The 64,579-nt window shown below is 33.0% G+C and overlaps 3 protein-coding genes, 1 long non-coding RNA gene and 1 pseudogene across 4 annotated transcripts; 1 reads left to right on the top strand and 4 right to left on the bottom strand.

Moving 5' to 3' along the window:
• Positions 1-1,334: 1,334 nt before the first annotated feature.
• Positions 1,335-17,453, top strand: LOC107894384 (probable bifunctional methylthioribulose-1-phosphate dehydratase/enolase-phosphatase E1; annotated as a pseudogene).
• A 6,854-nt stretch (positions 17,454-24,307) lies between these two features.
• On the bottom strand, positions 24,308-26,895 carry LOC107895256 (protein CUP-SHAPED COTYLEDON 2). Its single transcript, XM_016820540.2, has 3 exons — positions 26,308-26,895; positions 25,900-26,183; positions 24,308-25,032 (listed from the first exon to the last, which is right to left on the bottom strand). The coding sequence occupies exons 1-3, from the start codon at positions 26,486-26,488 to the stop codon at positions 24,448-24,450; spliced, it is 1,050 nt and encodes a 349-aa protein (XP_016676029.1). The 5' UTR covers positions 26,489-26,895; the 3' UTR covers positions 24,308-24,447.
• Positions 26,896-40,411: 13,516 nt separating this feature from the next.
• LOC107895255 (uncharacterized) lies at positions 40,412-42,592 on the bottom strand. The gene is made up of 2 exons (XM_016820539.2): positions 40,896-42,592; positions 40,412-40,644 (listed from the first exon to the last, which is right to left on the bottom strand). Exons 1-2 carry the CDS (start codon positions 41,263-41,265, stop codon positions 40,565-40,567), a joined length of 450 nt encoding a protein of 149 aa, XP_016676028.1. The 5' UTR covers positions 41,266-42,592; the 3' UTR covers positions 40,412-40,564.
• A 43-nt stretch (positions 42,593-42,635) lies between these two features.
• On the bottom strand, positions 42,636-46,216 carry LOC107895254 (probable aminotransferase TAT2). Its single transcript, XM_016820538.2, has 7 exons — positions 45,625-46,216; positions 44,500-44,839; positions 44,147-44,365; positions 43,756-43,815; positions 43,407-43,562; positions 43,223-43,316; positions 42,636-43,003 (listed from the first exon to the last, which is right to left on the bottom strand). The coding sequence occupies exons 1-7, from the start codon at positions 45,873-45,875 to the stop codon at positions 42,870-42,872; spliced, it is 1,254 nt and encodes a 417-aa protein (XP_016676027.1). The 5' UTR covers positions 45,876-46,216; the 3' UTR covers positions 42,636-42,869.
• A 7,068-nt stretch (positions 46,217-53,284) lies between these two features.
• Positions 53,285-56,351, bottom strand: LOC107895251 (uncharacterized). Its single transcript, XR_005907765.1, has 2 exons — positions 54,564-56,351; positions 53,285-53,984 (listed from the first exon to the last, which is right to left on the bottom strand). It is a non-coding gene; the product is annotated as an uncharacterized lncRNA (long non-coding RNA).
• Between the last annotated feature and the right edge of the window lie 8,228 nt (positions 56,352-64,579).

Raw genomic sequence — 64,579 nt, forward strand, 5'->3', positions numbered from 1 at the left:
GTTTCAGCAGCCATCTCAGATGTACGCGGTCTCGTGACAAGTCTGGCATCAAATAACCTCCAATCATCTCAAGAATGTATGCCCAGGTATATTGTATTCTTTCTAATTTAGTCGAATCTTATCCGGCTCCGAAAATGTGTCTCGTAACCAGACCATCTCGATTCGATCTCCGTTAATATTATCTGGAATAGCATCCAAAAACTCGTAACATACAACCCTCCAATCAGCAGATTGACCGGACCCGGTGATTGTGTACCCATCGACCGAAAATTCCAATTGCAATTGCACGTCTTCCAGAGTGATAATACACTCTTTGTATAGAAGATGGAAAGTGTGCATCTCGGGTCTCCACCTCTCTATCAATGCACTGATTAATTTAGGGTCCAACTTGCACCCCCGGCCTATCGTGGCCACGTGCCAAAAACCTACTTCCCGCAGGTAATTCTTTATTAACGGCGATGGAGGACCAGACATATTACGGATATAGCATTGCAACACCCGATCTACAGACTGTTATAAAAAAATTATAAAATAAATATTAATTAAAATTTCATAAATGAAAAAAAATTAAATACTATTAAAAAATTAATTAAACTTATCACTTACCATTGTCATTTGATCGACGGAGATGTGTTTCGTATTGAGACGAATTAATTCTTCGGGCATTGCTAACACGATCGAATATTTTTGTAATTTAAAAAATAAAACTAATTCAAAAAAATTTAAACAGAGCTTTCTTTTGCAAAAATTAAAGAAAGCTTTGACAAAAATTGAGAGAAATTTGAGAGAATGTGGAGAGAATTTAGAGAGAATTGTGAGAAGACTAATGTGTGAAAAAATAAAAAAGGGGAGGGACCTTTTATAGTTTTTTTTGTTTTTTTTTTACCGTTGGAGTTCAAGCAGTCATGTGACCGTTGGGGGAAAAACGCTTCCCTGAGGGAGCATTTTGCTGACACGTCCCCTGACTTCGCGCTGACGTGGCGCGTTTTCGGAAAAAATGACCCTTTTCGATAAATAATCAAAAAGTCAGGCCATTTAGGTAAATAATGATATAAAAGAGCTTTTTTTAGTAAATTGCCCATAGTTTTTTTAATGTACTTCAGAGGTCCCTATATTATAGAGACTAAATCAAATTAGTCATTCTATTATTAACTAGATCAATTTAACCCCTATATATTAAAAACTCATAAATTTGTAATAAAGTTAACATTTATTATAATATTTTTATTTTCAAGGAAAAACTTGGAGCCCAAGTGAGATAGTAAAAGCTTCATATAGTTGGGCCAAACAATTTTTTTTTAGCCTTCAGTGATGAAATAATTGGTTGCAACATCATGACCATCGAAGAACAACATTCTAGAAAGCAGATCTTCATTATCACCGACAGTGTTGTGCAATTGGATTCAGGAAATGCAGCTTCTGGGGGAATAATTCTCGATGAAAATGGAGGTTGGATCTTTAGGTATAACCGATACTTTGGGAAGTGTTCGATCTTTGATGCCGAACTTTGGGGCATTTTGAAGGGCCTCAAGCTTATCCAATGTAGAGGACACGAGAATGTAATAATCTAATCTAATAGCTTGAGGTTATTAAAGCCATTCACGGAAGTGTTTCCACCACATTAAATTTAGCCTTGATCAGACGAATCCAATATATTTTGGCACAAGAAAAAACAATAGCTCTTAAATTACACACCTAGAGAGCAAAATCAAGCTATGGATTGCTTAGCCAAACTAGCTTTGGTCAAGAAAGAAGACTTGCAAGTTTTTGATCTCCATCCAACTTCAGTTCTAGTTTTTCTAGAATCTATCAAAGCAAATGGTATTTTTTTCTTTTCAGAATATTTCTATGTAATTAGATAGTTCTTGTTTTAATTTCACAAAAAAAATATTTACTATATAAAAAATATATTAAAATTTATTTTCAATTCTAAAAAAAAAGAATAATTTAATTTTTTATTTAATATGTTAATAACTATGGTTAAAAAGGTTTGGTAAAAAAAATTGAATGAAAATGGAAAGCAACATCTTAACTTTGACATTTGTGATGGTCAAAGCTCAAAAGGTAACAACTAGAGATATAACACAAGATTGTGAATAAGTATAACTTCAATCTTAAGTCCAATGTGAGGTCCAGGTACATTCATTCTTATCTCAACCAAATCAAAACAAAAAATGTAAAACAACAATTTGTCTTGTCCCATATTGAATAGATATTGAAGATAATAAAGAAAGCAAGAAAGGCTAACTCTAGTGATATATAAAGGGGAAGCCTTTGTTTTTTTGCAGTGGCTGTACCAACAGCAATGGCAGTAAATGGGGGATTGTAGAAGATGTGAAGTGTTTCACAAGCTTATTTAGAGAGCAAAGCAGTGAAGGAGACAAGATGTTTGATATCAAAGCTTTGCCGACAGTTCTATAATCTTGGATAGTTATCAGGAACATGTGGCAGTATCATCATGAAAGTCCATGGTAGTGGTATCCCTAAGCCTCAACAACTCATCCCCATGTCCCCTTCTGGTACTTATTTCACAAGCCATTTTTCTTTTGGGTTATGTTTGATCTTGGGTTAATGTTATTTTAGCCGAATTCTTTATTTTTACGTATTTTTTTGGTTCCTGGGTTTTATTATTCAAGCTCAAAGTTATATATATATTGTGATTAATTTGGTGTCTTTGATGGTATTTGCTCACTATTTATTTCACTGTTCTTTTTTGGCATATCACCATTTTGCTTTTGGGCTCAATTCAATGTTTGTGTATTAATCTGAAATTTTTTTTAGATAACTAATTATTTTATATATCCAAAGGAACTAATAAACTGTTACAAGTAAACTCTTAATCCATAATCCAGAATGTCATCTACATGGTTTATTGTTAATCTAGTCGGAATTTTTTTTTGATTGTTCATTTTGCTTATGGTGCATTTCTTTGAAGCTCTAAGTTCTCTTTTCTTATATTTATCTAAGTGTTTGATATCTTAGGTGTTGCTGCTTTATGATAATATATTTGTATGTTTGGAATGCAAGGCAATGGTAAATCTACTTAAAAAGAGAAATTTTTTATGGCTTTTGTGTTAGAAAACAAACCGATTTTTCAAAGTCAAAAATTGCAGCTAAAGAATTTCTATCAAAATTGACCTGCAGAAATGATAAAGCTTATCAAGCTGGAAATTTCATGAAAAGTCAAGGATGATGGCAACAGCTTTAAAAGTTTTACACGGCAAAGAAATTAGCTTACAAGGTGGATAGCAAGCTGTCAAGAAATTGGTTTGCAACTTGGCTTATTGGCCTGTACAATGGATAAGTATTATCATTTATGATATACCTAAGGGATAAATAATCATTAAGGCGATAAACTATGTATATATATATATGTATGTTTAGTTCATGTGTGAGTGCTGGAAAATGTTAGTGAGTTTAAGAAAAAAACAAAGAGTGTTGTGAGTTATAAAATGAAAAACTAGCAGCAACTAGTATGGAGAGAAATAAAAAGGGAGTTTGTATTGTGTTTATTTGTGTATAATAAAAAATTAGTATTTGATTTATTTTATTACGTTTCCAACAAGTGGTATCAGAGCTAGGTTCATGTTAACGTCACAATGGCAAACACGATTCAACCGTAGATCCCGAAATTAACAAAGGAAATTTATGGCAACTGGAGCATCTAGATGAAGGCTTTGCTTGGTTCTCAAGATTGTTGAGACGTTGTCAAAGAAGGATATGTCAAGCTCTAAAATGCAGCTATCGAAGCGGCTTTAACAAATAAAGAAAAAAGAATATTGAAAGAAGCTCGTAAAAAGGATAAAAGGGTGTCGTTCTTTAGGTGTTGATGAATCAACCTTTGAAAAAATTTTAGATGCGAAGACATCAAAGGAAGCATGCGGAATTTTGCAAAAATCCCTTCAAGGAGAGAAAAAAGCCAAAAAAGGTACGATTACAAACCCTTAGAGCTGAATTTGATACGTTAAAAATGAAACCTTCAGAAAACGTTGATGATTATGTCATTCGAGTGAAAGCGGTGGTAAATGAAATGAAAAGGAATGGAGAAACACTTGATGATGTCAGAGTAATGGAAAAAGTTTTGTGGTCATTGACACGCAAATTTGATTATGTGGTGGTTGCCATTAAAGAGTCAAAAGATTTATCACAAATATCAATCGACGAACTTGTGGGTTCCCTCTAAGTCCATGAGCATAAAATGAAGCAAAATGATGATACTGGAAATTCAGACCAAGTCTTGCAAAGCAAGTTGTCCTTGAACGAAAGTGGAGCTAGGGATAACTTTGGACAAGGTACAAGTAATCGTGGAGGATACCGTGGAGGATATGGAGGCAAAAATAGAGGTGGACGAGGCAATCAATCATATGGTAAAGTCCAAACAAGTGAAGAATATCAAACATCAAGTCATGGACAAAGAGCTTTAGGCCGAGGTCGAGGCAAATGTAGATTTCAACAAGGAAATAAATCTCAATTACAAAGTTATAATTGCAATAAATATGGCCATTATAGTTACGAGTGTAGATTAAATCCCAAGATAGAGGAGAGAAATCATGTAGCAACAGCTAAAGAAGAAAAAAACGCGGAATCTAGTGTATTCCTCACTTATAAAGAAAGTAAAAAATCAAGAAAAAATATTTGGTATCTTGATAATTGCGCCAGCAATCACATGTGTAGCCAAAAAGACTTATTTTCAAGGTTGGATGAGAATATTCATGGACAAGTAACTTTTGGAGATGAATCGCATGCCATGGTTAAAAGTAAATGCAAAGTTACTATTACACAAAAGAATGGAGAAAAGAAGTTCATATCAGATGTTTATTACGTACCAGCTTTGAAAATCAACATCATCAGCCTTGGACAGCTTTTAGAAAAAGGATATGAAGTATATATGAAGGATTTCTTGCTCGCCCTAAAAAATAAGAGAAGTGAATTAATTGCCCAAGTTGATATGACGCATAACCATCTATTTACTATTAACATTGAGTCTGGAGAGGTGAAATGTATGAAGAATGCAATTAAAGATGAATCATGGTTGTGGCATTTAAGGTTCGGGCATCTTGGATTTTCCGGTCGAAGCTATTGTCAAAAGAAAATATGGTAAATGGGTTGTCAGAAATTAATCCTCCTGATCAACTGTGTGAAGCCTGCATTAAAGGAAAACAACACAGATAGAGTTTTGAAACGGGAAAAACTCGACGAGCCAGGAGACCATTGGAGATCATGCACTCCGACATAACAGGTCCTTTTGATATACCATCACTTGCTGGAAACATGTACTATGTTACTTTTATTGATGATTTTAGTAGAAAAAGTTGGATATATCTTCTTAAAACAAAATCAGAAGCATTTGACAAGTTTATCGAGTTTAAAGCCATGGTAAAAAAATAGAGTGAATATTTCATTAAAATACTCAAGACTGATAGAAGTGGTGAGTATACTTCAAAGCTATTTGAAAGCTTCTGCAAGGAACATGAAATTATTCACCAGTTGACAACTGCGTACACGCCACAACAAAATAGAGTTGCTGAAAGAAAGAACTGCATTATTCTTTATATGGCAAGAAGTATGGTTAAAGGTAAGCATTTACCAAGAACTTTCTGGGCTGAAGCTGTTCAATGTGCTGTTTATTTGTTGAACTGATGTCCAATAAAAAATGTGAAATACAAGACGCTAAACGAAGCTTGGAGCAATTAAAAGCTAGGAGTCGGACATATCAATATTTTTGGATGCATCGCATATGCTCATGTTGCTGACCAGACGAAAAGAAGCTTGACGATAAATGAGTAAAATATATTTTCATTGGTTATGAAAAGAGAAGCAAGGTATATAGGTTATACAACCCTCTCACTAAGAAAGTTATTATTTCAAAAGATATTGAATTCGATGAAGCTGATTATTGGAGATGAAGCGAATAAGAGAAAAAAATTGAAGGATTATTTTTCAGTGATGACAAAGATGACGAGTTTATTAATCAAGAACAAGGCGGCGAGCAAAGCCCTCCTCCAAGTCCTGTTGCAACAACTTCTACAACATCATCATTACCAACTAGCAGCAATACCAGCAACTCAGAGGAAGCACCTGCAAGAATGCGTAGTTTACACGATATTTATGAGGTTACAGAATCCATAGAAACAATACTCAATTATTCATTATTCTGTTTAATGAAAGAATGTGAACCAATAATATATGAAGATGCAATTAAAAATGTCAAATGGAAGAAGGCAATGGATGAAGAAATTGCAACAATAAGAAGAAATGACATATGGGAGCCAACCAGTCTACCAGAAGGATATAGTCAAATTGGAGTAAAATGGGTGTACAAGACGAAGACCAACAAAGAAGGAAAAGTGGAGAAATACAAAGCAATACTAGTTGCAAAAGGCTACAAGCAAAAATATGGCGTAGACTATGATGAAGTATTTGCTCCAGTGGCCGAAATTGATACTATAAGGCTTCTCATGGCAATTGCAGCACAAAATAAATGAAAAATTTATCAGATAGACGTGAAGTCAGCATTCCTTAATGGCTACCTAGAAGAAGAAGTCTACATTGAACAACCACCTGGATATAGCAAACAAGGACAAGAAGACAAAGTTTATCACTTGAAGAAAGCTTTATATGGACTGAAGCAGGCTCAGAGAGCATGAAACACAAGAATAGATGAAAACTTTCAGAAAAACGGGTTCATGAAAAGCCCATACGAGCATGCTTTATATACGAAGAAAAATGAAGTTGGTGACATCATGATCGTGTGCTTATATGTGGATGATATAATTTTCACAGGAAACAATCTAGGTATGTTCGATGATTTTAAGAAAATTATGACTAAAGAATTTGAAATGACAGATATTGGTGAAATGTCATACTTTCTTAGAGTCGAAGTAAAAAAAAATGAAAGATGGCACATTTTTGTCTCAAAAGAAGTATGCGGAACAAATTTTAAGAAATTTTAATATAAAAGATTGCAAGCCAGTAGCCACGCCAGCAGACTCAGGCATGAAATTAAGTGTTGATTCATTCAGAGAGCCAGTAAATTCAACGTTGTTTAAAAGTATCATTAGAAGTTTAAGGTATTGGACTATCACGTGGCCAGACATCATGTACGCAGTGGGAATAGTTAGCAAATACATGGAGAAGCCAAAACAAGATCACCTGATTGCAACAAATAGAATTTTGAGATTCATCAAAGGTACGATGGATCACAGTTTATTTTATACACACTCACAGAGTTCAAAATTGGTTGGTTATTCAGATAGTGATGATGGTGGTGACTTGGATGATCTCAAAAGCACATCCAAATATTTATTCCATATTGGTTCCACAGCATTTTCATGGTCATCGAAAAAGCAACAAATAGTAGCCCTTTCAACATGTGGAGCAGAATACATGGCTGTTGCAACATGTACGTGTCAAGCAATTTGGTTGAAGAATATTTTGGGTGAATTATCTATTATACAAGAAGGTCCAATTACAATTTATGTTGACAACAAGTCCACAATATCTCTTGCAAAGAATCCAGTGTCTCATAGTCAAAGCAAGCATATTGATACAAAGTATCATTTTATTTAAGAGCAAGTGAAAAATAAAAATGTGGAGTTAGTTTACTGCAGAACAGAAGATCAATTGGCGGACATTTTTACGAAGCCATTGAAAGTAGATATATTTCATAAACTCAAAGAAAAGCTTGGAATGAAATTTTCGGTTTGAGGGGGAGTGTTAGAAAACAAACCGTTTTTTCAAAGTAAAAAATTGCAGCTAAAGAATTTCTATCAAAATTGGCTTTTAGAAATGATAAAGCTTATCAAGCTGGAAATTTCATGAAAAGTTAAGGATGATGGCAGCAGCTTTAAAAGTTTTACACGGCAAAGAAATTAGCTTGAAACGTGGATAGCAAGTTGTTAAGAAATTAGTTTGCAACTTGGCTTATTGGCCTATACAATTGATAAGTATTATCATTTATGATATACTTAAGGGATAAAGCAATCATTAAGGTGGTAAATTATGTATATATATGTATTTTCATGTGTGAGTGCTAGAAAATGTTAGTGAGTTTGAGAAAAAAAAAAGTGTTAGTGAGTTATAGAATGAAAAACTAGAAGTAGCTTGTATAGAGAGAAAAAAAAGTTTGTATTGTGTTTATTTGTGTATAATAAAAAATTAATATTTGATTTATTTTATTATACTTCCAACATTTTGGTTAGATGTTATGTGCCTTTCAAGCCAAATTTTCTTTTCCATTGGTATGAGATGCCCTTGCTATTTTTATTGTTGGTTTTACTCCCATACACGAGTTTGGTTATGTTTTCTTACGTCCTCTTTTAAAAGGGTTATGGATTATAATGCTCGGTTCAGTTGACATTTGCTGCGTATAGAACTCGTATTTTATTACATATATTTTCGTTCTTCTTCAACTGCATGTTTGTTTATTCCTTTGCCAATTACTAGAAGGTTGTTTCGAGGATAACTTAATTACAGGCTTGTGATTTGGTACTTTGATAGGTGTTCAAAAGGAGAGAATGCACCCAGATGATGTCTATGTATTATCAGGAGATGGGTCTATCATATCTTCGCCTTCGCCAAAGCCATACCCTCATAAGCCTCCCAAGTGCTCCGATTGTGCTCCTCTTTTCATGAAGGCAACTATTATGTCTGCTTTTCTGAAAACTATTATTTGGCATTGTTTAATCAAACCAGTAGTTTATTTTATCGAGTTTTTTTTTGAAATTGTAATCTAGAATTTACTGAGGTGATAATGATCCTATTTTTGATGTTATAGCATTTGTTAGGATAGTATGCTCTTGTGATTTGCTTTCCTTTTAAACATAATATTCCTTTTCAGCATGATCTTTGATAAGTTTTTACGAGAAAACGAGTGCTTATAGTGTTTGTATCTCAGGCATATGATATGCATGATGGTGGATCGGTTATCCACAGTCATTGAATGGAATCATGTCTTGTAACAATGATAAATTCACTTTCAAAAGAGTTTCGCGTAAGTTTTTCCCCGATCGGAATATTTTACCCCAAGTCAGAGCAACATAGCTATCAACAACCTTTCTTCAGTCTTTGAATTGAAGCTTACTAGAAATTCATCTTGCATATGCTAAGTCATTCGTTATGCTTGACTTTATCCAATGACAATGTTGTCTTCACTATATTGAAGTTCACTTTCAAATTGAAGTGTATCCTAAGACAACTGCTGTGCTTGTTCGCCATCATGACATATACGTATGGGGTGACTCATGGATCAGTGCTAAAACTCAGGTATGTGAAACTTGAAATTTCAGAATATGCATCTTAGTTTCTTTCTTTTTTGGCTTCTCCGAACCTCTTTCCCAGTAAGACAGATTCTTACATGTTGCGTTGGTCGTATGTGTTTCTTACTTTAGCGATGACATACTATTTCAGGCTGAATGTTATCATTACCTCTTTGATGCCGCTATCAAACTCCATCATCTAGGCATAGATTGGTGTACTCCAGATCATGGCCCCATTCAGAATGTTAAAGGATTTTCAAGCATCAATAGCATGATAAAAAGGGTGGCTACGAAGGCTGGGACAGTGGATTCGAATTTTAAACTCCAGCCATATCCAGTAAGCACATATTTTCTGTAAAACCGGACAAATTCTGGGTTTTATAGACATGTGTGTTTCCCTTCTAACAAAAATCTCTAATTTTGAGATAACATTGTTGTAGACTCTTGACTGTTTTATTGCTTAACAATAAAATTGTTACTTTCATTTATCAAATGCTCTCTCACTGTACATTTTCTTTTTTATCGTTGCAGCTTTGCGTTGTGCTTGACATCAAAGGAACTACAGCTTAACAGATGTTCTCTTTCCCTATGCCCGAGACAATGTTGGGAGGCATTTGTCCGCAACTAACAATAGTGCTAAAACTCAAGATGATATTAAGTGTTACGTTCTCAAGTAAGATTTTTCTTTGGATCTTTTGACCTTTTATCATCTTCTGTTGCAAATCCAGATACAAATTGTTTTCTTTGCTTCCTCAAGGCAATTAACTTATAATATATTAAAGAATTAATTTTAAGAGTTAGGCACAAATGACCATATGAACTTTACTTCTCAGAGAATTGAGATTGTATGGCCCATTCACTAGGATCACAGAATGCTTCTGACCAGAAATTATGTGCCTGCTTCCTTGGCTAAGCTCTAGCAGTGAACTACAAATCATTGCTTTTTACTAGTGAACTGCCTACTGATGCTATCTGCATACCGAGTATTGTCCGAAAGAAGAAAATTGAGTAGCCATTCAAATTGATGGTCAGATATATGAGGATTGGCCAACCTTTTGTCTTGATGCCTAAATAAAATTCAATCAACACTCATTTTCTTTCCCCAAAATTATATGCTTCGAACTCAGGTGATATACCTGAAATACAAACACAGAATGGACTAGTTGTTTGTGCGATACAATGCATTACTCTTGAACCATCATTATCTGTGAATTTAGAACCTTTTTAATTTCAACAATTGGAACCTTTGTAGTATATATGAAATTACTGTCTATTATCATTATTAATCATATGTTAGTTTACTGTTATCAATATTTTATATGTGAAAGCTGGGCTTTTTGCTGGAGTATCTGTTTACTTGACATGCGTTTGAAGCATGTGTATAGAATTAGAAAACCCAAAGGAATCTAAGGATACTTCTTCAGCTCGTTTTTTGTGTTTAAGGCAGTGAGATTGTGTATCTTACAAATTAGCAACCAAGGAAGTTCTGATTGACTCCTAAATTATCTGCCTATAAGATGTTTTCCACAGGTTGAAGATGACTTAAAGCAAGGTGTTCTTGGCGCTATACCTATCCCCTCGGAAGATGCAGGAAAAGAGGAGGTGATTGCTTCTTTGGTGGCTAATGTCGAAGCAATGATAAAAGCTAATCGAAAATTTACTGCCCTAAAGCAACTGCAAGTAAGAACATATGAATCAAAAGATAATACATTTTTGGAGTTTACTTTTGGGAAAGGACTAATATGAAGTTAAATAGGGTCATATATGGCGTACTGGATTTAAGAGTAACGAGCTTGAAGGAGTAGTTTTTGATGATGTACCAGAAGCTCTCGAAAAGTGGCATGCACTGGGTATAAAGGTATTGTTATGAATTTCCTTTACTCCTTTACTATTTCATTTTCTGAATGTAGCTCTGGATACGGTATATTTGGTCTATGTTTTGAATATGTTTCTGTGCATTTGCTCCCGAATAGGTGTCCGCTCGGACCTAGTCTAGATCTAAAGCTCAAGTTAACGTATGTTAATGTCCCATCGTGTTGTCATGAAGCTGTATCATCCCCTAGCATACAGCTGCCATTTTTTCTTTTTTACTAGAAATCATATATATCCACGAGGAAAAACCGAAACCTTATCATTGGGATTGGTTTCTGGAAAGGATCTTACTCAGCTAAGTTCTCGGTTACTTATAGAAAGTTCAATTTTCAAAGCTTATCTTTGCTTCCTCTTTCATCCCAGGTATACATATATTCTAGTGGTAGCAGATTGGCTCAGAGGCTTATATTCGGAAATACAAACTACGGTGATTTGAGGAAGTATTTATCCGGATTTTTTGACACCGCAGTAGGGTAAGTCTTTTTACTTTGTTTGCTTTATGCTTATCACTAAATTTTAACTCAAAGTGGCACTCCATTTTACCTTGCCTTGCTTGCAGATATAAAAGAGAAACACAAAGTTATGTCGAAATCACTGAGTCATTGGGAGTTGATAAGCCATCTGATATACTATTTGTGATCGATGTCTACCAAGAAGCCACGGCTGCAAAAGCTGCAGGTAGTGTATTGATCTTTTTTTCTTTGCCGGTGTCCATATTCTAACTGTTGGAGTTTCAACACACTTTAACCGGGTAAAGTAAGAATTTCAAACAGAGCACCAGCAGCAACGTATTATACCCGGGTAAAATATGAAGGAAAAATGCTTGAAGTTCAAGATTTTAGCTACTGTCAAGAATAAAGAATAGAACTTAGAAGTTTTTGAAGGCAAAGAAAAATGAAGCATATGGAAGAAAATCTGATGATTTTCATACTCAAAGAACAATGGCATAATGCCAATACATAAATCAAGTTTTTTTGCTTGTCAAAATCAACATGTGGTCAACTAATCTATACCAACTACCACTAATACATTGGAACTTACAAAACAAAACTTGTACACTTAAGCAAAGTTGGTCATCAACTCCTACATTATCAAATTATAACAAATGTAAGCTAAACTAAGTTCAAAATGAACTAGATTACAAAAGCATAATTAAACGGTAACAAAATGTAACTGAGACAGAAAGAAGCATCAACCCCTTCAGTTGCATGTATTTTACCCGAGTAACTTGTGTGTATGAATTCTTACACATACTTTACCTGGATAACATAAGTGCATTAATTTTCACGTGCTTGAATCTGCATGGGAACTAACTTCAACACTCCTCCTTAGTTTTCATGCTGCAAACTCCAAGTTCTTTTCTTAACTTAATAAACCTTGAAGTACTTAGCCCCTTTGTGAAAATATCAGCAACCTGTTCTTCTGAATTGCAATGAATCAGCTCCACCTCTCGAGCTTGTTCCATCTCCCTTATCACATGTAACTTGATGCTGAAGTGCTTCGTTCTACCATGGAAGACAGGATTCTTTGCAATTGCAACAGCAGACTTATTATCACAAAAGATCTCTGTTGCCTCCCTTTGATGTAGGTTAAGATCAGCTAGAATTTTTCTCAACCAAACGGCTTGATTTACAACATTTGCAGCTACAACATATTCAGCTTCTGCTGCTGATTGAGCCACCATCGATTGTTTCCTTGAGCTCTAACAAAACATGGTTGAGTCAAGGGTAAAAGCATATCTAGAGGTGCTTTTCATATCATCACTTGAACCAGCCCAGTCACTATCGGTATAGCCTTTCAACTTCAAACTTTCAGCTTTGTTGAATAACACACCATAGTCAAGAGTGCCTTTGATGTACCTTAGCACTCTCTTTGCTGCTTGAAAGTGCTGGACATTACAGCAATGCATAAACCTTGATAACATACTCACAGAAAACAAGATATCTGGCCTAGTTACTATCAAATATAATAAGCAGCCAACTAGGCTCCTGTAAGTAGACTCATTGACTGGTTCATGATCTCCTTGGCTTGACAGCTTCATTCCAACAGCAATAGGAGTGCTTGTTGGCTTACAATTTTGCATTGAGAACTTGGACAAAACCTTCAAGGCAAATGTTCTCTGTCCCAAGAAGATTTTTCCTTCTGTTTGGCGCACCTCCATTCCCAAAAAGTATGTCATTAGCCCCAAGTCAGACATTTCAAACATGTCCATCATTTTGGCTTTGAATTCAACCAACATATCTTGATCTCCTCCAGTCACCAAAAGGTCATCGACATAGAGGGATACAATAAGATGTATTTCAGCTTCATTCTTCTTGACATATAGTGTTGGCTCACTAACACTTATGTTAAATCCCAAACTGACCAAGTAGCTGTCAATTCCAGCATACCAGGCTCTAGAAGCCTGTTTCAGGCCATATAATGCCTTCTTAAGCCTGTACACCATTTGTTCTTTGCCAGACACAACAAAGCCTTGTGGCTGATCAATGTAGATCTCTTCTTCAAGGAAGCCATTGAGAAATGCAGACTTTACATCAAGCTGGTGGATTTTCCACTACTTCTGAGCTGCCAAGGCAATCAGCAACCTTATGGTGTCTAGCCTGGCCACTGGTGCAAATGTTTCTAGGTAGTCTAGGCCATATTTTCGGCTGAATCCTTTGACTACAAGCTTGGCCTTCAGTTTGTTTAAGCTTCCATCAGCATTTTGCTTGGCTCGATAGACCCATTTTACTCTAATAACCTTCCTCTTGGCTGGTCTAAGGACCAATTCCCATGTCTGGTTCTTCTCAATCATGGCAATTTCATCAGCCATAGCCTGTTTCCAGCCTTCATCAACTTCAGCTTCTTCAAAACTGCATAGTTCTTCTTGTGCAACATGAGCTCTCTCATAAACATCAGCCAAAGTTCTTGTACCTCTGACTGGTTCATCATCAACATCCATCTCTGGATCGTTTTGATCATATTCAAACTGATCTGTCATAAGTTCTTCAGGAATGGCTTCAGGTTCATTTCTTTCCCAATTCCAATAAGCCTTCTCATCAAACACCACATCTCTGCTCACTTGGATTTTGTTGGTTAAAGGATCCAGAATTCTATAACCCTTTATGGCCATACTATACCCGGCTAAAATACCAGGAACAGCTCTTTTGGACCACTTGTCCCTCTTTACAGCTGGTACTTGGCTGTAACATAGGCAACCAAAGACTTTCATGTGAGCCAATGATGGCTTGAACCTGAACCAGGCTTCAAAAGGTGTCTTGTGAGTAAGTGCTTTGGTTGGAAGCCTATTCTGAATGTAGACAGCAGTGTTGACAGCTTCAGCCCACATGGTCTTGGGCAAATTTTTCTCAAACAATAAGCATCTGACCATATCCATTAAGCTCCTATTTTTCCTTTCACTAACCCCATTTTGCTGGGGTGTATAAATATTAGTTAGCTGGTGTTTGATGCCAGCATATTTGCACAAAGATTGAAACTAAGCTGAAGTGTATTCAGTTCCATTATCTGACCTAATGGTCTTTATCTTGCAGCCTGTTTCTGTTTCCACTGCAGCTTTGAACTTTATAAACACTTGAACAACCTCAGACTTATACTTCAAAAAATAAATCCAGCAATATCTGGTACAGTCATCAATGAAGAGAATAAAGTACCTGTTGCCACTTAGTGATTCAGTCCTCATGGGGCCACAAACATCAGTGTGCACCAGTTTCAGCTTGCTTGATGCTCTCCAGGTGGTGTTTGCAGGAAATGGAAGCCTGGCTTGCTTTCCCATCTGACAAACTTCACAAACATCTTCAATCTGAACTGTTTTGGTGAAGTCTTCAACCATTTCCTTGCTGATCATCCGAGCCATGGATTTGAAGTTGGCATGACCAAGTCTTTGATGCCAAAGCTTGGTGTCTTCTGTTGAAGCAACATGAGCTGAGTGTGAGTCACCTGACCAGTTGACTTCAAAGCATTTGTCACTCATGGTAACTGTCATGAGACATGATCTATTTGGATCAGTTATCTGGCATTCTTCACCTTTGAACACAACAGAATAACCTTTCTCAAGCAATTGAGCAATGCTAAGAAGGTTTCTGTTAATCTCAGGCACTAGCAACACATTTGGAATGACTTTATTGCCTGTTGAAGTACATATCAGCATATCCCCTTTTCCTTCAGCTTTTATGAACTATCCATTGCCAACTTTCACTTTGGTCTTGCAGCTTCTATCCAAGGTCTTAAAGATGTTTGCATCAGGTGACATGTGGTTAGTGCAACCATTGTCCAACAACCAGCCTTTTGTACCTTTCTTCTGGCCAGCTGAGCATGAAACAACAAAGACCTGCTCTTCATAGTCACTACTGTCTTCAGCCACTCGAGCTTCTTCATTCTTGTGTTGTGGTTGGTTTTGGCCAGGTCTGTTTTTTTCTTTGCAGACCCTTTCAACATGGCCCTTCTTCTTGCAGTGTTGACACACAGCATCTGGCCTGAACCAGCATCTGGCCTCTGAATGACCAGGTCTTTTGCAAAATTTGCAGAGTCGATCTCCTCCTCTTGCAGCATCAGTCTTAGGCATGTTTCTCCAGTTCTTCTTGCCTTTATAGGCTGAGGTGCTCGAGGCTGCTTTGACCTTAGCTTGGAAAGCACCCTCCTGGTGCTCCTCCGATCTGCTGGCCCTCCTTTGCTCTTGTGCATACAGAGCATTGATCAGCTCTGTTAAAGAGATACTGGTCAGGTCCCTAGAATCCTCTAAGGAGGATATTTTTGCTTCATACCTCTCCGGTAAGGTAGAGAGCACTTTCTCCACAATCCTTGCCTTATCAAATTGCTCACCAATGAGCCTTATGCTGTTAACTACAGCCATGATTTTGTCAGAATACTTCTTGACAGTTTCTTCTTCCTTCATCTTCAAATTTTCGAAATCCCTTCTTAGGTTTAAGAGCTGCTGCTGCCTTGTCCTCTCTGTACCTTGGAACTCCTCCTTGAGTTTATCCCAGGCTTGTTTTGGTGTTTCACAAGCCATGATTTTAGTAAAAATTACATCAGAAACACAGTTCTGAATGCATGACATAGCCTTGTGCTTTTTACTTTTTTCTTTAGAGTACTGCTTCATTTGAGCCACTGTTGGATTTGCTCTCAATGGTTCTAGTTCAACATCTGAGTTAACCACCTCTCATAGATCAAATGCCTAGAGGTAGTTTCTCATCTTGACTACCCAAATGTGATATCCTTCTCCATTGAAAACTGGAGGTGCAGCTGGTGAGAAGCTTGATGAAGCCATGGTTCTACAGGTCCACTAAGAATTAGGCTCTAGATACCAATTGTTGGAGTTTCAACACACTTTAACCGGGTAAAGTAAGAATTTCAAACAGAGCACCAGCAGCAACGTATTATACCCGGGTAAAATATGAAGGAAAAATGCTTGAAGTTCAAGCTTTTAGCTACTGTCAAGAATAAAGAACAGAACTTAAAAATTTTTGAAGGCAAAGAAAAAATGGAGTATATGGAAGAAAATCTGATGATTTTCATACTCAAAGAACAATGGCATAACGCCAATACATAAATCAAGCTTTTTTGCTTGTCAAAATCAACATGTGGTCAACTAATCTATACCAACTACCACTAATACATTGGAACTTACAAAACAAAACTTGTACACTTAAGCAAAGTTGGTCATCAGCTCCTACATCATCAAATTATAACAAATGTAAGCTAAACTAAGTTCAAAATGAACTAGATTACAAAAGCATAGTTAAACGGTAACAAAATGTAACTGAGACAGAAAAGAAGCATCAACCCCTTCAGTTGCATGTATTTTACCCGGGTAACTTGTGTGTATGAATTCTTGCACATACTTTACCCGGATAACATAAATGCATTAATTTTCACGTGCTTGAATCTGCATGGGCTGCATGGGAACTAACTTCAACACTAACCCTGTTGATTCCTGGCTCGTGTTTTAAGACTTTTTTTGCTTTTAGAATCACAACCCGACACCTTAAGCCGTTACAAATTAGTATGAGAACAATTCTAAATTTTACTCTGCACATCCTTGCATACCCTTTGTTTATCAATTACTATTTTTCATGTTTATCCATTTGGTAGGTTAATTTGGAGGTTGTAATGTCCATCCGGCCGGGAAACAATCCTCTTCCAGAGAACCATGGATTCAAGACTATCAACTCTTTCCTGGAGATCTGATAGAAGTTTGGTATTTCTGTAATAATATCGGCCTTCCATGCACTTGTAATAAGTAACTTTTGGATGCAATAAATCATGATCTTGTGGCAACCCTTTATTGATTGTCACCTGTGAATGTTGGATACAAAGTCTTTTTTTACATGTTTGGATCGGTTCAATTCATCCAAGTTTTTTTTTTTGTATTTCCATTTTTATATAAATTATTTTTTGAAAATGTAATAATTATAAAAGATCACTGCTATAAATCAATTCATTTCCTTTCAGATCACTAAAACAATGATGCTAAAAGATCACTACAATAAATCACAAATTATTTTTCTTATAATTTCTAAAAACTATAAACATCCCACCCCCAAAAAATAATTTCTAATATTTAGATGATCAATTAAAAGTATTTTTTACTATTTGGTTATTTTCTAGAAATAGATATTGAAATTTTAATTATTTTCAATATTTATTAATAAAATATTGTTTTTTTAAATCAACATATATTATTCAAATTCCAATATTTTAAGAATAAAATTAATACTAAATACATAAAATAAAAATGATTGACTAATAAAAAAATTATATGAATATTCTGGATGCCTCTAATGCACTCAAGTGATGAGTTTTCCTATGACCCTCAGATGCCATGCAAGAAGCTGGCATTTGTCTTGGAATTCACAGCTTTGATACTAGCCAGACTCCTTGTAATGTAATTCCTTTTTTTCTTTTCTATGCCTTCTGATATTTGAGAATCCTTTGTTTAGTTAGAAACATCACAATGTGTATCCTCAATTGCCTAAACTCCAAATCATCCTTTTACTCAATTGCTTGTCTTCTAAAACCCTACAAATACCGAATGTGTTCCCACAGAAAACTTTCCCTTCTTTGCACTGTTAATTTCTCCAATCTGTACAAAACCAAACTGCAATGTATCAGTATGCTAAACCTACCTTACTCGGACTCCCAAGTAATATCAGATGCTTTTTTTTATTATTATGTTTTTTTCATGTATTTGGAGGATTGTACCCTACATCTATGCGTTGGAGTCGGATTCAAGCACTCGAGGGAAATGAAAAGTCAAAAGTAATATATGCTAAACATATTACTAGACGGCAAAGATTTCTCAAACCGAACACTCACTCACCTTTAGTCTTCCTTTCCCACTAACAGAGACAATGTCACCGGTCTTGAGAGTTGTTCCATTTTTTGTTACAGTTGTCCAATTTACGCGTACATCTCCGTTGCTATAAGACCAAAACAAAATAGAAAAACAAACGTCCATCAGCTCAATCTTTCATGCATTTTGCAACTAAAAGCTATGTTATTCGGACTCAAATGTGATTCTGAGATGTGGGTATATGTTGAACACGGGTATGTTCAGTTCACTTTTCCAAGTTTTTTCCTTTATTGAAAGTGTTCTTTTCGAGTCATATCATCATGCTCATATCAGAATATTCTTCAGACAAGGGTGTCATGCACAGGCACTCAATAAATCTAGAGTCAGAGTAACATAGACCCAAAGTCAAGAAGAGATTAAGTTAGAGCATCAACCCGAGAATATAGTACCTTGTCAAATTAACTAGTTTAGATCTAGAAATCTTAAATCGTGCACTAGCAAGAGCATCAACACGAAGTGAGGCTTCTACGGTTTTGAATGACTGCGTCCTGCGAAGCCAACATGAAGTCATTGATGGATATCACAACAATAGAGAGACTAATTTAATATTCTTTCGTTAATTAATAATTATGGTTAAAAAGGATTGAAAAAAATCAATGAAAATGGAAAGCAACATTTTGGGAGATAATAAAGAAAGCAAAAAATATACAACAACAATTTGTATTGTCCACGTTAAACAGAGATTGAAGATAATAAAGAAAGCAAGAAAGGCTAGCTCTAGCAATATCTAAAGGGAGAGCTTTTGTTTTTTGCAATGGCTGTGCCAACAGCAGTGAAGGAGACAAGGTGTTTGATATCAGAGTTTTGCCAATAATTCTATAACCTTGTGTGGGTATCAGAAACAGATGGCAGTATCACTATGAAAGTCCATAATAGTTATATCCTTAAGCCTCAACAACTTATCCTCAAACCATTTTTCTTTTGGGTTGATGTTATCTTTTAAACTTTATTTACTGAAATGGGCCATAGTGTGTTCACTGATGTGGGTGCACTTTTGCCAGATTAAATTTTCAAGAAAGGTTATTTTTTCTAAATATTATAAAAATTGACCAATTTTTTTTTAAATTTACAAAAAATAATCTTTTATAAAGACCTAAAGTGACAACACCAATTTTTTTTTTATTTTAAGGTGTCACCAATTAATATGAGAATAAAACTTACAAAGTAGATCTTTATATAAACCCAAAGTCTTATTTTTTTTTATTTTCTTAAACAATGTGAGCTATGAGACATATGTATATATAGACTCATGAATAGATTATCAACTTATTCCTAAATAATGTGGGATTCCTTCCTCTTTTAACTAACAACATAAGATTAAGGCCACACTATATTTTATATATTTTTACTTAGAGTTTAAATTTTTTTTTACAAAAAGTTAACATTTGTTACATTATAAATAAAACTTTTAAACTCTATAAGTAAAAAAATTATAAAATATAAAATGAGTATGGTAAAATATTAAAAAATTACTAACAGTTGAGTGATCATTTTGTAAGTTTTTATAATTCGATAGCCAAAAAATCATAGTTAAGTGACTACTAATATAATTTAATCTAGATATAAATATATGAAAAATAATTATTATATTTTATGTATATTTTTTATTTCTATAAAAAACTTATTTAACATAATTATATACTATGTTCAAATAGATTATCTATCTAGTCAAAATACATCTGAAATAAATTTATCAGCATTCATTAGGTGATGAAAATTAACTTTTGTCTGTTCTCAAACTAAATTTTCAAAAAAGGTTGAATTTTTAAAATATTATAAAAATAAACTAAGTTTTTGAAAATTTAAGAGAATATGCCTTTATAAAGACTCAAAGTGGCAACACCATTTTCTTTTTTAATTTTAAAATGTCACCAATTAATATGGAAATAAAACTTACAAAATATATATTTATATAGACCCAAAGTTTCATTTCTCTTATTTTCTTAAGCAATATGGGATGTGAGATATATGTATATATAGAGCCATGAATAGGTTCCGAACTTGTTCCTAGACAATGTGGGATTCCTTCCTTTTTATAATATTTTAAAAATTCAACCTTTTTTGAAAATTTAGTTTGAGAACATGCAAAAGTGTATCCATGTTAGCATGTTTTTGCTTGACACAGGGTAAAGCGCGTCCCTGTCAGCGTGCTTTTATGAAAATTTCCCTAAAACGCTTCCATGTAGGCTTGTTTTGGGTTTTTTGGCCAATTCCAATAAATAAAATTTAAAATGGCCCATTTTCGTAAATAAAGTAGAAATGTGCCTTTTTAAGTATAATGGCCTATTATTTTAGCTTAATTCTTTATTTTTATGTTTTTTTTTTTGGTTCTTGGGATTTATTATTCAAGCTCAAAGTTATATTTTTTTTTGTGTGTGATTAATTTGGTGTCTTTGACGGTATTTGCACCGAATCGTCCTTGCCATTTACTTTCATTATCTTATTTAAACTCCTTATTTTATTGATTAAATAGCATATATATGTATATGTGTATCATTTGATGTTAAATGTGAGTGAATATGTCTTGGTTAACTTGTTTTTCATATTCAAATTCCACGATTGAGTCCCCGGAGGAGACAACATCTAGTCCTGTTATCTTCCAATGGTTGAGATTCATTGTCCACACTGCACATTCTCAAGGGGGTGTCTTCTCTGCTGTTGATCTCTTGGTGTCGCTCATCCTCTTGTTCATTGTAGTAACTCACAAGTACAAATAGAGACCCTCCGATAAGAAGAAGCATCTCATAATTAGAAACAATGTAAAGAGTAATAAATGGTTTGAACCTGATGGACGGTAATCTTTATGAAACTGTGATTCCGACAAGGCAGGAGAAAAAAGTTGAAAATAAGAGGAAAAATCTAATTTATCATTCTCCTATTGGAAAGGGATAGGGATGATGTGAAATCACAGTTTTATATAAACCTTTCTCCTTCGTGTGGACATTTTGTTGCACTATGACATGCATTATTATTGCTATTAGCTAGGAAGGGCCTCCAAAGAAATTGGATGGCATCTTTGTTGGAAAATAATGGATATTTTGGAACTTTGAGGCATATTATTTTATTGATAAAATTGAAGGTTTGAATAATAAATTATGGTTTTTTATTCTAAATAATATGCTCAAATTGTTGAGTGATGAATGATAAATTGATGCTCAAATTAAACAATAGTTCTATCTCTTAATAAACAGCTGTATCTTTTGAACAATTGTATCTCTTGGTGAATAGATTCATTACTTTTGGTTTGATATTGCATCTTTTCAATCATTGTGTTTGTTCACTTATACCTATTAACTTTTCAACAAAACTCTTCATGAATCAGTCTAAATATATTCATTCATTTCCTCTCCTCTATATAAAGTCAAGTTAGGAGACTTCTAATTAAAACACATCATCAAAAACCATCAATATAAAAAATTCCTTCCCCCCAGTGATAGAGAAAGGCAAGATTGTGTTCGATTGATCATTGTTGTTGTGCTACTACTGTGATCATTTGTTGTTGTATCCTGGAAGACAGACGTCCAACGTTACTCAAAACACCGAGGAAAGGTCGAATTTGTCTTAAGGAAACTGGTCATACAGGCCTCAACAAATTTATTCTTCTAATTTTCAACCCTATCCGATTACAGGTATTCTGTTGTGTTACTGCTACTGCATTGTATTGCATTATTATTGTTACTGACATATTAATACTACATATGATTTATATTTTCTTACAATCTTAATATATTCCAATTTTCACTTGCTATATTTTGAAAATTTTCAATTTAATCCTAATTCGACCTCGAGTTAGTATTATAGCATTCATAAGCTTGTATAAGACTCGAAAATGTTTACTTATCATAATGATTGCTTATAATGTTTCTTTTTTTCTTCCTTTATAATGTCTAGTAATACCAACAATGCTACAAATTCATCCTCCCAAGGTCGAGACATTGGTGGTTAGTTTTATTTTTGAACTTCACTACATGCTTGCTCAACCTAACAAGATTTATAAGTTATTCCATCAATCAAAACCAATGTTTTCAGAACCAAATCGAATCAGCCGTCAGATCGAGAATCAATCGGAGTACTGGTTCGAAGATAGGGGTCGAATCGATCCAATATAGATCGTTGGACTAGTTTTCTCTATTTTTTTATTTTTATTTTTCTTATTTATGAACTTTTTTAATAATTTATTTGATCGAACGAACAGGTCAAACTAAGAACTAGTGACCTAATCGGTTCAACTATTGATTTGATTATGAAAAAATAAAAAATAAAAAGAATATATATAAATAAAAAATAATATTTTATCTTTTATTTGGCCACTTGGCAATTTTAATTGTTTATATATTTTTAATAGTCTTAATTGTTTAATTGATAGTTAAACTAACAGATTTACCAACTTGGGTAAAAAAGGTAGTTTAGGCATTACTTGTGATAAAAAAAATTTAGGTATCAAAATGAGAAAAAAATAATTTAAGTATCAATTTATATGTTAAACTTTTTAAAAAAAATTAAATTTAACGGTTTGAGTAATAAAAATACCAACTTAAAAAAAAAATTTAAGTACCACATACAATCAGGTGGAGATGGTAAAATTATATTCAATCAGTGAAAATAATTTCAATAAAATTCTGTGTCAAATCTTGTTAGTGTTTAAATGTTTAAAATTTTACCAAATCATGAAGTGAGTTAATTTTCTTTATTTAAATGTTTATATCTAATTTTATTTTTATTTAAATATTTAAATTTAAATTTAAATTTATAAATTACTAGTATGGTTTTACTCACCATTTAATGGGTTATTTATTTGTATTAAATTATAGAGTAAAAATTTGAAGGTTAAAATATCTTTTAAGTCTCTATAAACTTTGTACATTTAAAATTTAATCTCCTACTTCTATTTTTAAGAATATAATCCCTCTACTTTTCGAATTTAAAAATTTAAGTTCAATTGTTACCGTTGTTAAAGATTCTTTTATTAAATTCATTGGTTTGCATTTCGAATTTTTTAAAAAAAATATTCATTTAATAGTTATGTAACAATAAAAATAATGATGGAAATACTAAATAAGAGTTTTTTCTTAAAAACACTCATTCAAACTCCTTATGATAAAATATTTTTTTCATTGAAGTAGTGTTTTTAACAAAAATTGATATTAACATTTTGATTAAAATAGTTAACAATCACTATTTAGACTAATTTATGATGTTATAAAAATAAAGGAACCAAAATATAAAGTAAAAATTAAAGCATATAAATTAAATATCAAACTTCAAGATAATATTGTTTTATAATGTAAAAGAAAAGAGTAAGGCAAACTAAAAAAGAATAGAAAACCACGTCTAAATCTCTTAGTGTATTCAAATTATATATAATCACATAATAATGTAAGTATATTAATTATTTGAATTAATTAATAATATTATAAAAAATAAAAATGAATTTATATTAAAAATTAAAATAAAAAAAACTGAAATTTGATAATTTTTATATTTATATGACGTTAATATTAATTTTATTATTATTAAATTTAAAAGAATATATATTTATATTTTGTAATTTTTATATCATGTTGTAGTAATATTTTATATATAATGGCATAATGTTCACACAAAACACTTGATTCAAACTGCCCATTTAATGATCTTAGGTAGAGTTGTGGAAGTAAGATTTTAAGCAAGAAAAAAGTAGATGAAAGAAATGGGATTAGGGTTTTACTTGTTTCATAAATGGGATTAGGGTTTTACTTGTTTCATACATTTGAGACATAAGAAAGATGAAAATAATTTGACTTATAAATGTATTGAATAAGTTGTTAAATGAAAAATATGAAAAACATTAGGCAGCAAATACTAGGATTCATTAAAAGTAATAATGCATAATATTAGGAGTCATGAAATTGAAATCTAACTACATAATAGCATTAGACAGCAGTCTTTTTCAAACACATAAATGGAAATTCCTTCCTCAACTTCTACTTAGTAAGTCCACATGCAATCAAGCTCAGTAGGACCTATATTGGGCATCTTGCCATCAGCAACAGAACCACTGTTTCCTTCCTCAGAAACAGCTCCCCAGTTCGCTGATGAACCGCCGTCAAGTGGTGGTGCCGCCCCCGCCAATGTTGGCTCCGAGAAATAGAAAGGGAGCTGCAAATTCTCCTCGAGAGACCTCAAGCTTGGAAACACTGGAACACCCACATTTCTTGTGTACCTCGCAATTGAATCAAAACTGTTGTTCATCTGGGGTGGGGTTGGCAATGCAAGGTCGAATCCGCTGTGGTAGGCAGGAAAGGTGGCTGAAGAGGTGGCAGCAATGGTGGAGAAACAGGACACGTGCTCGGATTGGTTATGGCTGTCGTAAGAGCAGCTGTCACGGTCAGTGAGGGAAGCACCGGTAGCTGTAGCACTGCCAGTAGCATTGGTTGTATCCAGGAGCGGTGGAAGAGAGACCGAGGAAGGTGAGCTTGGTTCTTGGTAGAGCACCATGGAAGCCGCGCTCATGGTGGCCTTCTTGGCTCCTCCGCTGCTCTTCTGAAAGACCCTGGATATTACCCACTCATCCTGGAATAACTAAAAAAACCTTAGCGTTGCAGCAAATAGTTAATAGTTCTCTTTTCATCCAAGCAACTAGGAGTTAATGCAACAGTGAAACAACATCTAGAGGTTCCAAATTACCATGAAAATGGCAGATAATGGTACAAAAGGCCAAATACTTCATAAACGTACGACATTTGTGGGGGTGCTTTTCATTGGATTTCGTGTTAGAAGAGTGAAAATGGTAAACTGTATGGTACTGAGTTCTTGCGTGTTAAATGGTAATCTTAACATGGACGCGGGGAAAGCCATTCAATTGGAAAAACGTGAAAAATAGAAAGATAACATTTGCTTTTTAACTTACAGATTAGAGAGATTCAGAAGTCCAAAGACTAAAAACACCTTTTTAAGAGACCATATTACTGTTAATCTTACATTTTCAGTGTTAATCTGAAAAGCAAGGCTAGAAAGCTTTTATCGGAAAAAAAGAAGAAGAAAAGAACAGTAACAAGGGTTGGCTATGACACAGATTAATTAGTTTCAGTTCATTGCTCCAAGAACAACCATTGCTTTAACAGGCAATGTTACTGTAAAAACTTAGATTTTCAGCAGCAGAATGGGAAATGGCAAAGGTTTTCTCAATTGAAATGAGTGCAAAAACACTTGAAGTTTACAATTTCATATGCCACATTAATAGTTTGCCTTTGTAAGCAAAACCATGACTACCATTAACTTACAATCCATAACCTCATCTTATCATTCCTCATTTAGGTTAGAGTACTGTCCAAAGATTGATAAGTTAGATGAAAAACTTCAAAACATTAGACGATCAACAAGTTTATCATACAAAAAGAAGCAATCAAGTGAGAGAAAAAGGGAAGGATAGAGAGAGACCTTGGAGCTTCTAGAGAGATAATGGTAAGCAAATTTGCCTTCAAGGCGATATTCATGCACGACCCAGTTGCTTTTCTCTCCTTTAGGAGCTCTTCCTCTATAGAAAACCAGAGTTTTCTTCATTCCAACAAGTGCACAAGTCTTTGAACTATAAATCTCCCTATCTTTCCCAGTAGCTTTCCAGTAACCAGCTTCAGTAGCTCGGTTAGTTCTCAACCCAGTTGGGTACTTCCTATCTCTTAGGCTAAAAAAGTACCACTCTTTCTCTCCCATCTTTGCCCTGTCTGCAACAACAATCCCATGAACAATACAAAAAACGTTAAGAGTTTAAATAACAACATCATCATTACATCGGTTTATGTGCAACAAAGAAAAGGGCAGTTGCAGAAAACGCTAATGATTACTGACCAGGAAGTTCCCAAGGCTCACACTTGTTGAGGTCAACTTCAGCTATGGCTCTACCAGTAAAGCTACTATCAAGAACTTTCTTCAACAGATAGTATGTAATGAGCTCTTCATCAGTTGGATGGAAACGAAAACCTGGAGGTAAATGCGTTTCACCATTGTCAAAATGATGGTAACTATCCATAGCCGAAAACCCTGAACTTCAAAAGACAAAGTTGATCAGCAAGAAGTAAAAAAAAAAAGGGTTTGAAACTGAAGAGGAAAGGATTGAAGAGAGGGTGTTATATTGGGGTGGATTTGATGAATGGAGAGAGGGGTAAAAGGGCAAATAATTATATAATAAGGAAGGGCATGATCTGAAAGCGATGAGATGTGTGTTTGTTTTTATCAGAGGCTCAGAAGCGTTCTGAAATCTCTCAAATTGCCTTTCCCTTGTGTGTGAAGGGAAAAAGGGTTGAGTTTTTGAGTATGCGTGCGTGCGTGAGAAAAGGGTGCAGTGCAGTGCAGTGCAGTGCAGGTTTCTCACTGTCAGTGAAGGGAGAAAATGAAAGGGTAGGAAACAGAAAGAAACTTTTATGAGAGTAATGTCTGTTGGGAGGGGGGGGGATTTTAAAGAGGAGGGAGGAAAAGGGGAAAGAAAGAAAAGATTTTTCACCATGAATCGATAAAGCTGTTTCATATCTCCATTGTCAGCACTTGACAGTGACGTTGTAATTACCTAAGCCTTCTTCTCCTCCATTCCTTTTTCTTTTTAACCAAAAAAAAGAACAAATTTTAAGTAACGCAAATTATTCAACTAGTCTTGCTAAGTTTCGTTTTTTTATACCAGATTTTTCAATATTACATGTATTCATTCATTAACGATGCTTAATATATTTTTAAGGTTGTAAGATTAATTATGTGGTAGTTTAAGTAGGTGTGTGAGTTTGAGATTGTATTGTATAAAAATTTAGTTGCAATTTTAGTGAATGTTGGATGCAATTGTAAAACATATTATACTTTTAAAAAAGATAGCAAATTTAAACCTTATACATGATATTATTGGAAGCAGCGACCATAAATCTTAAATACGAATCGTTAAATAGACATGAAAGCTACCCACAAAAAAATAATTACATCAAACATCAATTAAATTTAGGCTCGAATCAAATTCTTAAATTCGAAATCCAACACCAATCAGATTTTAAATAACGCAAGTTATTTAATTCTGCAATAATAACCATTGAATAACATTAATAATACTTGATTTGATCAATATATATTTATTACAAGATTAGATAATAAGACAAAAAATAAACCGTAAATTATTATACTTCCACTACAGGTAGACACGTGTCAGCGTGACAAGCCATCTGAGAAATAATCATGACCAATCCTTTGGCTCTGCTCGAACACCTTGGTAACTGTCTCTCTCAGATTCTTACTCTCTGTTAGACCCTCTATCATAGCAAGAGACTTGGACTACATGCGTCTTCTTGAAACACCTAAACCTCCCGCTTTTAGAGACACTCCACCTGCTCAGCAAACATCTTTGCTAGCCACAAGCTTTAAACATAACCGTTGTTGGAAAAATTACACTTTATGAGAACTTTGAGGCATATTCTCAATAGGTAAATGTGGCGAGTTGAATCATAAAATTATAGTTTCAAATTCTACTCCATGAGACCTTTACAATGGTATATTATATGTTCAAAATGGTTGAGTGATGAATGAGAAATTGATGCTTAAAGTAAGCTACTTGGAAATATTTGTTGAAGAAAAAAAACCTTAGATCCCACATTGGTTAAATACCAAGTGTGAGATATGTTTATATATGGGAACCCTTTTAAAAGATAATTGAATGAATAAGTATGGAACCTTGCCTCGTGCGCAAAGGGGTGCAAGTCTGTACCTGTCAGGGTTGGAGTGCACCAGCACAATGTGAGCGATCATAAATGTCCAGAATGTTTGAACTGGTAATTCCCAAAATGGGCGCTCAACACGAAAAAATAGGCTCTTTTTTTTTCAAAGTTTCGCTGATAGAAACAGGCATCGTTTGTGCATTGAATATGAACCGTGAAATAAACATGAAAATTACTAGCAAAAAATTGATTACATTAAACATCAAATAAATTTTGACTCGAATCAAATTCTTAAACCCGAAATCGAACACCAATCAGATTTTAAGTAACGCAAGTTATTTACTTTTGCAATAATAACCATTAAATAGCATTAATAATACTTGATTTGATTAATACGTATATATTAAAAGGTTAGATAATCAAACAAAAAAATAAATCATAAATTATTATACTTCCACTACAGGTGGACACGTGCCAGCATGACAAGCCATCTGAGAAATAATCGTGACCAATCATTCGGCTCTACTCGAACACAATGGTGACTGTCTCTCCTAGATTCTTACTCTCTGTTTGACCCTCTATCTCAGCAAGAGACTTGGACTGCATGCATCTTCTTGAAACACCTAAACCACACGATGCTAGAGATAATCCACCTGCTTGGCAAACATCCTTGCTAGCCACAAGCTTTGAACATACCCGTTGTTGGAAAAATTACATTGTGTGGTAACTTTGAGGCATATTCTCAATAGGTAAAGGTGGAAAGCTGAATCATAAAATTATGATTTCATATTCTACTCCATGAGTCCTTTACAACGGTATATCATATGCTCAAAATGGTTGAGTAATGAACGAGAAATTGATGCTCAAAGCAAGCTACTTGGAAATATTTGGGTGAGATGTGTTTATATATGGGAACCCTTTTGAAAGATAATTGAATGAATTAGTATGGAACCTTGCCTCGCGCGTAAATGGGTGCAAGTCCATACCTGTCGGGGTTTGGGGCGCACTAGCACACGTTAGCGATGTGAAATGTTTGGAATGTTTGAACTGGTAATTCCTAAAATTGGCCTGCGGATATTTTAGCCCAACACGAAAAAATAGGCTCCTTAATTTTCAAAGTTTTGTTGATAGGAAAAGGCATCGTTTGTGCATTGAATATGAATCGTGTAATGTGCATTGAATATGAATCGTGAAACAGACATGAAAGCTACCAACAAAAAAAATAATTACATTAAACATCAATTAAATTTAGACTTGAATCAAATTCTTAAACCCAAAATCCTGCACCAATCAGAATTTAAGTAACGCAAGTTATTTAATTCTGCAATAATAACCATTGAATAACATTAATAATACTCGATTTGATCAATATGTATTTATTACAAGATTAGATAATAAGACAAAAAATAAACTATAAATTATTATACTTCCACTATAGGTGGACACGTGTCAGAGTGCAAGCCATCTGAAATATAATCATGACCAATCATTCAGCTCTACTCGAACGCATTAGTAATTGTCTCTCTCAGATTCTTACTCTCCATTTGACTCTCTATCTCAGCAAGAGACTTGGACTGCATTCGTCTTCTTGAAACACCTAAACTATCCGCTTCTAGAGACAATCCACTTGCTTGGCAAACATCCTTGCTAGCCACAACCTTTGAACATACCAGTTGTTGGAAAAATTACATTTTATGGGAACTTTGAGGCATATTCTCAATAGGTAAAGGTGAAGAGTTGAATCATAAAATTATGGTTTCATATTCTACTCCATGAGACCTTTACAACGGTATATCATATGCTCAAAATGGTTGAGTAATGAATGAGAAATTGATGCTCAAAGTAAGCTACTTATAAATATTTGTTGAGGAAAAGAAAAGCTTAGATCCCACATCGGTTAAAACCCAAGTGTGAGATGTGTTTATATATGGGAACCCTTTTGAAAGATGATTGAATGACTTTGTATGGAACCTTGCCTTGCGCGCAAGAGGGTGAAAGTCTATACCTGTCGGAGCTGGGGCACACCCGAACGACATGAGCGACGTGGATAGAAAAAGACATCGTTTGTGCATTGAATATGAACCGTGAAATAAATATGAAAGCTACAAATAACAAATTAATTACATTAAACATCAATTAAATTTATACTCGAATCAAATTCTTAAAACCGAAATCCAACACCAATCAGATTTTAAGTAATGCAAGTTATTTAATTTTGTCATAATAACCATTAAATAGCATTAATAATACTCGATTTGATCAATATATATTTATTACAAGATTAGATAATAAGATAAAAAATAAACTATAAATTATTATACTTCCACTACTGGTGGACACGTGTCAGCATGACAAGCCATCTGAGAAATAATCATGACCAATCATTAAGCTCTACTTGAATGCCTTGGTAACTATCTTTATCAGATTCTTACTCTCCATTTGACCCTCTATCTCAGCAAGAGACTTGGACTGCATTCGTCTTCTTGAAACACCTAAACCATCCGCTTTTAGAGACAATCCACTTGCTTGGAAAACATCATTGCTAGCCACAACCTTTGAACATACTAGTTGTTGGAAAAATTACATTTTATGGGAACTTTGAGGCATATTCGCAATAGGTAAAGGTGAAGAGTTGAATCATAAAATTATGGTTTCATATTCTACTTCATGAGACCTTTACAACGGTATATCATATGCTCAAAATGGTTGAGTGATGAATGAGAAATTGATGCTCAAATTAAGCTACTTGGAAATATTTGTTGAGGAAAAGAAAAGCTTAGATGCCACATTGGTTAAAACCCAAGTGTGAGATGTGTTTATATATGGGAACCCTTTTGAAAGATGATTGAATGACTAAGTATGGAACCTTGCCTCGCACGCAAGAGGGTGCAAGTTTATACCTGTCAGAGTTGGGGCGTACCAAAATGACATGAGCGACGTGAAATGCCCAAAATCGGCCTGCAGATATTTTAGCCCAACACGAAAAAAGTGGCTTATTATGTTTTTTCAAAGTTTTGCTGATAGAAAAAGACATCGTTTGTGCATTGAATATAAACCGTGAAATAAACATGAAAGCTACCAATAACAAATTAATTACATTAAACATCAATTAAATTTAGACTCGAATCAAATTCTTAAAACTGAAATCCAACATCAATCAGATTTTAAGTAACGCAAGTTATTTAATTTTTCCATAATAACCATTAAATAGCATTAATAATACTCTATTTGATCAATATGTATTTATTAAATGGTTAATAAACAGACAAAAAAATAAGCCGTAAAATATTATACTTCCACTTTAGGTGGACACGTGCCAACGTGACAAGCCAGCTGAGAAATAATCGTGACCAATCATTCGGCTCTACTCGAACGTCTTGGTGACTGTCTCTCCCAAATTCTTACTCTCCATTTGACCCTCTATCTCAGCAAGAGAGTTGGACTGTATACGTCTTCCTGAAATGCCTAAACCACCCACTTCTAGAGACAATCCACCTACTTGGTAAACATCCTTGCTAGCCACAACCTTTGAACATACCCGTTGTTGGAAAAATTGCATTTTATGGGAGCTTTGAGGCATATTTGCAATAGGTAAATGTGAAGAGTTGAATCAAAAAATTATGGTTTCATATCCTACTCCATGAGACCTTTACAACGATATATAATAAGCTCAAAATGGTTGAGTGATGAATGAGAAATTGATGCTCAATGTAAGCTACTTAAAAATATTTGTTAAGGAAAAGAAAAGCTTACATCCCACATTGGTTAAATACCAAGTGTGGGATGTGTTTATATATGAAAACCTTTTGAAAGATGACTGAATGACTAAGTATGGTTCCTTGCCTTGGGTGCAAGGAAGCGACGCAAAATGTCTAGAATGTGGTCATGCCCAAAATTGGTGGATATTTGAGCCCAACATGAAAAAATAGGCTTCTTATTTTTTTCATAGTTTCGTTGATAGAAAAAGGCATCATTTGTGCATTAAATATAAACCATGAAATAAAAATGAAAGTTACCAACAAAAAATTTATTACATTAACCATCAATTAAATTTAGAGTCGAATCAAATTTTTAAACCCACAATCTAACACCAATCAGATTTTAAGTAACACAAGTTATTTACTTTTACAATAATAACCATTAAATAGCATTAATAATACTTGATTTGATCAATATGTATTTATTAAATGGTTAGATAATCAAACAAAAAAATATATCGTAAATTATTATACTTCTGTTACAGGTGGACACGTGCCAGCGTGACAAGGAATCTGAGACATAATCATGACCAATTATTCGGTTCTACTCGAACGTCGTGGTGACTGCCTCTCCCAAATTTTTACTCTCCGTTTGACCCTTTATCTCAACAAGAGACTTAGACTGCACGCGTCTTCTTGAAACACCTAAACCACCCGCTTCTAAAGACAATCCACCTGCTTGGCAAACATCTTTGCTAGCCACAAGCTTTCAACATAGCCGTTGTTTGAAAAATTGCATTTTATGGGAACTTTGAGGCATATTCTCAATAGGTAAAGGTGGAGAGTTGAATCATAAAATTATGGCTTCACATTCTACTCCATGAGACCTTTACAACGGTATATCATATGCTTAAATATGAATTGTTAAATAGACAAGAGAGTTACCAACAAAAAAATAATTACATTAAACATCAATTAAATTTAGACACGAATCAAATTCTTAAACTCGAAATCCAACACCAATCAGATTTTAAGTAATGCAAGTTATTTAATTATGCAATAATAACCATTCAATAGCATTAATAATACTCGATTTTATCAATATGTATTTATTAAAAGTTTAGATAATTAGACAAAAAATAAACCGTAAATTATTATACTTCCACTACAGGTGGACACGTGCTAGCGTGACAAGCCATCTAAGAAATAATCGTGACCAATCATTCTGCTCTACTCGAATGCCTTGGTGACTATCTCTCCCAGATTCTTACTCTCCGTTTGACCCTCTATCTTAGCAAGAGACTTGGACTGCATTACGTGTTCTTGAAACACCTAAACCACCCGCTTCTAGAAACAATCCACCTACTTGGCAAACATCCTTGCTAGCCACAAGGTTTGAACATACCCGTTGTTGGAAAAATTGCATTTTATGGGAACTTTGAGGCATATTCTCAATAGATAAAGGTGGAGAGTTGAATCATAAAATTATGGCTTCATACTCTACTCCATGAGACCTTCACAACTATATATCATATGCTCAAACTAGTTGAGTGATGAATGAGAAATTGATCTTCAAAGTATGCTACTTAGAAATATTTGTTGAGAAAAAGAAAAGCTTAAATCCCACATTGGTTAAATACCAAGTGTGAAATATGTTTATATATGGAAAGCTTTTTGAAAGATGATTGAATAACTAAGTATAAAACCTTGTCTCGCGTACAAGGGGGTGCAAGTCCATACCTGTCAAAGTTGGGCTGTACCAACACGACGTGAGCGACCTAAAATGGGCGGATATTTTAGCCCAACACGAAAAAATAGGCTCCTTATTTTTTTCAAAGTTTATTGATAGAAAAAGGCATCGTTTGTACATTGAATATGAATCGTGAAATAAACATGAAAGCTACCAACAACAAATTAATTACATTAAACATCAATTAAATTTAGACTCGAATCAAATTCTTAAACCTAAAATCCAACACCAATCAGATTTTAAGTAACACAATTTTGCAATAATAACCATTAAATAGCATTAATAATACTCGATTTTATCAATATGTATTTATTAAATGGTTAGATAATCAGACAAAAAATAAACCGTAAATTATTATTCTTCCACTTTAAGTGGACACGTGCCAGCGTGACAAGCTATCTGAGAAATAATCGTGACTAATCATTCGGCTCTACTGGAACTCCTTGGTGACTATCTCTCCTAGATTCTTACTCTCCATTTGACCCTCTATCTCAGCAAGAGACTTGGACTGCATGCATCTTCTTGAAACACTTAAACCACCCGCTTCTAGAGACAATCCACCTACTTGGCAAACATCCTTGCTAGCCACAAGCTTTGAACATACCTATTGTTGGAAAAATTGCATTTTATGGGAACTTTGAGGCATATTCACAATAGGTAAAGGTGAAGAGTTGAATCAAAAAATTATGGTTTCATATTCTACTCCATTAGACCTTTATAATGATATATCATAAGCTCAAAATGGTTGAGTGATGAATGAGAAATTGATGCTCAAAGTAAGCTATTTGGAAATATTTTTTGAAGAAAAGAAAAGTTTAGATTCCACATTGGTTAAATACCAAGTGTGAGATGTGTTTATATGTGGGAACCCTTTTGAAAGATGATTGAATGATTAAGTATAGAACCTTATCTTGTGTGCAAGGGGGTGTAAGTCTATACCTGTTGCGATTGGGGCACACCAGTACGACGTGAGCAGCACAAAATGTCCAGAATGTGGTCATGCCTAAAATGGACTTGCGAATATTTTAGCCCAACATGAAAAAATAGGCCTCTTTATTTTTTTCAAAGTTTCACTGACAGAAAAATGCATCGTTTGTGCATTGAATATGAACTATGAAATAAACATGAAAACTATCAACAATAAATTAATTACATTAAACATCAATTAAATTTTGACTCGAATCAAATTCTTAAACCCGAAATCTAACACCAATCAGATTTTAAGTAACGCTAGTTATTAACTTCTGCAATAATAACCATTAAATAACATTAATAATACTCGATTTGATCAATATGTATTTATTCAAAGGTTAGATAACCAGGCAAAAAAACAAATCGTAAATTATTATACTTCCATTACAAGTGGACACGTGCCAGCGTGACAACCCATTTGAGAAATAATCGTGACCATTCATTCAGTTCTCCTCGAACGCCTTGGTGACTGTCTCTCCCAGATTCTTACTCTCCGTTTGACCCTCTATCTCAGCAAGAGACTTGGACTGCATGCGTCTTTTTAAAACACCTAAACCTCCCGCTTCTAGAGACAATCCACCTGCTTGGCAAACATCCTTGCTAGCCACAAGCTTTGAACATACACGTTGTTGGAAAAATTGTATTTTATGGGAATTTCGAGGCATATTCTCAATAGGTAAATATGGAGAGTTGAATAATAAAATTATGGTTTCATATTTTACTCCATGAGACCTTTACAACGGCATATCATATGCTCAAAATGGTTGAGTGATGAATGAGAAATTGATGCTCAAAGTAAGCTACTTGAAAATATTTGTTGAGGAAAAGAAAAACTTAGATCCCACATTGGTTAAATACCAAGTGTGAGATGTGTTTATATATGGGAATCCTTTTAAAAGATGATTAAATGACTAAGTTTGGAACCTTGCCTCAGGCGTAGGAGGGTGGAAGTCCAAACAAGTTCCGAAATTATTGAGCTTGTCATGCCCAAAGTGGGTTTGTAGATATTTTAGCCCAACACGAGCTCTTTATTTTTTTATCGTTTGTTCATTGAATATGAACCGTGAAATAAACATGAAAGCTACCAACACAAAAATAATTACATTAAATATCAATAAATTTAGACTCGAATCAAATTCTTAAACTCGAAATCCAACACTAGTCAGATTTTAAGTAATGCAAGTTATTTATTTCTGCAATAATAACCATTGAATAACATTAATAATACTCGATTTGATCAATATGTATTTATTAAAAGGTTAGATAATCAAACAAAAAATAAACCGTAAATTATTATACTTCCACTACAGGTGGACACGTGCGAGGATGACAAGATATCTAAGAAATACTCGTGACCAATCCTTTGGCTCTACTTGAACGCCTTGGTGACTGTCCCTCCTAAATTCTTACTCTCCGTTTGGCCTTCTATCTTAACAAGGGACTTGGACTGCTTGCGTCTTCTTGAAAGACCTAAACCTCCTGCTTCTAGAGACAATCCACCTACTTAGGCAAACATCCTTGTTAGTCACAAGCTTTGAGCATACCCATAAGTCTTGAAAACCATTGGGTCCCATCTAAACATAACAACATCATAGCAACCTCTTTACAGCTGTCTGCCACGTCACATTAGTAAATAAGAGAACCTCTTTAATAAATACCCTTCCAAACAACAAGAAAGAGATATTTTGAGCCATTAAATATTTATCCTCCACAACCTACTCCTCACCTTTCTCGTTATCCTCTTGCATTTCTCAACTATCAGCCTCTCAAGGTGAACAATCATCCTCAACTCCATTACACCCTATTTCTTGCACAAATAAAAATTTATCAAATTAAATTCATAAAAATTAGAATTTAAATTTTTATAATATTTTTCAATAAAAATAATAAGAAAAACGTGCCAACTCCCCCTCCAAATTCTCAGCTTTTTTGCCAAATCCCATAATTAAAAAAAGGAAAAGAAAAAAGGTTGGTTGAAAGTAGAGGTGTGCATGGGTCGGGCGGCCCGGCCCGAAGGCCCGCCCGAAAAATAGGAGGGTTTGGATAAAAATATAGGCCCAAAAAATGGGCTTGGACAAAAAACGAGGCTCGTTTAGAAAACGGGTCGAGCCTCGGGTAAGATTTTTTTGGCCCGGGCTCGGGCCCGGCCCGGCCCGACCCGATTTTAATATTAAATTATTTTTATTTTTAATTTTAAGTAACTTTAGTACTTTTACTTTACTCTTTTTATTGTTTTTAATGTTATTTTGATATTGTAAAATTTTTTTATTAATATAATTTGGTTCTTAATTTAGTTCTAATTTGTTTCAATTTTTCAATTTTTCAATTTTAATATAATTACATTTGATTATATTTTTAATTTATGTATTATTTTAAAAATTATTTTAGTCTCATTTTTTATTTGTTTTTTGTTGTAATATTTGTTTTTATGTTTTAAAATGTATTTGATTTATTATATTTTAAAGTTTTTTATTTAATAAAAAAGAAAAAAAATTAATATGGCCGGGCCAAGCCGGGCCGGGCTCGGGCCTACCATTTTTCCCCGGGCCGGGCTTGGACAAATTTTTAGGCCCATATTTCGGGCCGGGTCGGGCCCGGACCTTGAAAACGGGCTGAAATTTTTTATGGGTCCAGCCCGAACCTAGCCCAGCCCGTCCCATGCACACCTCTAGTTGAAAGTTAATAATTTAAAAAATTAATAATAAAGAGAAACTAAATAAAGCTGAGAGTCGTTGGTGAATTAGACTTGTTGATATTACAGCCAGAAGACATTTCATATTTAGGCTGTCCTTTTTTTCCCCTTTTTCTTTATTATTTATTATTCGCTTTCCACTTAAAAATCATCAACTATAATTTCTTGGTTTAATAATTTATTCTACAACAGGTATCGATACTCAACCTCATCTGATATTGATATTAGTAAAAAAATAAAAAATAAATTAATTAATTATATAAATATCACTCAATTATCTTTGCGTTTTTATTTTGGTCACTCGATTTTAAAATTTTTTAATTTAGACACTAACATTTGGAAACGTTTTTGTTTTGGTTACCCACAATTAAATTCACGACGAAAAACCGTTTTTCTAACTGGTATAATAACACATTTAGTCCTTTACATTTACTCATTTTATCAATTTGATTCTAATTCTAAACAATTAAATAAATTTAACCCACTACATTTATAAATTTTATCAATTTAATCATCAAACTTCCTAATAAAAGCTTTTGCCTTATAAAATAAAGACACTTCACATCTATATATTTATAAAACCCAAAAAGAAAAAAAAAATTCTCTCAACTAACAAGTTGTTTTCAAAGCTAATTTCTAATACCAATAAGTTTATTTTGAAACTTTATTTCCTATTCTTTTTTCATTAATTTTCTTCTAAATATAATAATTTATAACCATTTGAAACCTTCATTTGAAACATTTTTTTGGTTTTCTCTATAACTTCCCACCCATTGTTACTCATTTATAACTTTTTCCTTCAAGATATACATTTTTCATTTGAGTGTACATATATCTAAAGATATTTAAATTTTTTTTAAAATATTTTAACAAATAACTATTCTAAAAAAATACTAATTTATAAAGTATAGGTGTAGAGGATTATCAAGGATTGCACTCACTATGTGAGTTGTTTATGTACAAATTTATTCAAGTCTAACCATTTTAATTATATTTTTGACATAATAATTTTTTTGGCTCTTTAATTTTACAAGAAAATTATTTTTGTCATCTATTCTTTTTGCCTCTTTTAGCTTTTAAACTTGAATTATTTGTTAATCACTCTGAAATGATAAAAAAGTTAACCTTTGTTAACTTTGTTGATGGCGTGGATACCATATAAATAATTAATTAATTTTTTAAATTTTAAAAAATAAAAATTAAAAAGATTTTTTAATTTTTAAAAATTAATTAGTAACTAATGTGGTATATATGTAGACTACCACGTGGATATCATATTTGCAAAATTTTTAACATTAACTTTTTCATTATTTTTAGATAATTTGATAAATAATGCGGCAAAAATTTAAAAGAATAACTAAAATGATTTTTTTTTGTAAAATTAGAATGTGAAATAAGCCATCATGACTATATTTGATATTGATTTAATTTTTGTTATAATTATACTTATAATCTCTCAAATAAAACTACTACTTTATTTAAAAACATGTTTACATATTTAAAAAATAATGTGAGTATAATGAATTTTGATGTAATTTAAACTAAAAGAAACTCGAGAAAGAATTAAAACATTTTACTTTAAGTAAAAAAAAAAACTTTTTAATTAGAAAAGCAAAAATATATATGATGGATGATTTGATAAAGAAACATGCATGCATCAATTCAAGCAATCCCATCCATCCATCACCAATGGGAAAGAAGGCGTCGATGTAATGAGATTTTGACGCGTCATTATCGGATTTTGAGATTGTTAACAGCCTTTACATCAAATCATCTCTTCAATCTTCTATCTGCAATCTGCATGCTGCATGCTTAGGTCTTTCTTTTGTTTTTGTTTTTGTTCCTTCAAAAAGATTGTTATTCATGTTTTCATTTATGATATCCAATTGTAAGCTTTCTTGGTTGTAGTTGTCAAGGCTTCTTCAACACTACTTTACCCAAAAAACAGTCACCAAATTCTAAGAGAATCCCGTTTGATCTCCTCCCATTTTTGGCTATCCTCACAACCTTTTCACTACTGTTTCTGTATATACGTTCTCTATTTTCTTCTCTTATAAAAAAAAGAACCCAGAAAAATACTTAATTTTCTAGTAATATATATGTTATTATGTTTTGAATATGACATTGCAATGGTCAATTATTTTTACTATTAAAAAAATTGATGGAATGAAGTAGAAATACCCATTGGGAGGAGGAAAACGTGAGGCGTAGGACGTAGGCAGCTAAGCTAAGTAGGTAGCTTCAGGTATTGGCGTTTACGGCTCCTCCTCTAATCTTCTTTGAAATCCAAACCAATCACTGCCTCTATTTTTCTTATTTAGCATTGGCTCCCTGCATATTTTATGTAAATTCCAATAAACCAATGTCCAAACCTTTTTCCCATTATAATTACACCAGAATTTACAATAATTTACTAATCATTATTTTTTCTTAGGGTACACATTGTGTAAAGACATATTCTCACCATACACACAGCATTAAAAGGAATATTCAAATAAATGTCTCCTACTTACTCCTTTAGATGGGAGTCAATGTGGCTTAAACTTAGAGCTTCAACATTTAAATGTAATCTTTTATTATTATTGAGGATGTGTTTATTTTATAAAAAAAGAAAAACGAAGAATATCTTTTTATATTTATTTCATAAAAAATAAATTAGTTAACAAAAAATTATTTATCAGTTAATAAACATTAAATTCTCCTTTTGAAAAACATAAATAATTTTTTGGAAAAAAAAACCCTTACAAGTAACTTGATTTTTATATAAAAAATTAACTTGAATCAAACTTAATATTATAATAATAAAATTTTATTTTAATAATAATTTTAAAATTTAAATAATATTCTTAATATTTCTTTGAAAAATAATTATATTAAAATTTCAATAATGAAAACACACTCCACTTTATAAATATTTAATAATAAAATTTTTATAGTATAAAATATGAATATATTAATATAATATGAATACTTGTTTAAGTCATACTTCACTTCGTTTATCTCTTCTAGCTCTAATGCGTCGATATCCACTTTTATATATGAATATATGTAAAGTGCTGTTTGATAAAGTGAAAAAATTAAGTATTGAAATATTTCTTAAAATTAAATACAATATAATTAAATTGTTTCATAAATGTAATTGTTTAAAAATTTTAAAAAATAAAAAAAAATTATATTAAGTGATAAGCTTGACATTTTTCACAGTCATTTGTTATAAAGAACAAGACAGCCTAACTAGAACAACACCCCTTCTTTCATTAATCGCAACAATTGAGTTAAAATCCCCCATGATGATCCACGGCAGCAATCAGATAATCCCACAGAATTTTACGATCGAGCATAAACAATTGTACAAAGTACCTCCTTGGAAACAATCCCCCACTTCAGCTGCAAGTGAACAAACCGTGTCTGATTAAAAAGAATATCCACTAGGACGTTAGAGTTCCAAAGAAGCAAACCCATTAGCCTCAATTACGCTTCCTAATTACTTTATCCGCCTTACCACCACTAATCCTGAAGCGCAACAAGATTAAACTCCATCTCTTTTAATATCTTATTAAACCCCCACACCTTTGGAAATTCCATACAAGAAGCCTTACCATTAAGAGAAAATGGAGAAGGGAGACAGAATTGCATACCCGCATCATCCAAAGTCCTCCATTGAATGTGCCTGCTCACCTCCCATGACAATGGGTTCGAGCCTCCATCATCAGAATATGGTTCAATGCCTGAGATCATTACATCCACAGCAACACACAGAGGCACCACCTTCCTCCGTACTTGAGCTCCCGACTCCATTGGTTTTGTTGCACGAATACGCTCATTGGATGACGATGCTGCGTTACAGCTTAACCCAGAATGTATTGCTGTCCCCAACGGGTCCAAGTTTTCATCAAATCCAATAACCCGATTATTACCCTTGTCTAAAGTAGTATCCAAGAGAACCGACCGATACCTATCCAATTCATTTTCCTGGGTGCCAACTGGACCCCATCTTAGACCCATCATCAACCCAGGTCAAACCCCGCCCACCAAATTAGCCGCATCACTGGCAGCCACATTCATTAAAGCCTTGACCGAAACCTTGGCCCATTTGGCCATTGCTTTTTCTTTCCCTTTTAACTTGCTAGTGGGTTCCTTATGTTGACCATTATTCCTAGCGCCAAAAGTAGAACCAGAATTCAACGGAATGGATGGATTTTGATCTATCGAATCATCCGTACGATTCTCCATTAATTCATGGCTGTCCAATAAAACAATAAATCTTAAGCCACCAAAACGCTCTGACTCCACTCTCCGATCTGTCTGACGTCGGAACTTCTTCTTTATCGCTAGGTTCAAAAGCATTAACGTTTTCTTCCCGCGATGGGCACAAGTCTTGGATGTGTCCATACCTCCCGCATCCAAAACAAACACTGGGAAGGGCTTTCATACTTTACATGTTGCAAGACAACATCAACTCGAATCTTCAATAGTGGTTTCCCAAGATCCAGCATGCGAGCAAATTTTCGAGGAAAATTTTGGATTTTGGTTTCCAAAAGGCATACACCTTACTCAATAAAGCATTAAACCTACTCTTCTTCCTATCAACTTAATGATCAGGGTGAGGCACATAATTTTTTCAATCAACGAATGCACCCTCTCCTAAAAGCATTTAGACGGAATACCATCTATGACCGCCGTTATTACATCACCATCTCGTCGTCTTCCTAGGCCTCCTTCCTGGTGCTACCATCACCAAGAAGCATATCCTTAAACGTGACCCGATTCTCCTCCCCCAGATCCCCCGTATCAGCACTAACTCCCACATTGGACAATCCTTGAGAACTCATCTTTAAAGGTCAAGCTTTACGGTGAAAGTATTGCTATAAATGATTGTAGACTAATTGGCCTTTGGTCGTCAATCACATATCAGACGGCTGAAAAGGGAAAGAAAAAGTTTTTTATTCAACCGTCAGAAAGACATGGGTTTGGAATTTTATATTATTCATTAATCTTATGTTTATAACTATGTTATTGATGAATAAATAATACATACTTCCCACTCTATTATCCTATCTCTTGTCTCTTTTACTTACTTGAAAGGGAAATTTTATAGTATATATTATATTTGGCTTGGAATCTATGGGACAAAGGTAGCTCTAAGAAGACTGCTGTGAGAAAAAACACAAAAAGAATCTTAACAACAAATTTATGCTATTCAAAATATCCTTCATCCTCAGACTGGACTTTAGCTACAGAAACATGTTTTAAGACTATGTTCTGAAGTTTCACCTGTCTACAAGCAGGTCCACTTGTCGAAATTATATAGTTGTCTTTAAGAGATACATTCTCGTACCACCATGAAAAACATTTAAAAAAAACTAAACATAAATACGTATGTCGGACATATACTTCGATTCTTGGGGAAATTTTATCACATACGGAAGACTGCTTTGCAGATGGATCTAAGAACATTGTATTTTCCATTAAACTAACCATATCTAACATCTTTTAAGTGTTGTTTACAATATATTAAAAAGCATCAAAGATGCGGAGCAGCAGTAACGGTTGCTGGTATACTGTATGAGGCTTGACGCCATGTTTGTATAGCTTCAACTTTTCTAATATTGCTACTGCTGCTGCTGCAGCATTAGCTTGGTGTGCCTTTTGCAGAATGATTTTAACCTCCCTAATGCTTCTTTCAGAGACTGTGGATCTGCAGCAAAAGTGATTCGGAGCCAATTTTTTAACCCCACTGCAGTACCTGCATCAGAAATTTGCTTCTCAGTGGATAGAAGGGGCCATAGATGCCTTGATTCGATCCCTAAACCTACTTGGTGCTACTTCTTAAGAGTGATTGCTTAGTCTACTAGGATAAGACGGTATTCGACTTTGCTTGTCATTGTTCCCTAATCTAACAAGAGGAATCATGCTTATGATAACATATAATGTTCATAAATGTTTGACTTGATTTGTTAGTTACCAGGAAGAATAATAACGGATTCTTCTTTGGCTAGCCTGAAACAGAAGTCGATGTCGTCGCTGATGTCTTCCAGACTGGAAATATTTAGTTTAATCTGTGAAATACATGAACAAAATTAACTGGAACATGTTTATGAATCCATCCGAGTTTCAAACAGACATTGCGAATTATATTGGTCCATTACCATGACAGCCATTGACCCCTGAGGCTTTTGGGGACAAGTAAGGCAAGGGATTTCCTTTATCATATCCCAACAAATATCCGATGTCTGCTTCAGCGTGTTGATAGTTTTCTTGAAGAAAACGTTGTCAGTTTGCTCTATTATATGGGGAACTGCTGCCTATGACACCCACCGGAAAGCCATGAAAACAATTGACTCAATACCTTTGGTAATGGCATAAAGACTTGAATCAGAAATGGAAACTTTCAAATCCAAGTCTTTTTCAAGGACCAGTTGGTACCTATACTTATGAACAACAATAGGATGCTCACATTTCATTAGTTAGTAACAAGCCAGTACCATAAATAGATACCTGGATAAAAGTTGCAGGTCCTCCTAAAATATCAAAATACTTCTTGATACGCTCGATAATCTGATAAAAACGAAAATACATGAAAATATAAGCGTATAAGAAGTAAGAAGAGCAAATCTGTAGAACAAGCAAAATCGAGCTCAAGAAAGCTATTATCCATAGAACAAAAGTCCGCACAACTTGAATTCGGGATTAAGTAGTTGGCAAATGTTGAAGGTGAATATAAACATGCATAGCACACCTTTTGTATAGCATCATTATTGTTGAAATAGACAATGCTTGCAGACTTCATGTGCATCATTATTTTCGAAATAGACTAGTACCAGAGACAATGTCCAAGAGAAAGAAAATGTCCATCATGAATGCTAATGTCCAGGAGAAAGAAAATGACCTTAGGATTCTTAAACATGCAAGAGGGGTCATTTATTACAAACCAACCGAGTCGCCATCCAGGCACGATCCATCTCTTTGATAGAGAGCCAAGAGTTAGAACCGGAACCATTGATCCAAAAACTCCCATTGGTACAAATGGATTGTCCCCGAAAACAAGGTGCCCATAGACTTCATCAGCAATAACAGGAATTTTAAGCTTCTCTGCAGCTTCTGCAATCTAATTACAATAAACAAACAATTAAATTACGCCCGGTTCCCCACTAGACTACTGCATGGCACAGTCTGTGCGCTCGAGTCTCGGCTCACAGACATAGTCATATAAAAAGTTCCACTTTACTGATGCATACCAACCTTTTTCAAATGCTGATAGGAGTACACATTGCCACAAGGATTACCAGGGTTTATGATTACAAAACCGACAGTGTTCTGATCTGCTAGTGCTTCAACAGAATCAAGATCAACTTCCCAGCCATTCTCAGGGAGAAGATCGTAATATCGAATTTCTAAACGTCTAAAGGTAGCACAGAGTTCATAAATTGGGAACCCTGGCCTTGGAATCAAGACGTTTGCTCCGGGTCGAGCTAGCATTGCCAATGCAACATCAATAGCTTGTGTGCAGCCAGATGTGATGAAAACATCATCACATGATAGTTTGTAGGGAAGATCAGATGATAGATATTCTGCAATTGCCCTGTTAATAAGTTTTAAAAAAATGCAAAAATGAGTAGAGAAAATCTCTGTTGACCCCACTTTTATTTTGTTGGAAGTACTGGTATCCGATGCATAACCGTATGAACAATCACACCCAAGTCCGAGCACATATCAAATATAAACTTTTTGATTTGTTTAGGAAACTCCAACTTAGGGGAGGAAAAAGGAAATACTGAATTTGACATAAATAACTGCTCTATATTGCATTAAATCCAAGACAATACGAACTAAAGCTAGACTTCATTATGCCTATATCCAGGTAAGTACTTGAAAGTTGAAATTATCCATCTACCGTAATTTCTTTTTTACTGTAAAAGATTTCTACTTTGGGTCACTTAGATTTTTAAATGTAGAAATTAAATCTAGATTTAATGAACCACCATGTTACCTTAAACCATGAGAGCAAAAGAAGACAAAATAAAGCCAAAACTTAAGAAAACAAATCGATAATTTCCAAGTCCTCAACTTCATCAATTGCAGGATCTGACGAACTAAAAGAAATAAATTATTTTGAGTAACCATGAAAAATTAAAATAAATTATTAGATTATTAAAAAAAAAAAACCTTCTTTGACCATAAAAGCTTGTCAACTGACATACGAAGCATCAACAGGATTTCAGATAACTTTCAGAACTGAATGAAACATTAAAAAAAAAAAGAAGAAGAAGCAGATTTTGATGGAGCTGAAGATATTAATACTAAAATTGAAGAAATTCAGGCATTAAGCAAAGAAAATAATTAACAAAAGATGGAAAATTTTTGAACCTTCTGGTTTGGGGAAGACCAACAGTGGGTGAATAGCCATTGAACTTATCAGATTGAAGAGCTTCAACAACAGCTTGTCCAGCAACATGAGTAGTATGAAAACAAGAATAAAGGGTAGGGTCACCCATACCCAAAGGAATCAACCTCTTGCAATTGTTTTCATCAAGATTTTGCATTAATAAACTAAGGATGCCTTTGATTGTGATTGTTGAAGCTGTTTCCATTTCATGGTTCACACTTCCATTCTCCATTGTTTTTCAAATTTTTAAAATACCCTCTCTCTTTTTAGAAAGAAAATAAAGAATAAAGAACACTTTGTTTTGGGTTCTTCAATGGAACTAAGGGAATTGCAGAAAGTCAGAGAGATGGAGACACATAAAGGGAGAGAGGGAGAGACACGATGTTTAGAGATGAAGATAGGCAGTAGAAGAATCGTTCAGTTCCTTCACCACACGTTAAAACTCCTATGGTCCTTTGCATGAAACAAAAAGTAATTTATATATACAACTAAATAAATTATATAAGATTTTATGAAATTATGATTCGAGGTGATTTATATATCTTTATAATAATAAAATGAAAAATCTGATTTGTAGATAATATTACATTCTTTCTCATTAAATAATTACTCACAAATCTTTTTTAATTAAAATAATTTATATTATTCAATGTTATTTTCGTAATTAAAATAATTTATATTATTTAAAAGTATTTTAATTTTTCCACTTTAACAAATAGTAATAAAAATATATGTTTATAATAGAATTTAAACTCACGCAAATTAAACTAATAAAATGTTAAATTTACTACTTGACTAAAATATTATTTTAATGTATTTTATACAATTTTATTTTAATATGTACGATTTATTATCTCTATGAATTATATATTTATGCCATATATAAAGTGATTGAATGAGTTGGTATCATGAATCAACTCAACATCAACTCAATTGTGAAATTATTAAAATACCCTTACTTTAAAGGGTTATTGAGCTCATTGGTGGGCCACTGAAAACTTCACTTAAAGGAATAATTAGATATGAACTTTTATTTTTCTATAAATATTTAAAGGTGGGGACTCATTTATATTAAAAATCCTAATATGTTAAGCATTTATCTGGAGTCTCTCTATTTGTGCGGCTTTTGACCTTATAATGAGTGAATCGATTGCCTTCAATACTATCCCTTTTTTTCTTCTTTATTTCTATTGATAATGATGTGGCGAGCGTGAAACCTTACCCCTGTTAAATGAAATGACTTAACTACATTTATTCAAAAATTATTGTGGCTCGAGAGTTTTGGTTTGTTTTCAATTGATTAGTGGATAGGTTTTCTGGAACATGGGCAAACGAAAACAACAAGTGAATTGGTAATGGGTCTCCTCACCTCTCATTCCAAGTCCAAATCAAAATCATCCAATAAAACAATCAAACCATCGCCAAATTCCTAACCTCCCCCGAAAACTCCTCGCCCTGACTCTATCCTCATATTCTTCAACACTATTCAATTTCCTAACCTCCCCCGAAAACTCCTCGCCCTGACTTTATCCTCATCTTCTTCAACACTACGCAATTTCCTACCAAGTTCAAACCCCACCTCTGCGAGCTCCTTATTACATAGATTTGAAAGGTTAATTTGGGCATTACATTTTATATAACGAAATGGAAAGAGACTACACATATATATATATATAGTAACTAAAGCAAGAAAAGAAAAGAAAGAGAATAAATAAATAAATAAATTCGTGTTTTAAGAGATAATTATGGAATTAGGTTATATTACATGTTTTGTAATTCTTTTTATTATTTTATTTGATGAAGATGAAGTTAAAGATAAAAAAAGAAAAAACACATTTTTTTTATAGATCTTATGTTATATTTTGTATAATGTTTGAATTTTTTTTTTGTGTATCTAAAACATTATATATTTATATTAATATAAAAGATTATAAATTTATATAAACCTTTATATATTTTTTTGTGTTAATCATGTTTTGCTTAATTTATTATTACAGTATAATTTTGATAATAGTTGGTTTGTTCGTCTTATGTCTTATGTCTTAATTCATAATATATTTTTATACGATTTGTCATGATAATTTAATTTGAATGAAAAAAAATAAATGTCTTTTTTTTAAAAATATTATAAATATAGATGAATTTTTTATGCATATAGTTCTTCACACATTAATAATTCATTTAAGATAAATCCTGATATGTTTGTATTTTTAATATTTGTTTTTCTATCTTATTTTAGTTTTTATTGTTTGCATAATTTTATTAAAGTTAATATTCTAAGTTTATTTATTTAATAATTAAATCATTATATATATCATAAATAAAATTTAAAAATTTAATCTGCTTTTTGTGGAACATAGAAAGTAGGCATATTGTAGCTTGGGCTGATATCAAAGTTAGCAATGCCTAATTTCTTCATTCAAGATTTTATGATGTATAGGGTGTGGTCGTGGGCATGTTTAATAAGGTAGGCCTAAATTAATTATATTTTATCAATCCTGCCTACTTTTTTTTATTTATTAAAAATTAGAAATTTTATCATAGGTATATATGTGTGAAAGTTATAGATTTAAAATATAAATGTGTATTTAAAAATAATATAAAAAAAACAATGAAATGTATAGTTTGAAACTAATTAATCATAATAATACATTAAATATGTACTATATTTAAAGAATTATTAAATTATAAGTAAATCGAAATTTAAACACATAAATACATCAGATAAACGATACTAAATACACTATAATTATTTATTATGATTTTTTCATCAATTGTACTTGTGACACTAACTCAATTAACAATATTATTAATACTTTTGGTTAAGTGGTAAATTTAAAATTTTACTAATCTAATTGACATGAGTTCAAATCCCACTATAGACATATTTTTCTTAGTTTTTGTTAAAATAAAAAGACTAAAATACCCTCGAAAAATGAAGACATTTCTGTGTTTTCCTAACCGAGTTAGTATCTGGTTAACCTGTGACACTATCTTCTTCAAGAATTTTATTAATAAAATAGATAATAAATTAAATTAAATAGTAAATGGAGATAAAAAAAATAATTTTTAAAAAATTTAGAAATAAGATTTGAAAGAAATTGTTGAGAAAGTAAATTAAGGGTGAATTGTATGGGAACCTAATTAATTCCAAAAAGTAAAAAAAAAACAATTTGATATTTTTATATGTTATAAAGGAGAAGTCCTCTTTTTCTATAAAAAGAAAAATAAATGATGGAAAGAGAGTCCTTATCAACAAATATAAAAGATGAATCCAAGTTTGTTTGTGTTTTTCTTCTCTTTTGAGATAGCATTGCCAGCATAGCTATTTGTAAACCAAAATCAGTGCTTCTTTACATAAATATAGCCCTACATTTTACTGGCTTGAATTAAATTTTAAGACCTTTTTAGGGAAAAATAAAATTGACATTATGGTAAATTTTACAAAACACATCTCTAAATTTTAAAATATTTTAATTGAGTCATTAAAGTATTTATATTATATTAATTGAGTTTTTACATCAACCTATCATTGTTTTAACATTAAATGTCAACTTAAATTGAATTTGTAATATATTTAAAATACCTACATAAAATTTTTAATATGTGAAATAGTGTTATTAAAATTTAAGGCTATTTTTTTTCTAATGTATCAAAATTAAATAGTTAGATATTTTTTATTTAGACATAATGATAAAATTAACTCTCAATGTTTATATTTCTATCAATTTGATCCTTATTCTTTTTTGAATTAAATCTGACCCTTAACCTTTCAAAAAAGAATCAAATAATTTTTTTAGCGGAAATGCTAACTAGAACATTAATTTTTAATCTTGTTGGTGTGACAACTCACATGGCAATCTATGTGCACATAATGCTTATATAACACTATTTGTCTTATATGTTACGTTAACAAATAATTCAAAATTATAAAAATAAAAATTTAAAAATATAAAAAAGTTCATAAAACTTAGCATAGAGTATACGTGGATTGTCATGTTTAAAACTTTAACATTTTAATTAGTATTCTTGTTAAAAAAATCATTTTGACCTTTTTTTTTTCAAAAGATTGATGGTCAAATTTAACTCTTTTTAAAATGTTAAAGGTCAAATTTAGTTAAACAAAATAAGGGCCAAAATAACAAAAAAAATGTAAACGTCAAAGGCTAAATTTGACATTATGCCTTTAATTTATTCAAAATTTGACATGCATGATTTATATGAATGACATGTAAAATATGATTGTCAAATTGTTAAAATATTAATTATACAAAAAGTTATAGAAGTGTGTAAAACTCGAATAGTTTTACACCAATGTCCTTCCCCTTTGAAAAAAAAATTAAGTTTCAATTTTTTTTATATATATAATGCTTAGAATTATCTATAACTTCTTCCCAACCCTTAAATAGAAGATTAAGGTCACAAAACAAGGTGAGCAAAGACGCTCAATAAAAAAAAATTCTTTTCTTTCCCAACCGGATTCGATTCTTTTAAAGGAGTAAGTCTGTTTATTTCTGGTTCTAAGAGAAGTAGTTTGAGTGGTCGACTCGCTTCTTTCAAACTGTTTCTCATTATTAAGAAAGAGTAACGAAGATAAAATATGAGCTTGTTTTATAGCAATAGTAATTAATCGGACAAATATACTTCATTACATTCGAACTCACATCCTGTTGCACTGACAATAATATCAATACTAATCAAGCTAAAGCTTAATTAATTTCAATCTTTTTGAAACTTACAAGTTTTAGAATCGAATTAATATTCATATCATCCAAACTAATATTTGTTGTAATGTTGTAAAAATCAAACTAATGATCGAATTCAAACCACTAACTCATAATTCAGTCGCTTCATCATGATAAAATAAAAAAAATTCAAAAATATAAAAAATTAATAAATATGAAATAATAATAGAAATATAAATAATTATTTTATAAATTATAAAAATAAATATTTAAAAAAAATTATTTGGATTCAACTATTGATTTTTTATCGATTCAATCCAATTTTAATTAATTTTATATTTCTTAATTTTATGCGATTAATTGAATCATCAATTTTTAATTTAATCAATTCAAATCGATTTATGACAATGTTTCTCTCAAAATAATTGATCCGGTCGGATTTTATTAATTTCCCTAAACCTGATCAAATGCCTAAATAAATTGGTTAATTTCTTCAAAAAGATTAAATTTATTGACTACAGTATTGGATTACTATCTGAAGAGAGGAGAAAAGAACTCTGAGTTTCATTTGGATTAGAATTGACCAACAAATGTAATCCGCGTGATGGATTTTGTCTTTATTTATGTCCCTTACAAAGAAATATTATTAGAAAAAGTTAAAAGTTAGAAAATACTTGTACCGCTTGAACTTAATTTCTGTCTTCTCATTGGATACGCAACGTTAACATTGTTGGGTTCATTCATTTCTCTGGCCCATTTTTATTTACTAATGTTTTCAAAATGTCTTTTTCATTTTCTTTTTTTTTTGAAAGTGACTTCATTTTCAATTTTTTTAACGTGGTTTACTCATAATCACAAAACTTTAGAAAACAGATTTAAACATTTATAACATATTTTTTATTTATTAAGAATGTTCAATTTTAGATTAAATTTATCTACTTAGAATTTGTAAAAATATTCGGGTAAACTATCTAATTAATCACCTTAATTTTATGGTATTTTCATTTTGATCACCAAAAACGAATGATTTTTCTTACAATATTTGAGTCTGAATACTTCTTTCTTAATGCACAAATTTCATCTGAAATATCATAGAGCCTAGCATAAAACTCTTTTAAAGGTTTTATCTTCTTACATTTTTAAAGTCTCAAACTTAGTAGTTAGCATGTGAAGCTTTGATTGTTTTACTGTATTTATTTCCTCTTGTGTAGTCTCTAGAATCAACCATGCTTCCTTGGTTGTGGTGCACTTTGAAGTTTTCCTAAATTTTTATTCATTAATTCCACGAAAAATAAGCATTTAGGGCTTTGGAATTATCACTTCCAAGCTTCTTGTCTTCACTCCTCTAGGATGTCGCATTATTGGGACTCTTCATGCCTAAAACATCAACAAGAGGAGGTTTTTAACTTGTCAAAATTGAACGCCAAACCTTTTAATACATGGACTTAACGAAAACCTTAATCTTGGCTTTCTAATAAATATAATTGAAGTCGTCCAACATCATGGGGGGTTCTAGTAACTGAAAAACTTTCAATCTCAAACAAAAATCAATGCAAGGTTACCACTTAATGTATCAAGTGTCTAGTTTTAATACTAATTGAAATAATGTTGACTTTTGCCAATCAAATATTAGTCTAGATATACATTTAATTGCAACTAGACTAAATAACTTGTGTAGGAAAAATAGAGATGGACACCAAAAATTTGTTCATGTAGCTCGAAAAATTCCTACGTCTGTGGGGGCATTGCCTAGAAAATTAATTTACTATGCTCAAAATATAAATTGCGATCTAAGTTTCACTCACTCACTAAGTAACAACCTCACCCCTATACTTACTTTAGATAATTCTCTCTATAAGACTTTTCTCCTTAGAAGCTTATATGTAAATTGATTGACTCAATTCAATTTACTTACAAAGTTTGCACTAAATAAAAAACAATTCATCTACTAAGTAGCAACCTCATCTCTATATTGACTCTAAATAACTTTACCTCTATGTTGGCTTTAATGAAGGAGCCAGGGTTGGCAAGAGAGAGATGCTGTAGGTGGGTTCCTTGCTGCGAGACGCTGGATAAAGCATGATAGCATGGATATTTTTGCAATGGAAGTTACGATGGTGCTGTTGGGGGTTAAATGTAAATTTCGCGGAGATTGAAAGTGATTCTTGTCAGATTATTAGATACTTTACAAACAATGGTCTTATGTCAACTTGGAGAATCTAATAAATGAGATCAAGTTATAATGTGCTTATTTTGATAAAGTGGTGTTTCAACTATTAGAGAATAAACTTGCCCATCGCTTTGTCAAATAATTCTGTTTAGGTTCCAATAATTGTTTTATTTGATGATGATGCACCCAATTATATGTATCAATGGGTTTGTATTCACCATTCTTATCTATCTATACTCTATAATTTATAATAGGAACGATGATTTTTTTTTTCATTATATTATTAAATTTACATTTTAAAATAAAAATATTAAAGTAAAACAGAAGTTGTGATAATTATATATTTAAAATTAATTATAATTGAATTGAAGTTGTGATAATTTAAAATAAAAATGTAATTATTACTTAAATAGAATTCTAAGCATATTAATTATCAACTTAATTAATATATTAGAGTTAATTATATTAATAAACTATTATTTTGAATAATTTTACTTTCGCATTATTTATATTTTATGTTGAATAAGTTAAAAATTTTTAATTATGACTTGAATTTTTTTAATTATATATTCATAAAATGATATTTGAATTGAAAAATTAATATATTTTAATTATATTCAAATAAAAAGATATTATTTTACATTAATTACTGTAATTAAAAATATAATATTTTAAAAAAAATTAAATATTACAATACATATGACATTAAAAGCTAGTAATAATAAAGTGTGAAGACATATATGGGAGTTTTAATCCAGTAAGTTTTAACAATAATGCATACCAAAAAAAAAAAAAAAGATAGCTTTATTTTCAAAAGATGATCCAAAGGTATTTAATTCAATAACTATCGTAACATCACATTGCATTCGAGTTTGATTTATCATATGATGCACAATAACTGGACCAGCTATTGCATGAAACTTCTTAATTGATCTCGGTAACCACGTTGCAAGACTTGTTATCTTCTTCAAACTGATGCAAAGGAGTCACATTTGTATCAAGCAAATGCAAAACCAGCACCATAATCAAACAGCCAGCAAACATTGGGATTGGCCCAAATATCCAAAGCAGCAAAACAGTGGCATAATAAATAGCTCGCAAGCCAATGGACCAGCAAGCACTGCCTCTTATCACCGCTTTCTGGGCGTAACTCATTGGGATAACTGCATTGGGCATGCTAATCAAGAAACAAGCATGAACAAAGCTGCGTACACATTGAAGAAAAGAGCCGAAAGCCACCAAGAAACATATGAGAAGTGTTATGTATTTGATCGAATTGATATATGAGCTTGTGTTGCCATATATAAGACTGTTTTTGAAGAGCTTTTGATGTGATGAATCCGCTAGCAATGTTCCAATTAGCGAACTCAATGCTAGCGATGTTGTTGCCAAGAAAGTTGATGCTGAGATTGTGCTGTTGATCGTTGTCAATGATAATCCTCTATCTTTAGGCTCGACCTGCAACATCCTTTCGACCCAAGCTTTCCTGAAATGGTTTTCAAAGCCAATGGCAGTAGTTTCAGGGAATTTGAAGAAAAACATGGTAAATAGACAAGATGAATAAACCAGCTGGGACCAAAACTATATCCAAGTATTCCTTGCTCCAACCCATAATTTCTTTTTTGTCATTCAAATCAACTCCATGTTGAGTATTAATAAGCTTTTGCCGTTAATTTCACAATGGATTAGTTCAACTAATAAAGCTCTGCTTCTCTGGGGCATTGTCTTTATTTGGATTAAAATGCAGCTTTTCTGCATTAAAAATTGCAGTTTTATTTTACCTAACTTAAAATCAACCAAATTTGACTCCTCAAAAACAAGAAATTATAGGAAACTTGTTGGAAGAATAGCTTAATAAATCGATTCTACACAACCCAAATTTTTAAATGATAAGCCCAATGGGGACAAACTAACCAAAATCAACGATCCATAACTGTTTAATTCGGGAAAAGATATTAGAATTTGGGCTAGCACGACTTGAATTAGTTAAACATAATTATAAATATTTAAACATTAATATAAGACAAATAGCAAAAACAACACGATTTAAATATGAAAAGCTTACCTTGTTTTGTTTCCTGTGCGGTTGTCTGGGTACAGTGACAGTTTTTGCCTGATCCATTTACGAATGGATGTGGATTTGGTGGAGTTGGGTTGGGATATATTGTTAAGGGCTCTTCCAGCAAGGCGTGCCACTGTGACAGAGAGTGTTTGGCTAAGAAACAGTCGTATTGAAGATTGATCTGATGCTTTAAACAATTTAAATCGAGTGCTGGGTGTTCAAAGGTTGGTTTTGGTCGGGAGGGAAGTTCCTTTTCGAGGTTGGATCAAGATCCAATGATACATGACTTGAAAGAAGAATCGATTGGAGGAGTGGATGGTAAAAAAAGACAAAGAACGAATGTTTTCTTTGATAAAGTTTCTGAGACTTTGGAATCTGAGGAAAAGGAGGTGAGCAATGTCTAGCTTCCCAAACCAATTTATCGGCGACCGTCAGGGGGCAAGTTGGATGGTAGCAATGAAGATTATAAGTTGGAATGTTCGTGGATTGAAAATCCACGAAGCATTAAGGAGGCTTCAGCAGATGTTGAAACTTCACAATCCCCAAGTCGTCTTCTTTATGGAGACAAAGTTGGATTCAGTCAGAATGGAGAGAGTGCGTCGACGGGGTAAGTTTGTGCATGATATTGATGTTTTAGCTGAGGGTACGAGGGGAGGTCTTAGTTTGGGGTGGAAGATTGATATCGATTTGCAGAGTTATTCGAGTATCCATGTTGATTTGAATATACGTGGGCCTGATAATTGTATAAATTGGAGGCTATCGTGGTTTTATGGTTCCCTGATCTGGGAAACCGTAGTGAATCTTGGTGTCTCCTTCGAAGCTTAAGCAGAGATCAGAGCTTGTCGTGGTTAGTATGTGGGGATTTTAATGAGATTCTTTACTCTTTTGAGAAGAAAAGGGTATTTTACGTGATGATAGAAGGATGGAAGAGTTTCAAAGGGTGCTGGGGGATTGCCAATTAGAGGATTTAGGTTTTAAAGGTTCTTGGTTTACCTGGGAGTGGGGTAACTTTGAGCATAATAACATTAGGAAAAGGTTGGATAGAGGAGTTGAGAATTCCGCATAGTGGGCAAATTTTCCAAATTTTGTAGTGCGCCTTTTGCCTCACTCATTTTTGGACCATTATCCTCTAATGTTGGTAACGGATAAAGGGGATGGTGTCTTTAGAGCAATCGTTTTCAATTTGAAGTATCTTGGACGCTAGAAGATTCGTGTGAAGTTGAAGTTCCTCTACTTTGGGAGCAAAGTAGGGGTACTATTCCACAGTGGCTAGAGTTGTTGGGGCAGGGTTTGGAATCTTGGATAGATAGGTTTAGAAAGAAGAAGGGTAGAAAACAGAGGTATTTATTTAAAAAGATCGAGGAATTTAATTTGGGTGAACGGGATGATGAGAATATTTTCAATCTCATGGAAAGTAAAATTGATTTGAATTTGGAGTTGGAGAAGGAAGAGATGTTTTAGAAGCAAAAAGCGCGTGTGAATTGATTAAAGCAAGGTGGCATAGTATGAGTTTCTTTCATCGTATAGCGTCTCAAAAGAAAAGGATGAACAGGGTGAAAAGGTTAGATAAGGGTGACGAACATGTAACTAGTGATGCAGGAAAGGTAAATAAAATTGCTAGGGAGTTTTTATAGAGTTATATACCTCTTAGGGCTTGTGTGATTCTGACCATATTTTAAGGGGTGTTAATGGGTGTATTTTGGAAGACATGAATAGACACCCCACGGCTTGATACGAAAGAGATAAGGTTCTTGTATCACTGAAAGCAATGGTACCCACAAAGGCATTGGAAATGGATGTTTTCCTGTTCTATTCTTTCAAAATTACTGGCATATCATAGGGGAGAAAGTGGGAACTTACTATCTTGAAGTGTTAAATGGAGGTATGTCCTTAGCAGATATAAACTTTACTCATATTGTGTTAATACAAAAACATCAAATCCGAATAATATGAAGAAGTTTCAGCCTATAAGCCTTTGTTCAGTTTTGTATAAAATTATCTCAAAAGCCATGGTTAACTATTTCCAAAAAGTTTTAAGTTGTTGTATTGATGAAGCGCAAAGCGCTTTCGTTCCTGAAAGGTTAATTACAAATAATATTTTGCTTGCTTATGAGATCTTGAAGGTGTTTAAATGGAAAAGGAATGGTAAGAAGTAGAGCTGATCATGGGCCGGGCGGCCCGGCCCGACCCGAAGGCCCGCCCAAAAAATGGGAGGGTTTGGGTAAAAATATAGGCCCGAAAAATGGGCTTGGGCAAAAAAACGAGGCCTGTTTAGAAAACGGGCCTGGCCTCGGGTAAGAGTTTTTTGGCCCGAGCCTGGCCCGGCCCGAATTATATATTAATATATATTTTTATTTTATTTTTAATCATTTTAAATTTTTAATATAACCATTTTTTATTATATTGTCAATTTGTGTATTATTTTAAGAATTGTTTTAGTATCATTTTTTATTTGTTTTAATATTTGTTTTTATGTTTTTAAATATATTTGATTTATTATATTTTTAAATTTTTTATTTAATGAAATAAGCAAAAAAAAATTAATATGGGTCGGGCCGGGCCGGGCCGGGCTTAGGCTTAGCATTTTTATTTCAGGCCGGGCTTGGACAAATTTTTAGGCCCATATTTCGGGCTGGGCCGGGCCCGAGCCTAGTAGACGGACCTGAAATTTTGTCTGGGCTTGGCCCAAACCTGGCCCGGCCCGACCCATGATCACCTCTAGTAAGAAAGGTCACTTTGCCCTTAAACTTGATATGAGTAAGTCATACGATAGGGTGGAATGAGATTTTTTGAAAAAGATGCTTTTGAATATGGGTTTTGTGGAAAAATGGGTCGATTTTATTCATTATTGTGTGAGCTCAGTAACCTATTCTGTAATTCTCAAAGGATTGGCAGGTTGAAGGTTCTCACTTGGATGGGGGGCTTCGTCAAGGAGATTCGCTTAGCCCGTATTTGTTCTTGATATGTAATGAAGGTTTATCCTTGTTGATGCGCATGGCAAACCAGAGTAGATCAATCAAGGGTGAAAGAATCTATAGAGGGACTAGAAATTTCTCATCTTCTATTTGCTGGCAATTGTATCCTATTCGATGGGGGCTATGGTGAGGGAAGCAACGATTCTAAAATAAATTCTTGAGGAGTACGAAAAGTCATCGGGCCAATACGTAAATTATGAAAATTTTGTTATATATTTCAATTCGAATGTAGGGGATGATGTAAGGCATAGGATATCAAGTTGTTTGAGGGTTCATATTTCAATAGATCCCGAGCGCTATTTGGGCTTACCTAATATGGTTGGAATGAGAAAAAAAGACGGTGTTTCAAGGGCTGAAGGACTGAATGCAGTGTCGCATTAACAGTTGATGCGTGAAACCGTTGTCCCAATGGAGAAAAAAAGTTTTTATAAAAAGTGTCCTACAAGCTATTCCCACTTTTACGACGTCTTGCTTTTTATTACCAACTTTGTTATGTCAGGAATTAGAACATATTATCTCTCGTTATTGGTGGCAAAAATTTAGGGGTAAGTGAGGGATTCATTGGTGTACATGGTCTATGTTGTGCACATCGAAAGACCATGGTGGGATGGGTTTCCAAGATCTTAGTAAATTTAATATTGCTCTTTTGGCCAAGCAGGGATGTCGTTTAATAAAATATTAGAGTTCATCATTGGCGTTGTCGAAACCATTTTCAAATTTTTGAAAACAACGGTCGACTTTGGTTTTGAAAACGAAAATGAAAATGGGAGTCGCCACCAATCCCTTTATTATGAGGTGTGATCGGATCACCTTGTAATTTGATTGTTTTAATAAAATGTTTTGTTCTACTAAAATAACGATTTTGGTCTACGAAATTCGAGAAAATGGGTTCAAGAGTCGGTTACATACGATGAAGGATTAGCACCCTCGTAACGCCCAAAATTGGTACCTAATTAATTAATTAATGTCTTAATGTCGAAAGTTAAAAATCCGTAAAGAATTTAAAAATACGGTCCTCCTTTTTTATTAATGTTAATTTTACAAAAAATGTTTGGATAAATCGAAGCAGATGCTAAAGACTTTCTTGTCTTAAAGTAATAAAATGTCATATCCATCACGTTAGGACACGACATTTTAAACCCTCGAGAATAAGCTTGTCTTTTGATTTTCAAAACTCATGTATTTTAATTTTAAAAAGATATTCAGTCATTTGGGCCAAACGAGAAAAATCGAAACCCAGTACGTTAGGGCACGATCTCTCGAATTTCCAAACACGGAATATTGCCTTTATTAAAGAATCCTTTCTTATGAATTTAGGGTGAAAATTGAATAATATTTAAAAATAGTATGCGGATAAAATTGTCGCGGGAATGAAAACGAATATACTAATAAGAACGATTTACGAAAATTGCATAGTGTACACCAATTTAATAATATAAATAATCAAAGATGAATGAGATAAATGATAACAACGATAATGATACCAAAGTATGCGCATAAAAAGACTACCAACTTAGAGAATAAAGGCAAAGAAATAAATAAAATATAAATAAAATCAAAGGTACAATTTGTAATAAAATATATAAATAAATGAAATAATAAGAATAATAATAATACAAGTAAAAAAAGATCTAATTTTTTACAATAATGGATAAACAAACAAATAAGAATGGATAAAAATTTAATTAAAAATTGAAATTTAGCAAATAAGCAAATAAATAAAGTGATATAAATAAATAAATAAAATGTTAATCATAAGAGTAAAAAATATGTATATAAGAAAAATAATAATAAAAATAATATTAATGTATATATAGAAATAGAAATATAATAATAGTAGAAATATAAATAGATAAATAAAAATTAGATAAACAATAATAGTATTAGAATAACAAAATAAATATAATTAGAAACATAATAATAATAGCAATAATATATTAAATTAGTTAATTTAATAATAAAATAGCAAAAATAAAAAAATGACTGAATTGAAATTTAAAGGGAATTTGAAGGCATAAATCAACATAAAATAAAATGAGGAACCACATTGAAAGGCGCGTGTAACACCCTCTACCCGTGTCCGATGCCAGGACCAGATACGAGGTATTACCGGACTTAAACATGCACACAGACGAAAACCAGGCCATAAAATTTCATTTAATTCAAAACTGTTCAGACACATGCATAACGTCTCTTATTTGGGTCTACGAAGCCCAAAACATACTTTGGAACGGTTTCAGGACTAAACCGAGAACTTACGAAAACCTGAAAAATTTCACGCAACAACAAGTCTTTCATTTTAAACATATTTCACTTTAACCAACATCCATGACTATCAACCTCAACACAAGATATTAGCACATACATGAGTTCAATAACATTTCAATATCTTCTATTTTAATACCAACGTATCATTTGCCTACCATCATGTATATAATGTACATTCTTACGTTAACTAGAACTAGATATGTCAAATCTTATTCTCGTTTAATACCATCTTACTGTGGTTACCAATTTGTCCATTAAACATTCATGTTCAAGACATCATTACTTATTTCTATTTAATTCATGATCCATAGGTATGCTTTCAACTTACCTAATGTATTACCAATCATGCAAAACAAACAAAGCTAACTACCTCATCACACCAGAAACATAGAACATGACATGATTAATTAAGCTTACAAACCATAATGAATATGGGCCACATCCCATGGCCATATACTATAACTCAACGTAGATCAATAGGTTAGGCCAAATCATAATAATAATACATGTCATAAAACTAGCTTCCTATACATGCCACTCACTTGATATTTCTAATATTTGAATTAATTCTCCCAAAAGTGATAGCTTGATAGTGTGATTTTGCCTCCGACGATCTTCAACCCCGAGCCGACCTACCAAAACTGAAGAAGTGGAGAGGAGGGGTAAAATTTACGCTTAGTAAGTCCATATGAAATTAATAAGCAATCACCAACATGCTTTCTAAGATAAAACATCATAATTGTACAATTTACATATATTCTGGTTAAGTTGTTTTATTGAGTTGAAGTTACTAAATCATTTATATATAGAGCTACAAAACTCAAAATTAAGTTCTGTTAATTTTCCTTCAAACTAGACTCATATACCTTTCTCCCATAAAATTTTAAGAATTTTTTACTCATCCAATTAGTACATTTTATTTATTAAATTTTCCCTTGTTTCGCTGTCCAATAGTTCTAACCCCTCTTCACTAAAAATTATTTTGATCATAGTGCAGAATTCAGATAATGCTCTAATCTATCTTTATAGAGAATAGACTCAATAAGGATTCTAATCATATAAATTTTAACTCATAATTTTTTTTTTACAATTTTTAATGATTTTATCAAATAAGAACAGGGGATCACAAAGTTATTCAGACTCTGTCTCACAACAATTTAAATATCTCATAATATAGAATTCAATTTCATGCACCATTTCCTCTATGTGAAACTACACTCATTAGGATTTAATCTCATATTTTATCCTACCCCTAACTCAATTTCCAAAATTTATGGTGAATTTCCAAAGTTACACTACTGCAATAACCCAAAACTGCCAAGGCTAAATTTACTCAATCACAATTATTATTCACTAAATCCATACAATATCATTTCATCCATCTTGGAAAGAACACATAATTATGCTTCATAGGCATAGATCCATAATCTCAATGTCATCAAGTATCAAAACTTATTCCTCATCATGGCATTTTCATAGTATTCACCAATACTATATACATCATATATCAAGGCATCACACATAAGTTTAGTGTACATACCTGTACAACTTGTAATTTAACTCAAGAACATACTCACCAATGGCTTCTCTCATTGGGACCATTATCGAATACTTCGTCAAATTACTCGTTGAACACTCGAAATATTATCGGATACACGGAAGCCCGTAGCTAGACAAACTCAATAGCCTGCGGTTTATGTAGCAAAGCTATCATAATCTCACTCATAATGAGCTCGGAACGCAACTCAACGAGCTCGGGTGTTCGCATCCATAATGAACCCGGAACACAATTCAACGAGTTCGGATGTCTCATAATTCTCACGAACTTGGACCACAACTCAACGAGTTCGGATCTCAATTTCTTAGTGACATGTCACATGTATCCTAACCTATTCCTAAGGTTCAAACAGGATCTTTCCTCGATCATACGCCTTTGCCATCTTTCTCGTGATGCCAAATACCGATACTCCAGTGGCAACTCATATTTTTCAAGTATTCCTCATAATTTTTATAATAATTTAACAATAATCATAGAATGCAACAATTCGTAAACAATAATCATCATACCATTATCAAGACATCAACAACATATAGTAATGTTGCATCATTTGCATAATATCAAATTATTCACATATATGTATACTTACAATTCATGTAATATCATAACATTAACATTAAAATACACATTGCATTATAAAAATCATATGAACTTACCTCGTAGGCGAAAATGGTTATTTTTACTATTTTGTCCACAACTTGGTATTTTGTCGATTTTAGCCCGAATTTCAATTTTCCTTGCTCTATCATTTCAAATATAGCCTAATTAGGACTCATATTATTCAAATCAACCCAAAATCATATTTTGGGAAAATTACAATTTTGCCCCTAAACTTTCACATATTTACACTTTTGCCCCAAATCTCGTAAATTAAACTTCATCCTATTTTTTTATGTTTTTTGATATGCTGATCATTTTTCTCTTCTATAGCAACATTCAATTCTCACTCTAACATGTAATTATGAACATTAGGTATTTTTACCGATTATGTCATTTTACTCGTTTCACGTAAAATCGCTTAGCAAAAGTCATTTATCTAACACCCAACCTTCATTTTATATCTTTATACATCAAAATACATGCATATTATTCATGGGTAAATTTTTAGACATGAACCTTAGCTCAAATTAATGGTAGAAATAAGTAGAACAAGTTACCAGGATTTCAAAAATGTAAAGAACTTTAAAAACGGGGCAAAAATGGACTTACAATCAAGCTTGGAAGTTTTAAAAACCCTATCCATGTCTTCCATCTCCATATACGGTTATGGCATGAGAAAAATGAAGAAGATGACATCTTTTTCTTAATTATTTTAGCTTTATTAACCAATTTACTAAAATACCCTTAATGAAAAATAAATAAAAACATACCATGCCATGTCCATTTTTGTCCACTAATTACAAAATGGGCTATTTACCATTTAAGGACCCCCAATTTAAAAACCCATTACTTACAAGTACTTAGTACCTTTGTAAACTAGAATACACATTTTGCAGCTTTTACAATTTAGTCCTTTTGACTAAATTGAGTGCCCGAGCGTCAAAATTTTCGAACGAGATTTTCAAAAAATTATTCCGTAAAATCGTAAAGTATAAAAATATAATAAAAATAAAAATTTTCTTCATTGGATTTGTGGCCCCGAAACCACTATTCTAACTAGGCCCAAAATCGGGATATTACAGCGCGCATAACTCGGAGGGACCGAATGAGGAATAATCCCCACCCTTCGAAACGCATCGTTCAAATGGACCAAAATGAAACTGAAGTGAGATTTTAGGGTTAAAATGAAAATAAAAGAAAGGGACCTATTTGAACCGTCCTCAAAAGCAGAAGGACAAAGGGCATAAATAGCCCATAATGTAACACACCTTACCCGTATTCGTCGCCGGAATAGGGTAGGAGGCATTACCGGAGTTTACCGAATTAATTTTCCATTAATACGAGTTAAATACTATTCATTTACTAAAACATGTCATGACGTCCTTTAGATGGGCCTCCAAAGCCCAAAACATACTTCGAAACCAAACCAGAATTAAATCGAAACCATAGGGAATTTTCCGCAAAATCCCAAAGTTTTTTTTTTGCTCAATATAACCCCTTTATAAATATCTAACCTTCCCTGCAAATTTTAAAACCGAGACCAATCCAACCAACCAATTCATTTCAATCAATTTGATACCAAATTATACTACTATTATAATTATACTATTTAACATATTCATCATTCTTTACTTTAATGTATATTTCTTAAACAAGTTTTAGTATTTATATAATCATCAAACCTTATACATGCCATATAAATCAAAAAGAAATTTACAAAAGCTACTGGAGATAATCTGGATAGTGTGATCCTCTGTGTTGATCCGATTCTCCATATACTTCCACGTCAATCTACAAGAGACATTGATTACACTCATGTAAGCTTATAGAAGCTTAGTAAGTTCATAGGCATAAAACATAAATCTTACCAAATATTTATACACTTATACAATATACACAATTATTAAGTTCACCTGTCAACTACAGCCATTGGTGAGTTCCCTTGTATAAACTTACTACTACTTATCCATTTTCTTTAATTCTTTTGGGCCCATTTGTCACAAATCATTCTTTAACCAAATTAGGGAATGGTTACGGAAAATTGAGTACTTCACTTTCACTTTGCCATAGTATAACTATGGTCTTGCGTATGATCACTTATCACCTTTTGAAGTCATAGTCCTGCCACGGTCTTACACTGATCACATTTATCACTTGTCACTGATCAGATAAGTGTAGCTAAAACTACCACTTATCACTTATCACTTGTCACTGATCAGATAAGTGTAGCTAAAGCTACCACTTATCACTTGTCGCTTGTCGCTTGTCACTTATCACTGATCAGATAAGTGTAGCTGAGGCTACCACTTATCACTTGTCACTGATCAGAAGTACTCAAATCCGACATTCCACTCAATTTAATCATTTATTCGATTTTCGTGTTGTTATTTTATTCTCTATTTATCAATAAATATATTTCATCATACATATTACATTATATAATTCATAAAATTAACATGTAATCATTAAACTTCAACCATATGAACTTACCTGGGTCGATTTGCAAAATTTGTGAAAGTTCAGGGACTAATCAGCTACTTTTTCTTTTCCTCGACTTACATCAGGTTCTCGATCTATCATTGTAAAATCATTCACTTATCAGTATTGACTTCATCTTC

Source organism: Gossypium hirsutum, chromosome A13, assembly GCF_007990345.1.
Source record: "Gossypium hirsutum isolate 1008001.06 chromosome A13, Gossypium_hirsutum_v2.1, whole genome shotgun sequence".
NCBI lineage: Eukaryota > Viridiplantae > Streptophyta > Magnoliopsida > Malvales > Malvaceae > Gossypium > Gossypium hirsutum.

Coding starts and splice junctions, on each gene's coding strand:
- LOC107895255 (XM_016820539.2), bottom strand. CDS start 41,265: ATGATGGGTCTAAGATGGGGTCCAGTTGGCACCCAGGAAAATGAATTG. Junction 40,645..40,895: donor GAGGACTTTGGATGATGCGG/GTATGCAATTCT, acceptor GTTCACTTGCAG/CTGAAGTGGGGGATTGTTTC.
- LOC107895254 (XM_016820538.2), bottom strand. CDS start 45,875: ATGGAGAATGGAAGTGTGAACCATGAAATGGAAACAGCTTCAACAATC. Junction 44,366..44,499: donor CCTATCAGCATTTGAAAAAG/GTTGGTATGCAT, acceptor TATTGTAATTAG/ATTGCAGAAGCTGCAGAGAA. Junction 43,816..44,146: donor GCATGTTTAAGAATCCTAAG/GTCATTTTCTTT, acceptor CGTTTTTATCAG/ATTATCGAGCGTATCAAGAA.
- LOC107895256 (XM_016820540.2), bottom strand. CDS start 26,488: ATGGATAGTTACCATCATTTTGACAATGGTGAAACGCATTTACCTCCA. Junction 26,184..26,307: donor TGAGCCTTGGGAACTTCCTG/GTCAGTAATCAT, acceptor TTGTTGTTGCAG/ACAGGGCAAAGATGGGAGAG. Junction 25,033..25,899: donor ATCTCTCTAGAAGCTCCAAG/GTCTCTCTCTAT, acceptor TAGTTATTCCAG/GATGAGTGGGTAATATCCAG.